This window comes from Triticum aestivum, chromosome 7A, assembly GCF_018294505.1.
Source record: "Triticum aestivum cultivar Chinese Spring chromosome 7A, IWGSC CS RefSeq v2.1, whole genome shotgun sequence".
In the NCBI taxonomy this organism is placed as follows: domain Eukaryota; kingdom Viridiplantae; phylum Streptophyta; class Magnoliopsida; order Poales; family Poaceae; genus Triticum; species Triticum aestivum.
Window position 1 is genome coordinate 440,416,076 of NC_057812.1, and position 71,853 is coordinate 440,487,928.

Sequence of the window (71,853 nt, forward strand, 5' to 3'; positions counted from 1 at the left end):
TGGTTCGTCCGGGGGTCTTTTGGTGGCCTGGGATTCTGCTGTTGTTTCTGGTCAACTTGTGGCTGCGCACGGGTTTCATATCACCATGCGGCTGGTCTCTGCTGCTAGCCATGATTCTTTCTTGCTCACAAGTGTGTATGCTCCCTGTCATGATCATGAGCGCTCTCTCTTCCTTGAGACGGCCAGCTCTGCGGTCGGCGTGGTTTCAGAGCCTTGGATGGTTGTGGGAGACTTTAACATGTATCGTTCTCAACACGAGAAGTCTCGGAGTCGTATCAACTGGTCTATGATGGAGTTGTTTAATGAATGGATCCGGGAGCATGGGCTAGATGAAGTGGATATCGGCAACATGCAGTTCACATGGTCGAGCAAGCGTGGCTGTCCCACCCTGGTTCGCCTGGACAGGGTTTTGGTGAACACAGAATGGCTCCTAGCTTTTGTTCAGACAACTGCTTCGGCTGTTCCCTCTGTTACATCAGATCATATTCCAATTCCGGTTCAGTTTGGTTCTGAGGTAGGGAAGAGCAGGCTGTTCCGTATGGAGAACCATTGGCTGGTCAGGGAGGACACGAGGAAGATCATCGCAGAGGGCTAGTCCAAGGGTACCAGGACTTTCCGCTCATCCGCCTCTCTTATCAGCTTCAAGATGAGGCGTGTTCGTGCGGGGCTGCGCGAGTGGAAGCGTAATCGCCCTGGTCTGGATCTGCTTATCGATAACAACAAGCTGGTGGTTGACTATTTGAATGCAGTGGAAGAAAGGCGCACGCTGTCTACACTTGAGGCGATGCTGCAGGGCTTTGCGTCTGCTAAAGCTGAGCAGCTTATCTTATGGCAAACGACGATGTGGCGCAGGCGCGCTAAGTTAAGGTGGTGCGTTTCTGGTGATGAGAGCAACAAGTTTTTTTCATGCTGCTGCGAACTGTCATGCCAGGCGTAATAAGATCAGGGTTTTGGTTCATGAGGGAGTTGAATATTATGAGGACCAGCTCAAGTTACAGCTTGCCACCAGTTACTATGCGGACATCTTGGGTCAGCCTTCCCCGTCGCTGCCAACAGTTCAGCTTCACTCCCTCTACGATCATATAGATCTGTCCTGCCTCGACAACGAGTTCTTTTGGGCTGAAATTCTGGAAGCAATAAATCACTCTCCTAACAACTGCGGCCCGGGTCCGGATGGGTTCACGAATGAGTTCTATAAGTCCTTTCACAACGTCCTCAAGGTTGATTTGCAGCGGTTCTTCTCAGACTTGTATCACAACCGAGTGGATCTCTCTGGTATTAACACGGCGTTCATCACTCTGTTGCCAAAGAAGGAAACACCTCTTGACATCCGTGACTACCGGCCTATATCCATGGTCCACAGCGTGCCGAAACTAGCAAGCAAGGTTCTCACCCGTAGGTTGCAGCGTCAGATGCCGGAGTTGATTCACCCGTTGTAGTCTGGCTTTGCTAAGGGCGGGTCTATTGTGGAGAACTTTGCTATGGCAGCTGGCATGATTCAGAGTGCTCATAAGCGACGCTTGCCTATGATTGTTCTGAAGTTGGACTTCAGGAAAGCTTTCGACAATGTTAGTTGGGCATGCATTTCCAACATTATGGAGGCAAGGGGCTTCCCCCGCAGATGGATTGGCTGGGTTTCTTCTCTCCTGCACACCTCCAGTTCCAGGATCATGATTAATGGCGAGCTTGGGGACACGATCGTCCCCCGGAGAGTGTTCAGGCAGGGCGGTTCGTTGTCTCCATACTTGTTCATTTTGGTGGCCGACGTGTTGCAACGTATGTGTTGTGTGGCGTTTGAGGCCGGGAGTTTGGTTCATCCTTTGGGCTCTGACAGGTTGTTTCCGGTGTTACAATACGCTGCCGACACTCTGCTTCTCTTTCAGGGCAGCATACAGCAGGCCACTGTGATTCGGGATATCCTGGCAGCTTTCATAGATTTTACTGGTCTGCACATAAACTTCGACAAGAACACTTTGGTTCCTATTGGGCTGTACGCTGTCACCACGTCTGAGATTGCTGCTCTGTTCGGCTGCCCGGTTTCTTCCTTCCCATGTACTTACCTCAGCCTACCTTTATCTTTGCATAAGATCACTCATGGCATGCTGCTGCCAGTAATTCACAAGGTTGACAAGCGACCGTCAGGTTGGTTAGCTACTCTTTTATCATGGGGTGGTTAGCTACTCTTTTATCATGGGGTGGTCGGCTGACGCTGCTGAACTCTGTGCTGGCTGCCATTCCAAGTTATTATATGACATGCTTCCCTTGGCCCAAGGAGTCTCTTACAAAGCTGAATAATCTCTTTCGAGCTTTCTTCTGGCAAGGCAAGAACAGCGTACGGGGTGGCCAATGCTTGGTGGCATGGGATTACGTGATTATGCCGCGGTGTTCTGGTGGGCTGGGTGTGCATGATGTAGCTGCTCACAATCAAGCACTGTTGTGCAAGTTTGCGGCCAAGGTTCTGCAGCCCTCTGATATCCCTTGTTTTCAGTGGTTTGCTGCACAATACTGCAATGGTCGCATGGGCTTTGGAGTTCACAGTAGGGATATGTCTATCTGGAAAGGTTTCAGATGCTTCATTCCTACGGTGCTCTATGCATCCAGAGGCTCTCTGGGCAATGGATGCCATCTCTCCTTTTGGCATGACAAGTGGCTAGATGTCGGGCGACTCTTCCAGGTGTTGCCGACCCTATACACCTTTGCAAAGGATGGTAACTGCTCGGTTGCTTCACAACTCTCTGTTGCTGGTGTCTGGGACATTCAGCTACACCCTAACCTCACCAAATCTGCTGCCCAGGAGCTCCACCATCTGCACTCCCTTCTGTTGCACATTCAACCTGTCTCTCACCACCGAGACAACCGCTCTTCGTCCATTTACGACAAGGCCTTGAGCACTTCGTACTTTTATCGCCTCCTCACCTTTCGGGGGGTGGATGGCCGCTTCAGCATGTGGGTTTGGGACTCTATCATCCCACTTAAGCACCGGATCTTCTTATGGTTGGCCTTTTGGGGGCGTCTGAACACGAGGGATAACATGCTTAAGAAGAACTGGACTTCGGTGGCCTCTCATGCTGACTGTGACATCTGCCCAGCCCGCGAGTCCATCGATCATATCATCTTGCGATGCTCTCTCGCCGCTGCTCTCTGGGACAAGTTCGGTTTGGAGAGCTTTGCTTCGCGCTCTGTGGATCTCCTGGAGTTTATGTGCCTGTCACAGGAACACTGGCCTTCATCTGCTGCCTAGCATGTTCTTGTCGCTGCTGCTGCTGTCACTCTTTGGCATGCCCAGAATGATAGGGTGTTCAACGGCACTACCTGGTCTCCAACGTATGCACAGTTGTACGCTTCAAATCTTCTGAAGCTCTGGAGTCATCGGGCAAGGAGCCCGGATCACAAACAAGTTGTCCTGCTTTGGTTGCATAATTTACAGGCATAATGTAGTTTAGGCTGCTGATGTTGTTGTTGCTGATGTGCCTGCTCTTCCACTTCTTTGTGCTCCTCCTCCTCCCCTTTTCCGTTCGATAGGCAGCTTATAGCCTATGCACCTTGGTGCAGAATATAAGCTTCATGTAATGGACCTACAGTCTCCGGGCTACGGCCTGTTTTGAAATATATAAGGTAGAATGAAATCTACCTTTCATTTCAAAAAAAACTATTTTAGAATATTGATAATATAGCGACCTGTTTGGCAGTGCCGTATGCAGCGATGTAAAATGGGTTTTAAGTTAGCGCCTAGCTAGACGTTGCTTATGCAAAAATTAACCAAGTATAACACCTTAGAGTCTTGCTTCTTCACCTTCCTCTATGTTATGTAAATTTGGTGATAAAGCTCGGTGTTCTCTAACTTCTTCTTTTTCGAGGTCACCTTCTCCTTGTTCTTTCTTTATAGTCACCTTCTCCTTGCCCTGCTTAGAATCGTCTGTTGTGACATCCCTGACATCAATATACAACATTGATAAATTTATGCTAATGAAAAATATACAAGGTACAAAAGAAGAAGAAAAAAGACATAGTTTGTAGAAAATCAGATGTATATCTTTTATGGTTCAGAAGAAGACACTCCACCACCACATTATCATTTTAAAATGTTTGACTCTTGCTTTCTCTAACAAACACACAGACAGCATAGGAAGTGTCGTGGTTCTAAGTATGACAGTAGTGTAGGGGGGTAAGTATGGAGAGGCAAGATCTTAGCTATGGAGAAGTTGTAAGCACGCAAGGTTTACGAGTTCAGGCCCTTCTCGGAGGAAGTAATAGCCCTACGTCTCAGAGCCCGGAGGCGGTCGACTGGATTATGTGAGTATGAGTTACAAAGGTGCGAACCCTTGTCTCGGAGGAGGGGGTGGCTTATATAGAGTGCGCCAGGACCCCGGCCAGCCCACGTTACAAAGGGTACAATGTACATTAAGGCGGGGCGTTACTGGTAACGCTGGTAATAAAGTCCTATGATGACCATAAAAGCTATTTAATGACCGACCGTTAGCGTGCAGAGTGACTTTAGGCCTCCTGGCCGTCGAGTGGTTGGATCTTGGTCGAGCGATTGCTTCTTGGTCGAGTGTCTTCGAGTCTGTTGAGTGGAACACCTTCAAGTCGATTGAAAGGTGATTTCTTCTAGAGATGTCCTTGGGTAGGGCAGTTAGGACAGGTCCATGACCCTACCCTAGGTACATAGCTTCATCATTAGCCCCCGAATGGATCGAGGTTTGAGTGGGGAAGGAGTTGAGAACTTCTCCGACTCGTTTTTCATGCCGTGAGCATATCTTGTTTCGGATCAACGGACCTGAGTGATGACAGCAACTTCCTTTTCAGTCGCCTTGATCCATTCTTAATTCTTCATCGAGTGAGTTTCTTTACTTGTAAGGCTCCGAGTGACGGTGCGGAGGAGATCTTTGGTCTGACAAGTTGTTTGCTGCCCGCAGATTTCGTGGGATCCGAATTTTGGGAAGCGCGCGGGACAGGGGAGGCCGCAGTAATCGGATGGGATAGAGCGGAGCCGCCTCGATCCCCGCGCCGCCTTTTTCGCCACGTATCGTGCGCGCAGTCGTTATGAGATTTGGCAGAGTCACCTGGGCCTACCCGTCAGCCACTCGGAAGCAGCCTCATATAAGGCATTGGACCGGAGTCTCCCGAACAATGCGTTCTAATTTCCCCTTCTCCTCTCCACGTCCCTCCGCTGCGCTCATTCTCTCCCCAGTATCACCGCTCCGTATGCGTCTCGCCGGCGGCAATGGGGAAGGAGAAGACGGCGGCTCTGGAGCGGGCAAAGAAGGTGACGGTGAGGTCGAAGGGGAAGGCGACCAGCCGGGGCGGATCTTCTTCGCGGACCGGCCTGCCGAAGGGCTGGATCCAGGGCGACTGGATCCACTCGAGGATCACCCAAGAAGACCTCGACGACCTGGCCGAAGGGGGGCTGATCCCCTATGACTCGGCGCGGCTTCCGGGGAAGGAATCTGAGCCGCAACCTCGGGAGGTGAGCGTGTTCTTCTTGCCACCCACGTCGACCGTGGATTTTCCTTGCCTCCTCACCCTTTCTTTCGAGGGTTTCTGAACTTCTTTGGGGCACAACTCCACCATTTTACCCCCAACTCAATCGTTTATCTCGCCGCTTTCATTTCTTTGTGTGAGAATTTCCTGGGTTGCCGGCCTCACTGGGGTCTTTTCAAGCATATTTTCACTTGTCGCTCCCAGACAGTGAAAAAGGCTAATCCGAGTGACGAGAGGACCCAAGTGATCCAGATGTGTGGGGGCCTTGGCATCCAGACGAGAGGGAAAAGCTCCTTTCCGGCCATGATTCTTCCTGACTCAGTTCGCGGATGGCAGTCGACCTGGTTTTACTGTAAAGACCAGTCGACGCCAGGGCAATCGACTGGCCTCCCTCCCTTTACCATGGACCGAGTGGAGAAACCCTCCCCTTTGAAGGTGCTCCCGGAGAAGAAGGCGCACGTGAAGGTGTTGGTCGATCAAGTGGTCCAGCTTATTCGTGACGGGGTCACTGGTATGGATCTCTTGGAGGTCTTCCTTCAGCGGCGCATCCAGCCTCTTCAAGCTCGAGACCATCCGATGTGGATGTATTCGGGTCTTGAAGACTCCACTCGGATCCATCCGGAGTAGGTCGACGACGACACACTGGAGAAGTGGTTGTCGGGCATTACCGAGAACAAGGACAATCCTAGGGGAGCCAGGAGAATTCCTCCATTCGACCAGTCTCATGCACCAGAGCAGGTCTGATTCCGAGTTTTTTGCTTGTAATCTAAATTCACTCGCGCAGCTGCCTATATTGCGTCGACTGACTTTGCTCTCCTTGCTTTCTTTCAGGCCATTATTGAAATGTATTCAATGCCCAACGGGGAGCAAGAGCAAGTTCTGGAAGGCGAGGCGAGTGGCGGCGAAAGTGGCGAGTGGACTTCCGATGGTGAAGGGGATGGAGGAAGCGACGACTCAAGTGATGGAGAAGAAGTCGAGTCGCCCCCTCGCAGGGAGAGGCGATCCAAGCTTGACCAAGAACGGCCGAGTGCCCGCGACAAGGCAACTGCTCAGGCTGGTCAATCTTCGAAGCGTCCTCGGATCTCTTCACCAACCCCGACTGAGAAGGCGCCCAAGCACCCCAAAGTTGCAGAGCCGAGGACTCGGAAGGCGTTGCCGAAGATCAAGATTGATATCCCCGTCGCCTCCGCGTGAGTGTCTCTCTTTGTATTCACTCGACACTCCGCGCTGTTTGTTTTTCTTGTTTTAACTGGACGAACTTTGGAATTGTCAGCGCTGCCACTTCCGGGACCTCAGCTTACAGGGATGATGATGAGGTGATGGAGGATGCGGTCACTTCTAATCCGGGTATGATTTCTGCCATACTATCTTTATTCGGTCGATTCAACTACAATGTGCATCATTGGGTGACGTGATTTTGGCAATCGAACTTTGCACAGCTCCCAACATTATTGATCTCCCTGATGATGATGAAGAGCCCGAGAGGCCTTTGACGAGGAAGAATAGGCGAGCTCCTGTAAGCGAGGCGCTACAGTCGATGCCGAGGGCGGAACCAGTCGTTCAGGACACTGGCGACGTCAATCGGGGTTCTGTTACCTTCGCCGAGCCACTGTCGAGTGCCTTGCCTTCTTCGTCGATTGCTCGGGCCTCTGTCGACCCACCTTCAGTTTTTGCGACCCATCATGTCCCAGAGGACGAGGTGAATGCTGCTAGGGAAGCCATACGCCAAGCGGGCGTTATGATGGAGAAGATGAAGATGGTGCAGGACGCCAGCCAAGTCGCCTATGATGCCAGCTCGGCTCTCCAAAGCAACGTTCAGGTTAGTTGGTCGCCGCTTTTTCTGTTAGGATATGCTACCTGAAGATTCTTTCCGAAAACCTTTGCATCTGTACACCCACTGGGTGCGTCGATTGAATTTTTGGACTAGTGGGGGCACGCTGAGTGCACCCACTAGGTGTAGTCCCCGAGACTACGGTGGACTGCTGGCAGTCGACTGTAGTCTTTGTATTTTGCCGAATGTATAAACCAAACTGGTAGTTTGTCTCTTCCACTCGACTTCGGCGGGCCGGTCGGGTGGGATCAGAACCGGTGGGGGCACGCTAAGTGCACCCCCTGGGTGTAGTCCCCGAGACTACGGTGGACTGCTGGCAGTCGACTGTAGTCTGAGTTCTACTTTCTCTCTTTCTGCCCCTTTTTTTAGACTCGACTTCGGCGGGCCGGTCGAGTGGGGATCAGAACCGGTGGGGGCACGCTAAGTGCACCCACTGGGTGTAGTCCCCGAGACTATGGTGGACTGCGGGCAGTCAACCATAGTCTTAGTATTTATTGCCTTTGTTGTTTTTTGCTGTAAAAATAACTTCTCCCCTTTGATTTCAGAAATCTTGTGATCTTGGAGCTCGCTTTGCTGACTTGGAGAAGCAGCAGATTCAACTGAACCTTGACTTGGAGCTGGCCAGGACAGAGCTACAAAAGGTCAGAAACGACGCCGCAGGTAGGACGAGTTTGTCGACTGGTCAGTTTTAGGCTTGAGTACCCTTCTGCTATTTCTGAATCAATCATCATTTCTTTGCAGAAAAACTGAGAGAAGCTCTGGCGAAGAAGGATCAGGATTTGGCCGCTGCTCGTAAGGAGGCTGACGACAAGACCGCTCTGGCCGAACAGAAGCTGGCTTCGGTCGGCCAGTTGGAAGAAGAGAATACCAGGCTGAAGACCGCTCTGAATGACTCCAACAAGGAGTGCTCGTGCTGGAAGAAGGCGAATCTCGTCCAGGGCGAGAAAATGGAAGGCATTGCTCGCAGGAGGGATGATCTGGAGAGCTATCTGAGAAGTCTTGCCAAGAAGTTGTTCATCAAGCTTGAAGGTGCACATTCTGTTCTGACTGATTTTTTTGTGTCGACTCAGTGTACGAAAATTGACTTATCCTTGGATCGTGAATGCTGAGTTTTGCCAGAATTTTGAAGAGGAGACTAGGCGGATCGAACCAGGTTTGGATCCAATCAACTCTCCCGTGAAAGATGAAACTGCCATGAATCTGCTCCGTCTGGAATCTCGCATCGACAGTGCCGTGGACTACTTGGCTCGACTGAAGGTCGCCATGTCGCGGATTGACCCGGCACTTTGGCCAGAGGTTGTGCTCCACAATGATATTGAGTCCCTGATGACTCGACTAAATGAAATCCCCGACCGAGTGCAGGAGTGGAAGAAGTCTGCTGCTCGGTGTGGCGCTGACGTGGCTCTGTCTTTGGTTCGTGTCCACTGCAAGGAGGTGCGACAGGACAAACTGGCAGTAATCAAGGTCGCCAACACCCAGAAGCATGACTTTCGAACCTTTATGGAGACTTTCATCGCTGCAGCCACTCGGATAGCCGACGGCGTCGACCTGGATGAGTTCGTCGAGCCTGCCAGCCCTCCTCCCGTGGAGTGAACAAACTCTTATGTCCCACCTTAAATTTGCCTCGGAATGCCGAGTGGTTTTTGTAACCGTTAAACTTTTTCGAGCTGCATGCCCGAGTACTTCGATCCGTGATCTGGAACCTTTGGAATTTACCTGAACTTGGTTTACCGTTGAATATCTTTATGAATCTCCTGCTGAGTGAACCCATTCTTCATTCGAGACAACTTTTGCATTCGCAGCGCAGCTCCGAAGGAGAGGGAGGCAGTCGACCCATGTCTTGTATTTGTGGCGAAGCTCCCCGGGGGAAGGCGGCGGTCGACCCACACCCTGTTACTGCAGAGTGGGACGGAGCGCACATTGTATTTGTGGCGAAGCTCTCCAGGAGAAGGTGGCAGTCGACCCGCACTTCGTTACTGTAGAGCGGGATTAATCGCGCGTTGTATCTGTGGCGAAGCTCTCCGGGAGAAGGTGGCAGTCGACCCGCACTTCGTTACTATAGAGCGGGATGAATCGCGCATTGTATTTGTGGTGAAGCTCCCCAGGAGAAGGTGGCAGTCGACCTGCCCCTTGTCGTTCTTGAGGAATGAGATGTGTTTCGTATTTAGGCGAGTTCTGGACTGCAGCTAAGCCCCCGAGTGGGAGGATTGCTCTCCACTCGGTAGGATTTTTTCAAACTTAGGCGAGTGCCGGACTGCAGCTAAGTCTCTAAGTGAGAGAACTTAGGTGAGTACTGGACTGCAGCTAAGCCCCCGAGTGGGAGGATTGCTCTCCACTCGGTAGGATTTTTTCAAACTTAGGCGAGTGCCGGACTGCAGCTAAGTCTCTAAGTGAGAGAACTTAGGCGAGTACTGGACTGCAGCTAAGTCCCCGAGTGGGAGGATTGCTCTCCACTCGGTAGGATTTTTTCAAACTTAGGCGAGTGCCGGACTGCAGCTAAGTCTCTAAGTGAGAGAACTTAGGCGAGTACTGGACTGCAGCTAAGCCCCCGAGTGGGAGGATTGCTCTCCACTCGGTAGGATTTTTCAAACTTAGGCGAGTGCCGGACTGCAGCTAAGTCTCTAAGTGAGAGAACTTAGGCGAGTACTGGACTGCAGCTAAGCCCCCGAGTGGGAGGATTGCTCCCCACTCGGTAGGATTTTTTCAAACTTAGGCGAGTGCCGGACTGCAGCTAAGTCTCTAAGTGAGAGAACTTAGGCGAGTACTGGACTGCAGCTAAGCCCACGAGTGGGAGGATTGCTCTCTACTCGGTAAGATTTTTTCAAACTTAGGCGAGTGCCGGACTACAGCTAAGTCTCTAAGTGAGAGAACTTAGGCGAGTACCGGACTGCAGCTAAGCCTCCGAGTGGGAGGATTGCTCTCCACTCGGTAGAATTTTTTCAAACTTAGGCGAGTTCTGGACTGCAGCTAAGCCCTCGAGTGGGAGGATTGCTCTCCACTCGGTAGGATTTTTTCAAACTTTAGGAGAAACGGATTCGCAGCTAAGCCCCCGAGTGGGAGGCTGGCTCGCCACTCGGTAGGAAACTGTTTTTACAAACTTAGGCGAAGCGGATTCGCAGCTAAGCCACCCACTGGGGGATTTCTTACGCAAACAAAAAAACAATAATAATCACTGGGAAAATTGTAACGCTTTTATCTTTGATAAATAAACTACAGGAGTTTTTCTTATTACATCTCATCCGAGTGAGAATTTAAGTATAAAAGGGGCGGAGTAGCTCCGCATTCCAGGCTCGTGGCTCATCAATCTGGCGATCGACATTGTAGAGGTGGTATGCTCCATTGTGGAGGACTCTGATGACTATGAAGGGGCCTTCCCAAGTAGGAGTGAGCTTGTGTGGTTTCTGCTGATCCACTCGGAGGACTAAGTCTCCTTCTTGGAAGGCTTAGCTCTTCACGTTTCTGGCATGGAATCGACGCAAGTCTTGCTGATAGATGGTCGATCGAATCAAGGCCATTTCTCTTTCTTCTTCTAGGAGGTTGACTGCGTCCTGCCGGGCTTGTTCTGCTTCATCTTCTGAGTAGAGCTCGACTCTGGGAGCGTTGTGAAGCAGGTCACTCGGTAAGACTGCCTCGGCTCCATAGACCAGAAAGAATGGGGTTCTTCCGGTCGATCGATTCGGGGTTGTCCTCAATCCCCAAAGGACTGATGGAAGCTCGTCGACCCATGCACCTGTTGCGTGCTTGAGATCGCGCATCAATCGGGGTTTCAGTCCTTTGAGAATTAGGTCGTTTGCCCTTTCTGCTTGCCCATTCAACTGAGGGTGAGCGACCGAAGCATAGTCGACCCGAGTGCCCTGAGAGGCGCAAAAGGCCCTGAATTTGTCGGAATCGAAGTTGGACCCGTTGTCGGTGATGATGCTGTGTGGAACTCCATATCTAAATATCAACTCTCTAATGAAACTGATAGCGGTGCAAGCATCAAGATTCTTGATAGGCTTGGCTTCAATGCATTTGGTGAACTTGTCGACTGCTACCAGCACATGAGTGAAGCCGCTCCTGCCTGTTCTCAGTGGTCCAACCATGTCCAGCCCCCAAACAGCGAAAGGCCAGACGAGTGGAATGGTTTTCAGGGCTGGCGCGGGCTTGTGCAGCATGTTGGAGTAAAACTGACATCCTTCACATTTGTCGACTATCTCTTTTGCCATCTCATTGGCTCTTGGCCAGTAGAACCCCGCTCGGTATGCTTTAGCCACAATGGTCCGAGAGGACGCATGATGACCACAGGTCCCCGAGTGGATATCGTTAAGGATCATCTAACCTTCTTCTGGTGTAATACACTTCTGGCCGACCCCAGTCGCGCTTTCTCTATATAACTGTCCCTTTATGACTGTAAAGGCCTTGGATCGACGGACGATCTGTCGAGCCTCTTCTTCGTCTTCTGGGAGTTCTTTCCTTAGGATGTATGTCACATCCCTAGTCTGGTATGACTTAGACTAGCTAGCTATTTGTGCATCATATTTAAATTTCTTTTAAATTTGAAATGAGGATTGGTGGAACCCTCAGAATCATTTTTTTGAAAATGACCCAAATAAAAATTTCTCCAAAAGGGTCCAAGAAAATGCTCATGATGCCCTCTAAAAATATTGGACAGAGATAAAAATCAAAACAATATTTTTAGGAGCTCATGGATATTTATTTTGGCCATTTGGAATTAATACAATAATTATTTGCTTGGATATATAAATGTTATATATATTTTATATGTCCAAAATTATGCCAATTATAACAGAGCTCTGGAATAATACCATTAGCCCCTACAAAAATTGGCATAATAAAATAAAATGGTTTGGTATTTTTATTAAACCAAACAAATGTCAGAAAAAAATAGAAAAGGGAAATAAAACAGGAAAACCTCACCTGTGCTTACCTGGGGCTCTCCCCTGCGCAGCCCAGCAGCAGCAAGCCGGCCCAGCCAGGAGGCGGCCCAGCCCACCTGGCCCCCTCCTCTGTCGTCTTCCTCCCCGACAGGGGAACGGCGCGTGCCGACGCGCGCGCACCGCCGCGCCTCCACCTCCTGCTTCCCTGGCCACCTCCTGCTTCCTCCTCGTCGCCTGGAACGCCCCGGACGACGCCACGCAGCCCCGACCGCCCTCTCACTCTCTCATTCCTTCCCCCTCCCCTGGTTCTCTCTCCCCCTCGCACACCCGAGCGCCATCGCTGCCACCGCTCGCCGTTGTCGTGGCCACCGGTCTCCCCTCGCCTCCCCGACATGCGCAGGAGCTCCGCTCCTCCGCCCTGAAGCTCCCCGTCAAGCCGTGCCCCTCCGGACACCCCGTGGAGCCGTCACCGTCGCCAAATTCGCCTCCGGCCGCCGTGGATCCTCGCCGGCGATTCGGAAGCTACCGGGCATCCCGACCTCGCCCTCGCGCTCGCTGATTCCGCGGTGAGCCCCCGCACCGAACCCCCTCCTCCCCGTGTCCGTTTGCCCCGTCTAGGCCTTAGCTCCGCCATGGCCGAAGCTCGCCTCCGCTCGAGCTTGTCGCCGGCGTTGCTCCGGCGACCTTTTGGCCACGCCAGTGCACCTAGCACTCTCGCCGCACCTCGTAGTGCCCCGCTAGCGCTTTAGTTCGCGCATTTGCACGCTGCAGCCGCGCCCCCGAACACAGCCGAACTCCGGCGGCCGCAAACGTGGTCGCCGACGTCGTTCTCGGCCACCCCAGCTCCGGCCGAGGGCACTACTCGACGCGCCGCATCGCCAGCTCTTCGAAGAGCCTAAACACGCCCCGAACGGAGCCCTGTGGGTGATTCCCGCGGCGTTCCGCCGTCTCGGGCCTCGCCGGCGGCTAAACGCCGGCGAGTTGACCGGGTTTGACCCCCCAGGGTCGCTGACCAGTGGGCCCGACCCCCCCTAACCTTTTAATTAAATTAAATTAACCCCTGTTAACCCCCTGTCACTGACGTGTGGGTCCCACACGTCAGGTTTGACCCGGACCAGCCCAGTTGACCGCTGACGTCGTGCTGACGTCATGCTGACGCAATTATTTATTTTCTGGAATTATTTAAATCAGGAAATTCCAGAAATTATTTTAAACTTCAAAAATTCATAACAATTCAACCGTAGCTCAGATTAAAATAATTTATATATGAAAAATTATCAGAAAAATGCAACCTTTCCATCTGTACTAGTTTCATGCATGAAAAACCAACTTATACATGCTGAATATGGGAAAACACATTATGGCATATATAAGAGACCTAATTTAGAGATGCATTTGAACCTTTTGTTCAAATGGACTTCAAACCAAATGTTTACTAGTTGCATTAGCTCAAACAGCATCACATCTACATGCCATGTTCATGCATCATATTGTTGCATATGATTGTGTATTGATTGCCGGCACCGTTCCTTCTCGATAGGTCCTACTCCGGAGACGTTCCAGAGTACCTGTCTGTGAAGCAGTGCCTTCCTTGTTGATTTACCAGGCAAGCAAACCCCCTTGTTCATTTCGATAAAACCCTACTCTCTCGCTCCTGCTCTCAGTTATTGCATTAGGACAACAACGATTCATCTGCTACTTTGTGCTGCGGTAGTTGAACCCATTCCTCTGCATGACCTGTCATTGCCACAGTAAATAGTTGAAACCCACTAGCATGTGTAGGAGTTGATTGAAGCCATTGTTGTGTTCCTACCATGCTATGCCTGCTATTGCTTAGAGTTGTGTCAGGTCTGATTCATTGGGAATGAATTGGAGTGTCACGATATGTTCTGATGCTGAGAGTGAAGTGTGTGAACACGATTTGGTAAAGGTAGCGGTGAGAGGCCATGTAGGAGTACATGGTGGGTTGTCTCATTGGAACCGTCCTTAAGCACTGAGTTCTATGTATGTTGTCCAATGACTCGATACTACCACACATTGGGTTCCGGTAACTCGACCCCTCTCGACTTATTAACCAACTTGGTCTCTGTCCAGGAGTCGCAACTAGTTTCTGGTGTTTGTAGGTAGTGCTATTTTTCTACCAAGTGGCACCCGGCAGGGTGGGCTTGGGACAGACTAGGCACACGTGGCACGGTGTACCGAGTGGCACCCGGTTGGTGGGCTCGGGAACCCTGCTCACATCGTTTGGGGCCGTGAGCGACACCCCGGCCGGATCTCCTTGCGGATGGAACCCGAATAGGCGATAAACCTGGACTAGAGTCTTGTGTGGTTAGTCAGGTCGTGGCCGACACCCTCGCCAGGCTTCCGCTTGAAGGTTGCCGAGATACATGACGTGTACATGGCGGTAAGTGGCGAGAGCGTGTGTGAAGAAGTACACCCCTGCAGGGTTAACATGATCTATTCGAATAGCCGGGTCCGCGGTTATGGACTTCTTGGATGCTTACATGGTACATAGACAACTTGAAGTGGATACCTAAAATGCTCAAGACAAGTGTGAGTGCTATGGATGGCCTTCTCGTAGGGAGACGGGGATGAATCCATAGTAGTGTATTGTGTGGTGATTAGTGGACTCGTGTACGTTGTTTCACCTCAAGAGTTTCTGGTAGTCGTAGAACAGGATAGCCACAGAGTCAAAGCTGGCTTGCTGCAACTAAACCCCACGTTACCCTCTTGATACAGATGCATGTATGATAGGATCTGATGTAAGTCTTGCTGAGTACCTTTGTACTCATGTTGCTTTATTTATGTTTTTGCAGCGGAGACTTCGGTCTTACTAGTGTTCTCGTGGACTTCGACTAGTAGCTAGTACCTCAGCTACGATCTTGATCGGATGTTGTAGATAGTCAGGCTCTTCAGCCTTTTTCATTTGTAGATGTCTGTACCCAGACATGTAATGCTTCCGCTTGTTGCTTGAATGCTCTGTATGATGGGTCTTGTGACCCCTGTTTGCAATAATTGCTATGACGGCTCTTCTGAGCCTTTATCTATATGAGTTGTTGAGTTATGCTGTGATGCCATGTTGTACAGCACATACTTGCATGTTATGCGTACGTGTAATGTGTATTGCTATGTGTGGGATCTGACTATCTAGTTGTTTATTCTTAGTAGCCTCTCTTACCGGGAAATGTCTCCTAGTGCTTCCACTGAGCCCTGGTAGCTTGCTACTGCTCCGGAACACTTAGGCTGGCCGGCATGTGTCCTTCTTCGATCCTGTGTCTGTCCCTTCGGGGAAATGTCACGCGATGAATACCGGAGTCCTGCTAGCCCGCTACAGCCCGGTTCACCGGAGTCCTGTTAGCCCAGTGCTACAGCCTGGATTCACTCGCTGATGACCGACACGTTCGATGCTGGGTCATGAATGCCTGTCCCTGTAAGTTAGTGCCACTTTGAATTTACGACTAGCCATGTCAGCCCGGGCTCTTTATCATATGGATGCTAGCGACACCATCATATACGTGTGCCAAAATGCGCAAACGGTCCCGGGCAAAGGTAAGGTGACACCCGTGGGGATACCGTGCGTGAGGCCGCAAAGCGATATGAGGTGTTACATGCTAGATCGATGTGGCATCGAGTCGGGGTCCTGACAGCTTTGGTATCAGAGCCTGACTGCCTGTAGGTTTACCAAGCCATACTGGTCGAAGTTGAGTCTAGAAATTCTTTAGTTATGTAAGGGAATTGATTGTGGGAAGGAACGTAAGGCTCTTTTACTCCTTTACCTCATGGCCTTCTGATCTGAGTCCTCCTATCTTCCGACGGGGTTAAGGAACTAGGCTTCTCTTCCGTCTATCAGGATCACGTGTTACTACTCCGTAGTTCCATAAGACTGGTTGATCAGAGTCATACCCCAGTTTCGAGTACTTCCGGTGTAGTCTGTTTAGTACTATCCCAGAACCTTGAGTGGTGATGTTGAGTTGTTGTACTACCCCATTTTTAGTAGGATGTCTCATTCTGAGCATTTTACTGTCGTTATGCTGCCGAAATTTCCCTAGGAGTTCGAGAGATACTAATTCCTTGTCCTACATTCTACATTCTATAGTTAATGTTGATTTCGTCCTTGGTTTCGTTTCTCAGGATGTCATCAGCTAAGCGAAGTTCCGTCGCTCGTAGCCAGAACCACGGAGATGGTAGGAATGAGGATCCTCCTGACCAGCCTTCGTTGACAGAGTTCATGCTAGAGATGGAGAGGAACAAGCGTGAGTCCAACCGCTTGTTGGCACGTATCGAGGAGAACACCGCACATCAGTTCAAAGGGTCTGCTACCATTCATGACTTCATTCGCTTGCACCCACCTACCTTTCATCATTCCATCGAGCCACTCGACGCAGATGACTGGCTCCGTAGCATCACTCATAAGCTGCGTTCCGCGAGCGTAGCTGAAGATGACAAGGTCACCTATGCCACATACCACCTGGAAGGTCCTGCTAGTCTTTGGTGGCAGAACTATGAGGCTTTGCTTCCAGCTGGCCAGATTCCTACCTGGAAGGATTTCACTGAGGCTTTTCGCGAGCATCACATTCCCCAGGCCCTCCTTGATCGCAAGAGAGAAGAGTTCTGTAGTTTCACCCAGAGTAAGATGGCTGTTGATGCTTATAGCAGAGAGTTTGAGAACCTCGCCCGCTATGCCACAGAACAAGTGTCCACGGACGCCAAGAAGCAAGCTAGGTTCCGGAAGGGTCTCAACCCCAAGTTGCGTCGTGATCTCCACCTGCATCATTGTGATACATTCCAAGCCCTTGTGAACAAGGCCATCAATGCAGAGACAGCTCAACTCACTTACGAGGAGTCTCGTAAGCACACCCGTGATTTGGGATCTCCTCTGGCTCTAGCTCCCAGAAACGCCGGATTTGGGTTCCAAACTCCGCTCTTCCTTCCGATTATACACCGAGGTCATCTCATGTGGTGCCTCCTCCAGCTCAGTCGTATGTTCCACCCAGGCCTACTGGTAGACCGTTTGTCAGTGCGGGTCCCCGTCCAACCTCAGGGACTTGCTTCACATGCGGGAAGCCAGGACACTATGCACGTGATTGCTCTCAAACTAGTTATGCTCCACCCCAGCCCGAGAAGACTGTTGGCTGTATTAAGCCATCACGCAAGATGATCAGTGTCAAGTCAGCCCCCACTGAACGTGGACGTGTGCATCACGTCTCAGCTAAAGACGCTCATGATGATCCAGATGTCGTTCTTAGCACACTCCTCGTCAATTGTCACCCAGCATCAGTTCTATTCGATACTGGAGCATCTCACTCCTTCATTTCTGAAAGCTATGCTAACTTGCACAACCTGTCATTTTGTGAAATGCCAACTCCGCTAGTCATCCAAACTCCTGGATCCAAATGGCAAACCTCTAGTGTAAGCCATGGTAACGAAATCCTTGTTGACAGACTTGTATTCCTTGCATCACTTGTAGCCCTCAAGTCTTCAGATATTAACATCATCTTGGGTATGGACTGGATGACAGCTCATCATGCCAAGATTGATTGTTACACAAGATCTGTTCAACTTACACACCCATCTGGCAAGATAGTCACCGTCTCCACTAGAGTTGCAAAGCGTCAGCTCTATTCTCTTAATGCCAGCCCTCTTCCAGACCTTGAAGATATCCCGGTAGTCCGTGACTTTCCGGATGTCTTTCCAGAGGAACTGCCAGGTGTTCCACCTGACAGAGATGTAGAGTTCGTCATAGATCTTATCCCAGGAACAGCTCCAATCTCCCGGAGACCTTACAAGATGGCACCCCTAGAACTAGCCGAGCTTAAGAAACAACTCGATGAGTCCTTGCAAAAGGGTTTCATCCGTCCTAGTTCTTCTCCTTGGGCTTGCCCCGTCCTCTTTGTTAAGAAGAAAGACGGTACGGACCGGATGGTCGTTGATTATCGTCCCGTTAATTTGGTCACGATAAAGAACAAGTATCCGCTTCCCAGGATCAACGACCTGTATGATCAGCTCGCCGGATCCTCAGTCTTCTCCAAGATGGATTTAAGGTTAGGCTACCATCAAATCAAGATCAGAAACGGGGACATTCCCAAGACAGCTTTTGTCACTCGTTATGGTCAGTACGAGTACACCGTCATGTCCTTTGGTCTAACCAATGCCCCAGCTACATTCTCCCGCTTGATGAACTCGATCTTCATGGAGTACTTAGATAAGTTCGTCGTGGTTTACCTCGATGATATTCTTATTTACTCGAAGAACGAGGAAGAGCATGCCGAACATCTTAGACTTGTGTTAGAAAAACTCAGAGAGCACCGCCTTTATGCCAAGTTCTCCAAGTGTGAATTTTGGTTGTCAGAAGTGACCTACTTAGGCCACGTAATCTCTGGTAAGGGCATTGCTGTCAATCCCGAGAGAGTTCAAGCCGTTCTCGATTGGACTCCACCTGAGACTGTTAAACAAGTTAGGAGTTTCCTTGGTCTAGCCAGCTATTGTCGCCGCTTTGTTGAAAACTTCTCCAAAGTAGCCAAACCCCTCACGGAACTTCTCAAGAAAGATAAAAAGTTCGAGTGGTCCCCACAGTGTGAGTACAGTTTTCAGGAACTGAAAAGACGCCTGACTTCTGCTCCCATACTTGTGCCACCGGATTTCACAAAAGACTTTATTATCTACTGCGACGCCTCACGACAGGGACTAGGTTGCATCCTTATGCAGGATCGTCATGTGATTGCCTATGCATCCCGACAGTTGCATCCACATGAGGAGAATTATCCTACACATGATCTAGAGCTTGCAGCCGTAGTCTATGCACTCAAGACCTGGCGACATTATCTCCTTGGTAAACGTTGCGAGATCTACACCGATCACCAGAGTCTCAAGTATATCTTCACCCAACCAGATTTGAACCTTAGGCAAAGACGTTGGTTGGAGTTAATCACAGATTATGATCTAGGGATTACCTACACCCCAGGCAAAGCCAATGTCATGGCTGATGCTCTAAGCCGTAAATCCTATTGCAACAATCTCATGTTGCAGCAAGGCCAACCACTTCTCCATGAGGAATTCTGTAAGCTTAACCTTCACATTGCTCCTCGCGGATTCCTTTCTACCTTGGTGGCGAAACCTACCCTTGTGGATCTTATCATCGAAGCCCAGAAGCATGATACAGGGATTACCCGGATCAAGAGAAACATTAAGAAGGGAGTTGGTGGATGTTTCTCTATGGATGATCGTGGTGTTGTTTTCTTTGAGAATCGCTTGGTGGTTCCCAAGAAGCAACATCTTCGTCAGTTGATTCTTAAGGAGGCGCATGAATCTCCTCTCACAATTCATCCCGGTAGTACTAAGATGTATCAGGACCTACGCCAGAGGTTCTGGTGGACTAGGATGAAGAGAGAAATCGCTGAGTTCATTGCTAAATGTGACGTATGTCGTCGCGTTAAGGCAGAGCATCAAAGACCTGCTGGCACCCTTCAGCCTTTAGCTATTCCTGAATGGAAATGGGATAAAGTTGGTATGGACTTCATCACCGGCTTTCCCAGGACCAAGAGAGGGAATAACGCTATCTTCGTAGTCATTGATCGTCTTTCCAAAGTGGCTCACTTCCTCCCTGTTCGAGAAAATATCACTGCTAGTCAGCTTGCTGACTTATATATTTCTCGAATAGTGTCACTTCATGGTGTTCCACTAGAGATCAATTCAGACCGTGGCAGCCTTTTCACTTCTCATTTCTGGGAGAGTTTCCAAACTGCCATGGGAACCCATCTTTCCTTCAGTACCGCTTTCCACCCTCAGTCGAGTGGTCAGGTGGAACGGGTCAATCAAATTCTCGAAGACATGCTCAGAGCTTGCGTTATCTCATTCGGTATGGATTGGGAGAAATGTCTTCCTTTCGCCGAGTTTGCTTATAACAATAGCTACCAATCCAGCCTCAAGAAAGCTCCTTTTGAGGTTCTCTATGGACGAAGATGTCGAACACCTTTGAACTGGTCAGAAACCGGTGAAAGACAATTCTTTGGACCGGATATGATCCAGGAGGCAGAAGAGCAAGTTCGCATCATTCGTGAGAATTTGAAAACAGCCCAGTCTCGTCAGAAAAGTCAGTACGATCGTCATCATAAGGATGTGACTTATGAAATTGGCGACCAAGCTTACCTTCGGGTTACTCCTTTGAAGGGTACCCATCGTTTCGGTATCAAGGGCAAGTTGGCTCCTCGTTACATTGGTCCTTTTCGTATTCTCGCTAAACGAGGAGAGGTTGCCTACCAGTTGGAACTACCCCCACATCTTTCTCGAGTTCATGATGTCTTCCACGTCTCTCAACTCAGGCGTTGCTTCTCGGATCCCATCCGCGGAGTGGACCACGAAACGCTTGATCTCCAAGATAACCTCACATACCGAGAGTACCCGGTTCGCATTCTTGATCAAGCAGAGCGTGTCACTCGACGTCAGAACATCAAGTTTCTCAAAGTTCAGTGGTCTCATCATTCCGAGAGAGAAGCTACTTGGGAGCGAGAAGATCGTCTTCGACTGGAGTACCCCGCTTTCTTTCCGTCGACCCCTGAATCTCGAGACGAGATTCTTTCAAGTGGGGGCGAGTTGTCACATCCCTAGTCTGGTATGACTTAGACTAGCTAGCTATTTGTGCATCATATTTAAATTTCTTTTAAATTTGAAATGAGGATTGGTGGAACCCTCAGAATCATTTTTTTGAAAATGACCCAAATAAAAATTTCTCCAAAAGGGTCCAAGAAAATGCTCATGATGCCCTCTAAAAATATTGGACAGAGATAAAAATCAAAACAATATTTTTAGGAGCTCATGGATATTTATTTTGGCCATTTGGAATTAATACAATAATTATTTGCTTGGATATATAAATGTTATATATATTTTATATGTCCAAAATTATGCCAATTATAACAGAGCTCTGGAATAATACCATTAGCCCCTACAAAAATTGGCATAATAAAATAAAATGGTTTGGTATTTTTATTAAACCAAACAAATGTCAGAAAAAAATAGAAAAGGGAAATAAAACAGGAAAACCTCACCTGTGCTTACCTGGGGCTCTCCCCTGCGCAGCCCAGCAGCAGCAGGCCGGCCCAGCCAGGAGGCGGCCCAGCCCACCTGGCCCCCCTCCTCTGTCGTCTTCCTCCCCGACAGGGGAACGGCGCGTGCCGACGCGCGCGCACCGCCGCGCCTCCACCTCCTGCTTCCCTGGCCACCTCCTGCTTCCTCCTCGTCGCCTGGAACGCCCCGGACGACGCCACGCAGCCCCGACCGCCCTCTCACTCTCTCATTCCTTCCCCCTCCCCTGGTTCTCTCTCCCCCTCGCACACCCGAGCGCCATCGCTGCCGCCGCTCGCCGTTGCCGTGGCCACCGGTCTCCCCTCGCCTCCCCGACACGCGCAGGAGCTCCGCTCCTCCGCCCTGAAGCTCCCCGTCAAGCCGTGCCCCTCCGGACACCCCGTGGAGCCGTCGCCGTCGCCAAATTCGCCTCCGGCCGCCGTGGATCCTCGCCGGCGATTCGGAAGCTACCGGGCATCCCCGACCTCGCCCTCGCGCTCGCTGATTCCGCGGTGAGCCCCCGCACCGAACCCCCTCCTCCCCGTGTCCGTTTGCCCCGTCTAGGCCTTAGCTCCGCCATGGCCGAAGCTCGCCTCCGCTCGAGCTTGTCGCCGGCGTTGCTCCGGCGACCTTTTGGCCACGCCAGTGCACCTAGCACTCTCGCCGCACCTCGTAGTGCCCCGCTAGCGCTTTAGTTCGCGCATTTGCACGCTGCAGCCGCGCCCCCGAACACAGCCGAACTCCGGCGGCCGCAAACGTGGTCGCCGACGTCGTTCTCGGCCACCCCAGCTCCGGCCGAGGGCACTACTCGACGCGCCGCATCGCCAGCTCTTCGAAGAGCCTAAACACGCCCCGAACGGAGCCCTGTGGGTGATTCCCGCGGCGTTCCGCCGTCTCGGGCCTCGCCGGCGGCTAAACGCCGGCGAGTTGACCGGGTTTGACCCCCCAGGGTCGCTGACCAGTGGGCCCGACCCCCCCTAACCTTTTAATTAAATTAAATTAACCCCTGTTAACCCCCTGTCACTGACGTGTGGGTCCCACACGTCAGGTTTGACCCGGACCAGCCCAGTTGACCGCTGACGTCGTGCTGACGTCATGCTGACGCAATTATTTATTTTCTGGAATTATTTAAATCAGGAAATTCCAGAAATTATTTTAAACTTCAAAAATTCATAACAATTCAACCGTAGCTCAGATTAAAATAATTTATATATGAAAAATTATCAGAAAAATGCAACCTTTCCATCTGTACTAGTTTCATGCATGAAAAACCAACTTATACATGCTGAATATGGGAAAACACATTATGGCATATATAAGAGACCTAATTTAGAGATGCATTTGAACCTTTTGTTCAAATGGACTTCAAACCAAATGTTTACTAGTTGCATTAGCTCAAACAGCATCACATCTACATGCCATGTTCATGCATCATATTGTTGCATATGATTGTGTATTGATTGCCGGCACCGTTCCTTCTCGATAGGTCCTACTCCGGAGACGTTCCAGAGTACCTGTCTGTGAAGCAGTGCCTTCCTTGTTGATTTACCAGGCAAGCAAACCCCCTTGTTCATTTCGATAAAACCCTACTCTCTCGCTCCTGCTCTCAGTTATTGCATTAGGACAACAACGATTCATCTGCTACTTTGTGCTGCGGTAGTTGAACCCATTCCTCTGCATGACCTGTCATTGCCACAGTAAATAGTTGAAACCCACTAGCATGTGTAGGAGTTGATTGAAGCCATTGTTGTGTTCCTACCATGCTATGCCTGCTATTGCTTAGAGTTGTGTCAGGTCTGATTCATTGGGAATGAATTGGAGTGTCACGATATGTTCTGATGCTGAGAGTGAAGTGTGTGAACACGATTTGGTAAAGGTAGCGGTGAGAGGCCATGTAGGAGTACATGGTGGGTTGTCTCATTGGAACCGTCCTTAAGCACTGAGTTCTATGTATGTTGTCCAATGACTCGATACTACCACACATTGGGTTCCGGTAACTCGACCCCTCTCGACTTATTAACCAACTTGGTCTCTGTCCAGGAGTCGCAACTAGTTTCTGGTGTTTGTAGGTAGTGCTATTTTTCTACCAAGTGGCACCCGGCAGGGTGGGCTTGGGACAGACTAGGCACACGTGGCACGGTGTACCGAGTGGCACCCGGTTGGTGGGCTCGGGAACCCTGCTCACATCGTTTGGGGCCGTGAGCGACACCCCGGCCGGATCTCCTTGCGGATGGAACCCGAATAGGCGATAAACCTGGACTAGAGTCTTGTGTGGTTAGTCAGGTCGTGGCCGACACCCTCGCCAGGCTTCCGCTTGAAGGTTGCCGAGATACATGACGTGTACATGGCGGTAAGTGGCGAGAGCGTGTGTGAAGAAGTACACCCCTGCAGGGTTAACATGATCTATTCGAATAGCCGGGTCCGCGGTTATGGACTTCTTGGATGCTTACATGGTACATAGACAACTTGAAGTGGATACCCTAAAATGCTCAAGACATGTGTGAGTGCTATGGATGGCCTTCTCGTAGGGAGACGGGGATGAATCCATAGTAGTGTATTGTGTGGTGATTAGTGGACTCGTGTACGTTGTTTCACCTCAAGAGTTTCTGGTAGTCGTAGAACAGGATAGCCACAGAGTCAAAGCTGGCTTGCTGCAACTAAACCCCACGTTACCTCTTGATACAGATGCATGTATGATAGGATCTGATGTAAGTCTTGCTGAGTACCTTTGTACTCATGTTGCTTTATTTATGTTTTTGCAGCGGAGACTTCGGTCTTACTAGTGTTCTCGTGGACTTCGACTAGTAGCTAGTACCTCAGCTACGATCTTGATCGGATGTTGTAGATAGTCAGGCTCTTCAGCCTTTTTCATTTGTAGATGTCTGTACCCAGACATGTAATGCTTCCGCTTGTTGCTTGAATGCTCTGTATGATGGGTCTTGTGACCCCTGTTTGCAATAATTGCTATGACGGCTCTTCTGAGCCTTTATCTATATGAGTTGTTGAGTTATGCTGTGATGCCATGTTGTACAACACATACTTGCATGTTATGCGTATGTGTAATGTGTATTGCTATGTGTGGGATCTGACTATCTAGTTGTTTATTCCTAGTAGCCTCTCTTACCGGGAAATGTCTCCTAGTGCTTCCACTGAGCCCTGGTAGCTTGCTACTGCTCCGGAACACTTAGGCTGGCCGGCATGTGTCCTTCTTCGATCCTGTGTCTGTCCCTTCGGGGAAATGTCACGCGATGAATACCGGAGTCCTGCTAGCCCGCTACAGCCCGGTTCACCGGAGTCCTGTTAGCCCAGTGCTACAGCCTGGATTCACTCGCTGATGACCGACACGTTCGATGCTGGGTCATGAATGCCTGTCCCTGTATGTTAGTGCCACTTTGAATTTACGACTAGCCATGTCAGCCCGGGCTCTTTATCATATGGATGCTAGCGACACCATCATATACGTGTGCCAAAATGCGCAAACGGTCCCGGGCAAAGGTAAGGCGACACCCGTGGGGATACCGTGCGTGAGGCCGCAAAGCGATATGAGGTGTTACATGCTAGATCGATGTGGCATCGAGTCGGGGTCCTGACAATGTACGCGATGTACGGTTCTGTCCAGACGGGAGTGATAACCAAGACTTCCATGATCAGGTCGACCACAGCTGGAACTTCAACTTCAGTCGGATCCGTGGCGCTTTTTGGTTGCGGGGCCTCTTCAGTGAAGGGATCCTCCTAGACTGATGGTGTGTGGATGTGTTTCAAAAACACATTGCTGGGAATGGCTTCTCTTTTGGAACCTATTTTTGCCAGATCATCAGCTGCTTGATTTTTCAGTTGGGGTATGTGATGAAGCTCTAACCCCTCAAAATTTCTTCTCCAGCTTTCTCACTGCATTGCAATAACCAATCATGGCTGGACTTCTGACGTCCCATTCCTTCATCACTTGATTGACCACCAAATCTGAGTCGCCATAGACCATGAGACGACGGACGCCGAGTGAAATGGCCATGCGCAACCCATATAAAAGTGCTTCGTATTCTGCCTCGTTGTTAGAGGAATCAAAGTGGATTTGAAGAACATATCTGAGTTTGTCTCCTCTGGGGGAGACCAACACCACTCCGGCGCCAGAACCATTTAGCATCTTGGAACCGTCAAAGAACATGGTCCAATGCTCCGAGTGAACCTGAGTCGGCAGTTACTGTTCAATCCACTCAGCGACGAAATCCGCGATTGCCTGGGACTTGATAGCTTTCTTTGCCTCAAACTTGATATCTAGAGGAAGGAGTTCAATCGCCCATTTTGCCACTCGACCAGTTGCGTCCCTGTTATGCAAGATCTCTGACAATGGAGCGTCGCTCACGACTGTAATGGAATGATCAGAGAAGTAGTGGGCAACTTTCTTTGTGGTCATATAAATCCCATATACGAGCTTCTGATAATGAGGATATCTTTGCTTCGATGGGGTCAAGACTTCAGAAATATAATACACTGGGCGCTGAACTTTGAAGGTTTTCCCTTCTTCTTCCCGCTCGACCGTAAGTACCGTACTGACGACCTGTCCTGTGACTGCAATGTAAAGCAGCAAAGGCTCCTTGCTGATTGGGGCAGCAAGCACCGGCCGGGTGGAGAGCAGAGCTTTGAACTCTGCGAACGCTGCGTCAGCTTCAGGAGTCCACTCGAACTTGTCAGACTTCTTCATCAATCGGTAAAGAGGCAATGCCTTTTCACCGGGACGAGATATGAATCGACTTAGGGCGGCCAAGCAACCAGTAAGCTTCTGAACATCGTGCACTCGCACAGGACTTTTCATTCAGAGTATAGTACCGACTTTTTCTGGATTGGCGTCGATTCCCCGTTCGGAAACGAGAAAACCGAGTAACTTTCCGCCAGGAACCCCGAATGTGTATTTTGATGGATTAAGCTTGATATCAAACCTTCTGAGGTTGGCAAAAGGTTTCAGCAAGGTCAGTCAGCAGGCAGGAACCCTTCCGTGACTTGACCACAATATCGTCCATGTACGCCTCCACATTCCGACTGATTTGGGTGAGCAAACACTTCTGAATCATCCTCATGAATGTGGCTCCGGCATTCTTGAGGCCGAATGGCATGGTAACATAACAAAAGCACCCGAATGGAGTGATGAAAGCTGTTTTGATCTCGTCAGGCCCATACAGACGGATCTGATGGTACCCGGAATAGGCATCTAAAAAAGACAGTCGCTCACATCCCGCAGTCGAGTCGACTATCTAGTCGATGCGGGGGAGAGGAAAATGATCTTTCGGGCAGGCCCGATTGATATGTTTAAAGTCAATGCACATGCGAAATGACTTGTCCTTCTTGGGGACCATGACAACATTGGCGAGCCACTCGGAGTGGTAGATTTCTCGGATGAACTCCGCCGCTAAGAGCCGAGCCACCTCTTCGCCAATGGCCTTCCTCTTCTGGACGACGGACCGTCGGAGATGTTCCTTGACAGGTTTTACTTTTGAGTCGACTCTTAGGCGGTGCTCAGCCAGCCCCCTGGGAACACCCGGCATGTCAGAGGGCTTCCATGCGAAAATGTCTCAGTTCTCATGAAGGAACTGGATGAGCGCTTCTTCCTATTTGGAGTCGAGTGTTGTCGAGATATGAGTTGGAGCAGCGCTGGGGTCAGTCGGGTGGATGTGAGCTGTCTTCGTATCGCCAGTCGACTGAAAAGCTGACTCTGTAGCGGGCTTCTTGGCTCGCAACAAATCACTCGGGTCTGCAGTCTTCTAGTATTCCTGCAACTCCACCACTGCCATCTGAGCATCGGCGATCTTTGAACCTTTCTGAAAACATTCTTCCGTTTTCTTCCTATTGCCCGTAATAGTGATCACACCTTTGGGGCCAGGCATCTTCAATTTGAGATACACATAACATGGTCGGGCCATGAAACGTGTATAAGCCGGCCTACCCAAAATAGCGTGGTAGGCACTCTGAAAGTCTATAACTTCAAATGTCAACTTCTCTTTGCGGTAATTCTTGGAATCACCGAAAACCACATTAAGAGCAATCTGGCCGAGTGATTCAGCCTTCTTCCCAGGAATGACTCCATGAAAACTCATGTTGCTGGCACTGAGTCTGGACATCGGAATGCCCATCCCTTTCAACGTCTCTAAATACAATATGTTCAAACCACTGCCACCATCCATCAAGACTTTGGTCAGTCGAGTGCCTTCAACCACTGGGTCGACCACAAGAGCTTGCCTCCCAGGGGTGGCAATATGCGTTGGGTGATCGGACTGGTCGAACGTGATGGCAGTCTGGGACCATTTCAAATAACTTGGTGTCGCCAGAGCAACCATATTCACCTCTCGGTTGATGACTTTCAGTCGACTTTTGCTCTTAACATCAGCAAAAATCATCAGGGTGGAATTGACTTGAGGGTATTCCTCGTCACTGTCCTCTTTGTCCTCGACCTTGTCCGACTCCTTTTCCTTACCTTTGGGCTGCTTGCCCTGGAACTGCTGGATCAAGAGTCGACACTGTCGAGTGGTATGTTTTGGGTAAATGAAATTACCCTCATCTTTGTTTGTGTGGACGAGACATGGCAAGTCCAACACATCATTTCCGTCCTGGTCTTTAACCTTTTTGGGGTTCCAAGGCCCTTTAGGTTTCCCTTTAAACTTTCCTTGGGTTAAAGCCAAGGCTTCCCCGGGAGCCGCTGGCTCGGCTTTCCGTTTCTGTTTCCGATTGGAATTGCCTCCGGTTTCTTGGGTGACTGACTTGAGCTTGCCACTCCTGAGTCGATCCTCATCTTCGCCATTAGCGTACTTGGTGGCAATCTCCATCATCCGATTCAGGGACTTATCCCTGGTTCGACCAAATTTCAAATTTAGTTCTCTATACTTGACGCCTTCCTTGAAGGCACAAACTGCTTGGTGGTCAGGCACATTCTCCACCGAGTGGTGTAACGTGATCCACCTCTGGATGTAATCCCTCAAAGTTTCATTCGGCTTCTGCACGCAAGACCGGAGTTCCGTCAGTCCTGCCGGTCGCTTGCATGTGCCTTCAAATGTGGTGACGAACACTCGGGAGAGATCTTCCCAAGTGTAAATGCTGCTAGGTGCTAACTGGTTCAGCCACGCTCTGGCCGAGCCCTCCAACATGAGAGGCAGGTGCTTCATGGCCACTTCATCATTGCCGCCACCAATCTGGACGGCCACTCGGTAGTCCTCAAGCCAAGTATCGGGCTTGGACTCGCCAGTGAACTTACTGACTCCCGTCGCCAACCTGAAGTTGGGAGGAATCACAGCGGCCCTGATGGCTCTACTAAAGCACTCTGGCCCCGAAACATGTACTCTGCTGCTGGTAAGTGCATCTCTGTCGTGACCTTCTCGGTGAGCCCTGTTCTTGTCGACCAGACCTTGGACGAGAATGGATCTCGCGTCAAAGCCTGGCCCTCTGGGGTCAACTGGAATCCTTCACCCACCATTATGAGGGCATCTGTCATCCTGCTGGCGAGGCACATACGACCCGCTCCTCGGGGGAGGCGTGGGCACTCGACGTCGACCGTCACGATCGACTCGGTGATCATACTGCTCATGGTTCCCATACTGGTCACGCCGGTCTCCACGTCCCTCACGCCTCGGGGGCGATCTCGGGCTGTGAGCCGACTGGACTGTGTCCGCGGCAACGGATCTGCTGTGAATCCTGTTCCGCGACTGAGAAACAGCGGAATTCTGATCTCCTGCTGCCCGGAGTAACGCTCTGATCTGCAGCAAGCCTTTGCCAGCCTCCGACTGGGAAGGCTGAATCGACTCCGCAATACGGGCCGCAGCTGCTAAATTCTGAATCGGAGTTCAATATACCTGCGGGGCGGGAAGAGCTGACGTCGACTGGATTCGGGAACCCGTTGTCGCGCACGCTTGTCGAGTGCTCGCTAGAGGTTCTCCAGTCGAGTGCGCTCGGCCAAGTTTGCCAGGCGCGCGTCCTCCAAGGCGCGAGCCTCGGGGGTTTTTCCAACGATAGGAGTGTGCAGTGCATCCACGTTCCAGCGGCGAAGTTCTTCTCTCTGCAGCGACGTGAGAGGCTCGGGAAGATACTCCTCATGGAGACGCGACGGGTCGCCTCCACCCGCGCCTCCGTCGGTGCGGGGAAAACCGGGAGGACTGGGCGGTCCATCGACCATCAGAACCTCCGTCGCCGGATCACTGCTGTCGCACTCGGATGCGGTCTATGCGGAGCCAGTCGACAGGTCGAACAGGCCGTAGAGGGATTCGTCGGGCTCGATCGCCACGACTTGAGGGGTGGCCGACTGACGTGCCACCGCGTGCCTCACCCACCGCTGAAGTCTCGACCGACCGGAGCGCTTGCGCCGGCGGGAAACGGGGAGGGAGGACAACACAGGAGCCGATCGGTAGGGGGTCGACGGTTGCCGCAGGAGAACGCCGCGGACGCACGCGCTAAAGTGCGTTGCACCGCGAGCAGGGAGTGCGTCCACGTCGAGCGGAGCCTCCTGGAGCCAAGCAAAGTCATCGACGATGAACGTGAGCGCCCGAGACGGATCTCGCGGCCCTCCACCGAAACTCCGCCGAAAACCATGATGATTCGAGTCGGAAAAGGTCGCAACTCCTCCAATAAACGCTAAAGCACCTACCCCACGGTGGGCGCCAACTGTCGTGGTTCTAAGTCTGACAGTAGTGTAGGGGGGTAAGTATGGAGAGGCAAGATCTTAGCTATGGAGAAGTTGTAAGCACGCAAGGTTTACGAGTTCAGGCCCTTCTCGGAGGAAGTAATAGCCCTACGTCTCGGAGCCCGGAGGCGGTCGACTGGATTATGTGAGTATGAGTTACAGAGGTGCGAACCCTTGTCTCGAAGGAGGGGGTGGCTTATATAGAGTGCGCCAGGACCCCGGCCAACCCACATTACAAAGGGTTCAATGTACATTAAGGCGGGGCATTACTGGTAACGCTGGTAATAAAGTGCTATGATGACCATAAAAAATATTTAATGACCGACCGTTAGCATGCCGAGTGACTTTAGGTCTCCTGGCCGTCGAGTGGTTGGATCTTGGTCGAGTGATTGCTTCTTGGTCGAGTGTCTTTGAGTCTGTCGAGTGGAACACCTTCAAGTCGATTGAAAGGTGATTTCTTCTAGAGATGTCCCTGGGTAGGGCAGTTAGGACAGGTCCATGACCCTACCCTAGGTACATAGCTTCATCAGGAAGCACACTACCAATAAAGACATCGTGACGACAGACACCGCTCAAGGGCGAGGAAGGCAGCATCGGCGGCGAGGGTCGGGTTATTGGGGAGGGTCGTCAATATAATGAGCAATAACAACTCTCTATCCCTAGCAAAACTTATTTACGGTACCGCGACCCTTTGGCGGAACAGACCCCATAAACCAACCCGCAAATGTTTGCGGGACGCGTTTACGTGATATGTTCCGCATCGGAGGGCTTGCGGTATCGCAAAATTTTCATAGCTTCGTAAATCAGAGACTTCAACAAAGAAAACCAAATGGAATCATAATATAAATATAAATGGTCCGAAAAGCAATTCACAATACAGCAATCATTTTCATCACAACAAATGTTCAAATTTGAATAATTATTACAACACCAAATTGTTCGAATCATCGGATGAAGACAATGAGGACGAACTCCAATCCATCTATAAAATGCACATGAAACCCCATGAATTTCACCCGAACCTACTCCGAGCCAAATCGAGCACAACCCCGCGAGTGTTGGACATACCTCGCCCGAAGCCGGCCGAAGCAAAGCCGCGCTACGCCGCCCTTTCTTCTCCCCGCCGACTGATGCAAAGCCGCGCCGCCGCCTTCCTCCTACGCGCGTGGGCGAGCCCCATCGATTCCAAGGCTCACTGGCGACCAACCGGATCCACCAGCTACAAGGTCGTGCGCCAAGCTCCGGGATGGGATCCATGGCGCCAACGATGGCCACGAGCCCTGGACACAAATGGGCACCCCCCTCCCCCCACCCCCTTGCCGAAACTTGGTGGAATGGATGTGGAGCAGGGTGGCGAAGCTTTCGGGTGGCGTGAGGCAGCCGAGGCAGCAAGACCAGACGGGGATGTGCGGTGGCGACGGCGGCGGGGAGTGGAGACGCGAACAGAAGCGGGCGGAAATGCGTTCACGCAAAAGGAAAGAGGAGCTGGCAAAATTGATTGAAATCCCGTAGATATGAACGAAATGAGCTCGTGGATTCGGGATCCCACAAAAAGTTTCCGAGACGGCCAAAATTGGGGGATTTATTCGGGCCGGGCAAACCCCCTCCGTCCCGCAAACCGACGTTTATTTTGCTGGACGTCCGGTTTGCAGGATCCGCTAGAGATGCTCTTAATCGTCCTCCTCTTGCAAGACAAAACATCATCTTTTTCCCTACATTTCCTTTCCGTCCACTTTCATTCTCTTAAGGCCATGGTCAATGCATAGCCTCAGGGTGATGCCTCACATGCCATGTAGGATTGGATGACAGGAAAAGTAGATTGGGATGGGGAAGCGGGATCCTCTGCAGGAGGCGGGTGCTTGAAGATAAAAAATGTGGTCAGGTGCATAAAGTAGAAAAAGTTGAAGTAGTGAGTATGGATACATGTGTAGTGAGAATCACTTTCTATTCTTTGATGAAGCCCACTAGTAGTAGCTTGCATTGGGGGGGAGGGAGGGGGGGAGGGGGGGAGAAAATCAATATAGATGCCTCAAACTACTTTTTGTCGTGGGGCATCTATATCCATATGCCACCTTTGTACATGCACTAATCCGCCCATTCTCTAGCATTACTGTTGTTACCATCGCTTAGACACATTTTACAAACTCTTCATTGCTAGTGACCCCCCCCCCCCCTCATCCGCAGCCGCTCGTAATACCTATCGATCCAACAATGCAAATTTCCACTACATTTTATAATTGGTCGCTATTTTAACATATAGTGATGAAATGTTAGTAGGCAAGAACATCATTACCTATTGTGTTACCAATTTGCCGTTTATTAGCCACCTTGACATCAACAGATTTAGCGGGTTTTGTATCTTCGTCACTGAAGAAAACCAATTCCTGAAAATGACAAAAACATCATTGGAATACATATGTAGAAATCTTAATTCATGTCTAACATTTGCAGCTAATATCAATGAAATAAATGATGAAGTACATACACAGCAATGACGGTCTTCTTGGTAAATAAAATCTAAACACCTTATATGATTGCATGACCATTATTTGTATTTGGCAGATAGAGGTTTTAACCCAAAACATTTATTGTTCAAAGTATAGGGCTTCTCTGTTGTTTATGCTAAGAAAAATATATTCAGAAAACATAGTGCTCGATAAAATAATACAAACAACTTTTGCATTTGTACCAATAATGTTACACCATAATAAGTATAATGCTAGATGCGGATATGAATTTTAGTACAAATAACAGATTTCATTTCACAAGGAGTGAATGGAAAAAACAATACCACAGAACTATCAAAGAAAGGCGCGAAAGAGTTGTCAGTGTATTCACCTTATTCTCGTTTCCTGTATTTAACCTCCCATATTGGTAGGTCCGATTCTTGGAATGGTACCATCTGCACATCAGTAAATTTATCAGAGAAACATAATGTTATGTGGGGTAACAATGGGAGACCGGAAGCACGGCACAAGCAATAGTGGTTTCAAACACGTTTACCACTGCCATCGCTGCAGTTCAAGTTTATATTCATATTATTTATAGATGGAATGCAAATTAGTATAGCTGACAGAGTGGCAATAGAAGGAGAAATAATCAATAAATGGATTTGCGCACAATCAAAATAACATAACAAGGCGTAAATGTCGTACAACAAAGTGAAAAGTCTCAGATGCGTAAGCAAAACCTACGAAATGCTAGAGAAGAGAGATAACATAGTTCATAGAACTTCTAAAGGTAAACAACAGATGACCTGGGTCAGCAAACAGGAGTGATTACCTCTTGGTCGAACTCCCAAAAGTAAGATCTTCTGTCTGTAGTTTATGGGACAAGTCCTTTGGCTCAACAAAGTTTTTTTTCTGTCGACTTTCTGTACAGAACTTCAAATCTAACTTGCTATCATCCATATCTAAATGTTTCTCAGAAATATTTTGAAAAACTGTACGCCTTTTTGGTTCATCATTCATGGGATTTGTTGCTCTTTTCCGATCTTTCATTTGGGAAACATGTTTGCCTGTGTTAAAATAGCCTAGCTCTTTAGCGAATGCTGCTGCAGCGCCCTATGTATAACCAGGAAAGTTGTCAAAACATTTGTAAATAGTCACCACAAAAGTATAGTAACATAGAAAATTAGGACTGAGGACACTGAAGCGTGCACCTTCCCATAGCTCTTTGTAGGTGGAGTAGACTGTAAGTGCCGATGGTATTTACCAACAACGATGCTGCTGCTGAGCTCATCACCATTATCTGCAAAAGAAATGGCAAAGGTCCATTTGTTTTTGTGGGGAAAGGTAAATTGATGACTGAAAAAAACATAAGCAATATGCATCAGACAGTTGAAGGCAAGAAAAGGAAGGTATTCGATCGGCTCACGTGAATACACCTTCGCTAAAAACCAGCAAAAGGAAGACAACGAATGAATCCTAAATTCCTAATACTTTTCTGCCTCAGGCTTGGGCTGTTGTGCATATCTCATAGGTGACTCACTTTCCTTGTGCCTCTTCAGATTTTCATGCACTGGTTAGTTTGTTATCCCAGTTGGCCGATGGTGCCACGAGAAATGTGTGTATCCAACTTGTAAGGTTATATAAATGTAAAATAATTAGTTAGATAACTACGTGAATATGTGTTTTTAGGTCAAAATTTATCAAGTTACTGATGATTAAAAGTATTACTGTTTAGCTCACAATGAATCTGAACTCGGCTATGTACAGAAAGTCCAAATCGAATCCACATATAAGTTTCATGTAGCTTCGTATTAATTAGCACAACCAAGTTATGGGTAAAAAATGCAGGGTTAAATACTTCTGCATATCATCGAAATAAGAAACAGAAAAACACCTCTCTGACGAAGAGGGACAACACATAACCCAGTGTAGTTGATTAATTCAATTAACATATGTCCAGTGATCCTTGGTGATGAGTTATGAAGATAAAAGAACGTTGAGAAAAGGAACAGCTGCATACTTGTACAGTTGTCCAGCAGTACATCATTTTTCCAGTAAGGTAAGTACCCATGAATAATTTTAATATTCGGCAGAATGACACCTTTTGATACTGATTTCCACAAATTATGGTAACCAACACCGTAAACCTACCAAGCACGAACATCGAGGAATTGGATATAGTGAAAACAAAATCAAAAGGCTAGGAAGGAGTAGTGCTGGCAGCATTCATGTCTCCAAAAGAATGTGGGCATTTTGCCCAATGATACACTTGGCTTGCAACCGTAAGAATTCGTGCTTACATCATCAAGATAAAAGGAAATTCATGGTGAATAAGTTGAGCCGGCAAGGTTTGCTTGGAGCTAAACATCTAAACGCACGCACAGCTATCAAGTAGTAGCATGCAACTGAAAAATTACTAGTATTTCACAGCAACAATATATTCATCAGTAAGCGAAGATGCAAAATTACCAGCGGCGGTGAGGTAACGCGTCGTGGCCCCGTGACCCGTCATTCCTCTCGTACCCACGTGCAGTTCACCGAGGCAGCGACCGAGATGCAGGGGAGGCACGGCAGCGAGGGATGCCGCGCGCCCGCGGCGCCGGGGGAAGGACAGAGAGGTGACGCCGGCGGGAGGACGGAGCGGCGGCAGGGTGGAGGGTGGTGCGGGGAAGAAGGCGAAGGGAGCGCCGAGGAGGCTAGTTAGCGGATCTTGGCAGCGAGAATCGGCGGCGGCGAGGATGAGAACTCGGGGTGTGAGAAACCTAGCGAGACGACGATGAAACAACGAGGGTCTGGAGGGTGCTGTTTCCTTTTGTCAATCGGATCGTTTTTGGTGGGAAGGAAAGAAACCAGCGTGAGAGATTTTTACAAGAATCTATCGACCGGGCGTTCCCACAAGCCAAGTTCCTTCGGGTTCAACTTTTTATTCAGAAAAACCGTCAAAAAAACACTTTTTATTCAGAGATATCATGTGACTTGGTCGCCAATGGCGAGGACGATTTCTTTCTCGGCCCGCGATCAAGACCACCCGACCGCGGCACATTTTGGCGCCAAACGGCCACCTTTCCTATCATATCCTCCTCTTTGCCTTCGCCCAGCCACGAAGCTCATAGCTAGAGCCTAGAGAGACTTCAGGTTGAGGAAACATTTGAAAAGAAAAACATGAATGAATGAATCTCCCACGATTGATGCAGAAATGGCAAATTTCGGCAGAGCCCCTGTAAAACTCACACGTTCCAAACAGGCCAGACCACAAAGACGGCACCGCCACGGAGAAATTTAGGCCATTCAAGCGTCAGGATTATGACGAGGTTCTTCTTCACCCAACAAAGTGTTTCCTTCTGGTATGTGTTAGGCCACCAAATTCAGGCAGGTCGCCAACTCAATGAGAATGCGAACGAGGATTTAAGTTTAACTCCCACATTCGGTACATGATACAGCCAATGTAATAAACAGAAACATCCGGCAAATCATCGAATCAACAACATCCTAGCTTACAACATTATAAGCTCATTCACCCCAACTTCTGGACTAAGTAATTGGTACAACCCACTAAGTAAGCAACACAACAACTACCCAGGACAAGCTCAAACTGGCTGGCATTGCCATGGGGCCGCACGGATGGTGGTTTTCAGTTGCTTCAATTTTTTGCAGCTTGATGTTCCACTTCATCCCAGCGGTATATGCTGCCATCCTCGCCGCAGGCAAGGATCGTGCTGAAGAATGGAAGAAAAGAAGAAGAGTGACATGCAATTCTTATGCACCAATACCAAAAGCAGACTTGAAAGAAGAAAAACTATAATGGATGCACATAGCACACATGAGAAGCTATATCCATAAAAGTACAGGAAAAATAAGTGCTAGAGAGGTACTACTGGATCAGAGGTGGCGAACGGAATATGGTGATGTACCTTCCATCAAACGACACTGCAGTCTGCCTTATTGGCATTTTGCATTGTGGACTACTCAGCCTGGAAATTATCAGTGTGTACATGCAGGAACATACAAGTTAGTAGCTAGCACCACCACCACATTCAGAGGAGGAGAAATTGGGAATAGCTGAACTTGCTCGGTTAAACTTACCGGGTAATTAGCACAGGAGGGCTCGCCTGCACTTCCCACACATAGATTTTGCCTTCGCGGTTGCCTGTTTACAAGCAAACGATTAACCACAAGAGTTATACTTTTTGAATTTCATCTAACCCTGATCAAGTGCATGTAGATGAGTTCGTTTACGAGCAAACGATTAGCCACGAGCATGTTTTCTACAAATATCAGTTTTTTCACGTGTATAAGTACGGCCATCCTCAGAAACTTGTTGACAATCACATAAGTACAATACAGAAATATGTCCGCAGATAGATAATAATTTCAATATAAAGTGTTACCTATTGCTAATTGATTGAAGTGAAAATCACATGAGAATTTGATAAACCAAATGTCACAATCAGGCACAGGGTACTTCTGAAGAACATCAATGCTACCCTGCATATGGAATGAAGAATCACTTCAGAGGAAGGCACATAGTATGGCCGGCATCATTTTTAGAAACAAAGGAGCACAACCAGAACTAGTTTGTATCAGTACAAAAGTATAATGTGTTAAGCCCTATAGTTCTTTAAAAGTAAAACTGCATCACCTCGCCGGGACCCTGCTCTTTTATTTTTGGCTCCCACAGAACAATTTCATTGTCAACACTCTGCAAGTTCAAGGCGAAGCAGATCAGATGTTCTCATCCTTCAGGAAATAATTATATCAGCATTGAAAAACAGGTGGCAACACTAATCTTTGATATATAAAAAAGACTGTACAGTATGATATTACAGGTTTCAGGTATAGTCTGAAATTTTGCACCAGTAAGCATTCTAACATTGTGTTCACACTAATTCGTCTCTCCTACAAAAATGAGCAATTTACCTTCGACAGGATGAAGTCACCAAGCCACCTAGTACAGTCAACATAGTTAGAATGAACCACGGAAGTCATGAGCTGAAAGGGGATATATCAGCACGATGCTGAGAGGGTCAATATTAAAAGTTTGCATAATAACAGGTTCAAAGATGAGAGATACTTAACATACCGGAAATTGAACAAATTTCGTTGGAAATTTTGATGGAAGGTCAGTCCATGTAAAGGATTTCTCCACGTATGGCCAAAATTCTATGACAACATTAACAAACCATGTCAGTGATCAGCAGTAATAAAATGTAAATAGGAAGCAAGATTGATGAAATGGTTCGCTAACCTTTCATTGACCAGATTTTAACAGTATTATCCATGCCACAACTGGCAATTCGGTAGATATCAGAAGGGTGGAAGTCCTGATATAACGGAAGTATGAATGAAAGGACAGTTAGTGCCGAGATAACATGTTTTATTTTTCAGTGATACTAACTAAAATGATCGACTCAATAATGCCAGTAGCTGGCAGACAGCTATATTTAGAGTGTGTTCGGATTTAGCCCATATTTGGCTAGCTATAATTTTGGTGATGATTTTGCTAGCCCATGATTTGGCCAACATTGGTAAGAAAACTGAACTAGGGTGGCCAAACGAGCATTGGCATGCCAGAAAATTGGCCATGATCCTAACAAAGACCACGTTTTTGATTATGAACAAAATATTGGCAGGGTAGCTTTTGGCCACAATCCAAACATATCTTTGGGCAGTGAAGTGAGTGGCAATATAAAACAATGTCACTAGGAGGTAGGTGTAACTTACAACACTCAATACTTCATTACGGTGACCTCCTCCTCCAGCAAAAATCAAGATGCAGATACCTGTATGGACATTCCATAGCCTAACAGACTCGTCCTATATAAGGCCATATAAACTGCATCAGAAAGGTAAAAGGCATAGGTATATCCAGCATCACACCAGGTTATCTGCCAACCTTGCTTGCAGAAATGAAGAGCGAAGGCTTCAATGGTTGAGTTCTTATCTCATTTATTGAATCACCATGGCCAAGAAAACTCTGCATGATTTGTAAGACGAAATAAGAAACTTACTCCACGTTCGTAGTCATTAGTTTAGGATATTGAATCGTAATATATACGCCCAATTTCATGACTACCTCAGAAGAATAGATCTGCTAGGTTGTAAATGTTTTCACCACGGTAGACGTACTAAAGTATTTGACATCTACAATCTCTTTTGGAGAAAAATAAACTACTGTATAGCAGAAACACAACTTTTCCTAAAAGTCCAAATCATCATCTCGAATGGACAATACAGAGAAACCAACAATTATCAAATAAGTAACTGTTTTCAGAAAGGACATCAAATAAGCAGCTGAATAGTAGATTGATGCAAGTGAAACTTCATCCATGTTGGCCACAATAAGAAAGTAGAAAACTCTGGCACTACTATTATACCTTAAACAACTTCTCGGTGGCACAGTTGATGACCCGAATGACCGCATTGCTTCCTGCTGCCACTAGCAGTGGTGTGCCGTCAAGGTCACAAGCCCAGCTCAGAGTGTAGAATGACTGAGCATCCTGAGATAAGATGCAGACCTCGTCAGCCTCAGATAAAGTACAACTAATATAAGAAACTGAAGATTCTAGAGATTGTAATGGAGCTTACGTCCGCATCAATGTATGCTTGCAGAACAGCCAAGTTACCGTCGGGGAGGCCACGGTACGTCGTCGCCTGCAAGATCAGCAGAGTCAACTTGTGGACAGGAGCACACCAGAAGTAACAATTAATCGAATCAAACTACGATCGGATGCCTATGGAAAAGAAAACTAAGACCAGATTCTCAACAATTCCCTCCACTGTGATATTGATCGAAAGTTCCATCGAATATGCAAGTTGTTATCAGATACAATATATCAAAACTTGTGACAAACAGCACCCTGTTTCCCAATGGAAGGTCCAAATTTTCCGAACCAAAAGCCAAACTTGCAGCTCCATCGACCTTATTTGGGAGGTTCCTTCACCCCTTCGCCTCGACGGTGAGATTTGGCCAGCGGTCGCCCCCTCCATTTTGTGGAAAATTTGGGACTCTCGGAATCCCTCCACGAAGGTCGGATCCTCCTATGGAGCCCCGCGCACCGGAACCCCAGCTCTCCCACTCAACCACTCACAATTAAGAACATTCCCAAATCTAAAGACAGGGCAAAGATCGAGCGGGCGGGCAACCACAGAAGGCTTACACGATTGCCGCCGACGGTGGCGAAGACGTCGTAGTAGCGGGCGTCGATGAAGTTGAAGCCGATGGCGTAGAGCGGGCGCTTGCCCTCGGTGTGCTTGCTGCAGAGCTTGTACTCCCGGCTCCGGCTGGGCGCCAGCGACCCCACCGCCGCCTCGCACCCTAACCCCTGCCCCGGGCCCAGCCTCGCCATGCGCGCCGGGAGAGGTTGGGGCTCTGGCGCCTGCTTCTCCTCCTCCGCCGCCGCCTTCCTCTTCCCCCTCCCCCTACCCTTCCTCTCGGCCCACGCCTTGGAGGCAGCGGCGGCGTCTGCAAAGGCGGTGGCGGCGCGGGCTTCGGCTTCTGCGGGTGTGATGGGGCGACGCTGTGACCTCCGGCGCGTGACGACCTCAGGCGTTGTCGCGCTTCAGAGTTGAGAGATTTGGGGTTTAAGCACCGCGTGGAAATCAGATTTACATTTTCTTCTTACGGAAATCAAATTAGAAAAGAATCAATGAAAGCAATTAATCGGGCACCTGCAGTTTACACTTGGATTTACATCTTTCACTTTTTTGGCAAACCTTTAATGTAGTACAGTAATTGGGTTGTTGGGATATGGCTGGTTATGGGTTTTCAAATTGCAAATAGGGACACGAGTATATCAATAGCAAACATTTAATAATATATGCTGGTTACAACTGGAGTTGGTAACTGAGATGGGGCTATTGCCCTCTGCAACGGGATTTAAATCCATTCGCAAAAAATGATAATGATGATGATGATGATGATGATGATGATGATGATGATGATGTTGATGATGATGATTATATGTTATCATTGGATTTACATTCAAATTTTTTCTTTTGTAGAACTGAACCAAGACATTGTTTTACTGGATTTGCTAGAATTTTTTTTACCTGATTTTCTACTTTTAAGGTTAAAGCAACACTTTAAGATTCATGAAACTAAGAGATCTACCACAATGCAAGAACAGTTGTACAACAAGTTGATATACCTGGATTTTGATTCAACTTCATTTTAAAAGTCGTGTAATCAAACTATGAAGAAAATCACTCATACTAAAGTAAAAAAAATGTTTTTTGAAAATAACCTGATAAACTAAAACTATTTGTGTTATCAATGACAAATAAACCACATACCATAACGATTGAGGACCAAAGGAACTATATAACATAGATCTAAAATAAAATTTACTTTGATTTAGTAAGAAAAAAGGTTTGGAGTAACAATATTTCCCATGTACCACGTACTTTTTGCGACGCGACTTATACTGCATCTTGCCGTTGGACCCCACCAACGGCGTCTCATCGTTCGGGGTGCTCATGCCGTAGCAAGTAGTTGGAGTAAGGGGCCTTGGTAAGATGCCTAAGGTGTAGTTGTGTGGGGTTTTCTAGATAGTTGTCTAGACAATGACACTAAACATGTACTATATGTTTGACATGCTTTGCCGGATATGGAAGAAAGTGTCGATTTTTCTTCACGGGAGTCTCGGATCCACATGTGCGGCTGTAACCACAAAGAAAAGATGGTCAAAATCGAATAAGGCAATGAGATGTCATTGTCCGATGAAACCGGGTAAGTGTTAAGGTGCGATAACAACTAGACAACTGGAGAAGAAGAACACGAGGAAGCTAATGGATACCAGGAGTGAAGGATGTTGGCGGCGGCGGATGGAATGAATTGTATGTTCTGGTTTATATAATTGAAATTTAGGGTTTCAAAACTAGATGATGAAAATATGTGTTCATGGGCCTGTCGTTTTCATGGGCCTACCCGTTACTTGGGCCTGACACCTTATAGAATGTTCGTGGAATGAACCCATAGGTTTTTCATCATCTATAAAGGTCATTTCGATAAATAAAAACTAGATTAAACCCCCATTGATTGCACTACCCTAATGAGTTAGTTGCGAGATGATGTATTACAGAACGAGTAAAGAGACTTGCCGGTAACGAGATTGAACTAGGTATTGAGATACCGACGATCGAATCTCGGGCAAGTAACATACCGATGACAAAGGGAACAACGTATGTTGTTATGCGGTCTGACCGATAAAGATCTTCATAGAATATGTGGGAGCCAATGTGAGCATCCAGGTTCCGCTATTGGTTATTGACCGGAGACGTGTCTCGGTCATGTATACATTGTTCTCGAACCCGTAGGGTCCGCACGCTTAAGGTTTCAATGACAGTTATATTATGAGTTTATGAGTTTTGATGTACCAAAGGAGTTCGGAGTCCCGGATGAGAACGGGGACATGACGAGGAGTCTCGAAATGGTCGAGACGTAAAGATCGATATATTGGACGACTATATTCGGACATCGGAAAGGTTCCGAGTGATTCGGGTATTTTCGGGGGTACCGGGGAGTCACGGGAATACGAGAAAGAAGCAATGGGCCTCATGGGCCAAGTGGTGGAAGAGAGGAGGCAGGGCGCACGCCCCCCCCTAGCCCAAACCGAATTGGACTAGGGGCTGGCCCCCCTTTCCTCCTTTTCCTCCCTCTCCTTCCTTCTCCTTCTCCTTCCCTTCCTTCCCCTCTCCTACTTGGACTAGGAAAGAGGGGGGAATCCTACTTGGAGTAGGATTGCCCCCCCTTGGGCGCACCTCCTTCCCTTGGCTGCCTCTCCCCCTTGCTCCTTTATATACGGGGGCAGGGGGGCACCCCATGACACACAAGTTGATCTTCGTGATCGTTCTCTTAGCCGTGTGCGGTGCCCCCCTCCACCATAATCCTCGATAATATTGTAGCGGTGCTTAGGCGAAGCCCTGCGATGGTAGAACATCAAGATCGTCACCACGCCGTCGTGCTGACGGAACTCTTCCCCGACACTTTGCTGGATCGAAGTCCGGGGATCGTCATCGAGCTGAACGTGTGCTAGAACTCGGAGGTGCTGTAGTTTTGGTGCTTGATCGGTCGGGCCGTGAAGACGTACGACTACATCAACCGCGTTGTCATAACGCTTCCGCTATTGGTCTACGAGGGTACGTAGACAATACTCTCCCCTCTTGTTACTATGCATCACCATGATCTTGCGTGTGCCTAGGAAATTTTTGAAATTACTACGTTCCCCAACAGTGGTATCTGAGCCTAGGTTTTATGTGTTGATGTTATATGCACGAGTAGAACACAAGTGAGTTGTGGGCGATATAAGTCATACTGCTTACCAGCATGTCATACTTTGGTCCGGCGGTATTTTTGGATGAAGCGGCCCGGACCGACATTACGCGTACGCTTACGCGAGACTGGTTCTACCGACGTGCTTTGCACACAGGTGGCTGGCGGGTGTCAGTTTCTCCAACTTTAGTTGAACCGAGTGTGACTACGCCCAGTCCTTGCGAAGGTTAAAACAGCACCAACTTGACAAACTATCGTTGTGGTTTTGATGCGTAGGTAAGATTGGTTCTTGCTTAAGCCCGTAGCAGCCACGTAAAACTTGCAACAAACAAAGTAGAGGACGTCTAACTTGTTTTTCCAGGGTATGTTGTGATGTGATATGGTCAAGACATGATGCTAAATTTTATTGTATGAGATGATCATGTTTTGTAATCGAGTTATCGGCAACTGGCAGGAGCCATATGGTTGTCGCTTTATTGTATGCAATGCAATCGCCCTGTAATGCTTTACTTTATCACTAAGCGGTAGCGATAGTCGTAGAAGCATAAGATTGGCGAGACAACAACGATGCTACGATGGAGATCAAGGTGCCACGCCGGTGACGATGGTGATCATGACGGTGCTTCGAAGATGGAGATCACAAGCACAAGATGATGATGGCCATATCATATCACTTATATTGATTGCATGTGATGTATATCCTTTATGCATCTTATCTTGCTTTGATTGACGGTAGCATTATAAGATGACCCCTCACTAAATTATCAAAGTATAAGTGTTCTCCCTGAGTATGCACCGTTGCGAAAGTTCTTCGTGCTGAGACACCACGTGATGATCGGGTGTGATAGGCTCTACGTTCAAATACAACGGGTGCAAAACAGTTGCACACGCAGAATACTCAGGTTTAACTTGACGAGCCTAGCATATAACAGATATGGCCTCGGAACACGGAGACCGAAAGGTCGAGCGTGAATCATATAGTAGATATGATCAACATAGTGATGTTCACCATTGAAACTACTCCATCTCACGTGATGATCGGACATGGTTTAGTTGATATGGATCACGTGATCACTTAGAGGATTAGAGGGATGTCTATCTAAGTGTGAGTTCTTAAGTAATATGATTAATTGAACTTTAATTTATCATGAACTTAGTCCTGGTAGTATTAGCATATCTATGTTGTAGATCAATAGCTCGCGTTGTTGCTTTCATATGTTTATTTTGATATGTTCCTAGAGAAAATTATGTTGAAAGATGTTAGTAGCAATGATGCGGATTGGATTCGTGATCTGAGGTTTATCCTCATTGCTGCACAGAAGAATTATGTCCTTGATGCACCGCTAGGTGACAGGCCTATTGCGGGAGCAGATGCAGACGTTATGAACGTTTGGCTAGCTCAATATGATGACTACTTGATAGTTTAAGTGCACCATGCTTAACGGCTTAGAATCGGGACTTTAAAGACGTTTTGAACGTCATAGATCATATGAGATGTTCCAGGAGTTGAAGTTAATATTTCAAGCAAATACCCGAGTTGAGAGATATGAAGTCTCCAACAAAGTTCTATAGCTAAAAGATGGAGGAGAATTGCTCAACTAGTGAGCATGTGCTCAGATTGTCTGGGTACTACAATCGCTTGAATCAAGTGGGAGTTAATCTTCCAGATAAAATAATGATTAACAGAATTCTCTAGTCACCATCACCAAGTTAGTAGAACTTCGTGATGAACTATAATATGCAAGGGATAACGGAAACGATTCCCAAGCTCTTCGTGATGCTAAAATCAACGAAGGTAGAAATCAAGAAAAACATCAAGTGTTGATGGTAGACAAGACCACTAGTTTCAAGAAAAGGGCAAAGGGAAGAAGGGGAACTTCAAGAAGAGCGGCAAGCGAGTTGCTGCTCAAGTGAAGAAGCCCAAGTCTGGACCTAAGCCTGAGACTGAGTGCTTCTACTGCAAAGGAACTGGTCACTGGAAGCGGAATTACCCCAAGTATTGGCGGATAAGAAGGATGGCAAAGTGAACAAAGGTGTATTTGATATACATGTTATTGATGTGTAGTTTACTAGTGTTTATAGCAATCCCTAAGTATTTGATACTAGTTCAGTTGCTATGATTAGTAACTCAAAACGGGAGTTGCGGAATAAACAGAGACTAGTTAAGGTGAAGTGACGATGTGTATTGGAAGTGGTTCCAAGATCGATATGATCATCATCACAGACTCCCTATACTTTCGGGATTAGTGTTGAACCTAAATAAGTGTTATTTGGTATTTGCGTTGAGCATGAATATGATTTGATCATGTTTATTGCAATATGGTTATTCATTTAAGTTAGAGAACAATTGTTGTTCTGTTTACATGAATAAAACCTTCTATGGTCATACACACCAACGAAAATGGTTTGTTGGACCTCGATCGTAATGATACACATATTCATAATATTGAAGCCAAAAGATGCAAAGTTAATAATGATAGTGCAACTTGTTTGTGGCACTGCCGTTTAGGTCATATTGGTGTAAAGCGCATGAAGAGACTCCATGCTGATGGGATTTTGGAATCACTTGATTATGAATCACTTGATGCTTGCGAACCATGCCTCATGGGCAAGATGACTAAGACTCCGTCCTCCGGAACAATGGAGCGAGCAACTGACTTATTGGAAAAAATACATACTGATGTATGCGATCCGATGAGTGTTAAGACTCACGGCAGGTATCGTTATTTTCTGACCTTCACAGATGATTTAAGTAGATATGGGTATATCTACTTGATGAAACATAAGTCTGAAACATTTGAACAGTTCAAAGAATTTCAGAGTGAAGTGGAAAATCATCGTGACAAGAAGATAAGGTTTCCACGATCTGATCGCGGAGACAAATATTTGAGTTACGAGTTTCGTCTTCAATTAAAACAATGTGGAATAGTTTCACAAATTCATGCCACCTGGAACACCACAGCATAATGGTGTGTCCGAACGTCATAACCGTACTTTATTGGATATAGTACAATCTATGATGTTTCTTACCGATTTATCACTATCGTTTTGGGGTCATGCATTAGAGACAGCTGCATTCACGTTAAATAGGGCACCATCAAAATCCGTTGAGATGATGCCTTATGAACTGTGGTTTGGCAAGAAACCAAAGTTGTCGTTTCTTAAAGTTTGGGGTTGCAATGCTTATGTGAAAAAGTTTCATCCTGATAAGCTCAAACCCAAATCGGAAAAGTGCGTCTTCATAGGATACCCAAAAGGTTACTGTTGTGTACACCTTCTATCACAGATCCGAAGGCAAGATATTCATTGCTAAGAATGGATCCTTTCTAGAGAAGGAGTTTCTCTCGAAATAAGTGAGTGGGAGGAAAGTAGAACTTGATGAGGTAACTATACCTGCTCCCTTATTGGAAAGTAGTTCATCATAGAAATCTGTTCCTGTGACTACTACACCAATTAGTGAGGAAGCTAATGATGATGATCATGTAACTTTGAATCAAGTTACTACCGAACCTCGTAGGTAAACCAGAGTGAGATCCGCACGAGAGTGGTACGGTAATCCTGTTCTGGAGGTCATGTTACTTGACCATGACGAACCTACGAACTATGAGGAAGTGATGATGAGCCCAGATTCCGCAAAATGGCTTGAGGCCATGAAATCTGAGATAGGATTCATGTATGAGAACAAAGTATGGACTTTGGTTGACTTGCCCGATGACCGGCAAGCCATAGAAAATAAATGGATCTTCAAGAGGAAGACGAACGCTGATAGTAGTGTTACTATCTACAAAGCTAGACTTGTCGAAAAAGGTTTTTGACAAAGTTCAAGGTGTTGACTATGATGAGATTTTCTCACCCGTATCGATGCTTAAAGTCTGTCCGAATCATGTTAGCAATTGCCACATTTTATGAAATCTGGCAAATGGATAACAAAACTGCAATCCTTAATGGATTTCTTAAAGAAGAGTTGTATATGATGCAACCAGAAGGTTTTGTCAATCCTAAAGGTGTTAACAAAATATGCAAGCTCCAGCGATCCATCTATGGACTGGTGCAAGCATCTCGGAGTTGGAATACACGTTTTGATAAGTTGATCAAAGCATATAGTTTTATACAGACTTGCGATGAAGCCTGTATTTACAAGAAAGTGAGTGGGAGCACTACGGCATTTCTGATAAGTATATGTAAATGACATATTGTTGATCGAAAATAATGTAGAATTATTCTGCAAGGCATAAAGGAGTATTTGAAAGGAGTTTTTCGAAGAAGGACCTCGGTGAAGCTGCTTACATATTGAGCATCAGGATCTATAGAGATAGATCAAAACGCTTGATAAGTTTTTTCAATGAGTACATACCTTGACAAGATTTTGAAGTAGTTCAAAATGGAATAGTCAAAGAAAGAGTTCTTGCATGTGTTACAAGGTGTGAAATTGAGTAAGACTCAAAGCCCGACCACGGCAGAAGATAGAAAGAGAATGAAAGTCATTCCCTATGCCTCAGCCATAGATTCTATAAAGTATGCCTTGCTGTGTACCAGATCTATTGTATACCCTACACTGTGTTAAGCGAGGGAATACAATAGTGATCTAGGAAGTAGATCACTGGACAGCGGTCAAAATTATCCTTAGTGAAATAAGGATATGTTTCTCGATTATGGACGTGACAAAAAGGTTCGTCGTAAAAGGTTATGTCGATGCAAGTTTTGACACTAATCTAGATGACTCTAAGTCTCAATCTAGATACATATTGAAAGTGGGAGCAATTAGCTAAAGTAGCTCCGTGCAGAGCATTGTAGACATAGAAATTTGCAAAATACATACGGATCTGAATTTTGGCAGACCCGTTGACTAAGCTTCTCTCACAAGCAAAACATGATCACACCTTAGTACTCTTTGGGTGTTAATCACATAGAGATGTGAACTAGATTACTGACTCTAGTAAACCCTTTGAGTGTTGGTCACATGATGATGTGAACTATGGGTGTTAATCACATGATGATGTGAACTATTGATGTTAAATCACATGGCGATGTGATCTAGATTATTGACTCTAGTGCAAGTGGGAGACTGAAGGAAATATGCCCTAGAGGCAATAATAAAGTTATTATTTATTTCCTTATTTCATGATAAATGTTTATTATTCATGCTAGAATTGTATTAACCGGAAACATAATACATGTGTGAATACATAGACAAACTAAACGTCACTAGTATGCCTCTACTTGACTAGCTCGTTGATCGAAGATGGTTATGTTTCCTAACCATAGACATGTGTTGTCATTTGATTAACATGATCACATCATTAGGAGAATGATGTGATTGACATGACCCATTCCATTAGCTTAGCACCCGATCGTTTAGTATGTTGCTATTGCTTTCTTCATGACTTATACATGTTCCTATGACTATGAGATTATGCAACTCCCGTTTGCCGGAGGAACACTTTGTGTGCTACCAAACGTCACAACGTAACTGGGTGATTATAAAGATGCTCTACAGGTGTCTCCAAAGGTACATGTTGGGTTGGCGTATTTCGAGATTAGGATTTGTCACTCCGATTATTGAGAGGTATCTCTGGGCCTTCTCAGTAATGCACATCACTTAAGCCTTGCAAGCAATGCAACTAATGAGTTAGTTGCGAGATAATGTATTACAGAACGAGTAAAGAGACTTGCCGGGAACGAGATTGAACTAGGTATTGAGATACCGACTGTAACGCCCTCGATGCGGCTATAGCTCCCACGTGTCGAGGCACGACTTAGAGACATAACCGCATTGAAAGCAATGTCGCAAGTCAGGCAATCATTACAACATCCCATGTAATACATAATAAAAGGTGGAGATACATAGTTGGCTTACACTCGCCACGTCACATCAGAGTACATAAATATCATCCATCATACAAACACTCATGGCCCGACTACGGCGCCAAAATAGAAGAAAACCCAACATGCGACAAGGCCCCGAATCAAACCCCAACTAGGCACCACTACTGATCATCAGGAAAAGACACGTAGTATCGCTGAGAGTCCTCGTCGAACTCCCACTTGAGCTCGTACTCGTCACCTGGAGCGGAATCAGCTGGACCTGCATCTGGTGTAATAGTAATCTGTGAGCCACAGGGACTCAGCAATCTCGCACCCTCGCGATCAAGACTATTTAAGCTTATAGGAAGGATAAGGCAAATATATGTGGAGCTGCAGCAAGCGACTAGCATATATGGTGGCTAACTTATTCGCAAAAGAGAGCGAGAAAAGGAGGCAAGGCGCGAGCGAGAATCTAGAGGAACAACCTGCGCAAGCATAACTCCAACACCGTGTCCACTTCCCGGACTCCGCCGAGAAGAGGCCATCACGGTAACACACTCAGTTGATTCATTTTAATTAATTAAGGTTCAAGTTATCTACAACCGGACATTAACAAATTCCCATCTGCCCATAACCGCGGGCACGGCTTTCGAAAGTTCAAACCCTGCAGGGGAGTCCCAACTTAGCCCTTGACAAGCTCTCACGGCCAACGAAGGAATAGACCTCCTCCCAAGACATTCCGATCAGACTCGGTATCTCGGTAACTCAAGACACTTCGACAGGTTAAAACAAGACCAGCAACACCACCCGCTGTGCCGACAAATCCCGATAGGAGCTGCACATATCTTGTTCTCAGGGCACATCGGATAAGCTAAGCGTACGGGAGCCAACGTAACCCAAGTTGCCGAGGGACGGCCCCGCACGGTGCTCTAGGTTGGACCAACACTCAGAGGAGCACTGGCCCGGGGGGGTTAAAATAAGATGACCCTTGAGTCTGAAGAACCCAAGGAAAAGAAAAGGCTAGGCGGCAAATGGTAAGACCAATGTTGGGCATTGCTGGACAAGCTTTAATCAAGGCGAAACATCAAGGGGTTCCCATTATAATCCAACCGCGTAAGGAACGCAAAATCCGGGATCATAACACCGATATGACGGAAACTAGGGTGGCAAGAGTGGAACAAAACACTAGGCGAGAGGCCGAGCCTTCCACCCTTTACCATGTGTATAGATGCTTTAAGATAACATGGCAATATAATGATATCCCAACAAGTAAATAAATGATGTTCCAACAAGGAACGACCTCCAATCTTCACCTGCAACTAGCAACGCTATAAGAGGGGCTGAGCAAAGCGGTAACATAGCCAATCAACGGTTTGCTAGGACATGGTGGGTTAGAGGTTTCAACATGGCAATTGGGAGGCTGACAAGCAAAAGGTAGGCATCATAGCATTGGCATAGCAAGAGCGAGCAAACTAGCATACCAAAGATAGTAGTGATTTCGAGGGTATGATCATCTTGCCTGCACAGTTGTCAAAGTTGACTGGATCCTCACAAGCAAACTCAACGGGCTCCTCGGTAGCGAACTCGTCTCCCGGCTCTACCCAAACAAGACAAACAAGCAACAAGGATACAATCAACCACGTGCAAGACCAAGCAATATGATGAAATGATGATATGCTATGCGGGATGCAAAATGCAAGATATGACAGGAAATGCATGAACCTGGCCTCAACTTGGAATTCCAAGGGTGCCACTGGAAAGATGAGATGAAATCGCTTGAAAACGATATAAAGAACGCCGGAATCGGAGTTATGGTTTGGAAATGGCAAGCGTTTCAAAAATGACACCGGTCTGCGATTTACAGCAAGTAGGCATCTAAACGCAATGAAATGAACATGCTACAGCCACCAAACATGACAACAAAATACATGGCAGGGATGCACACAAGATGCTTAACAAAAGACTAGCACTGAGCCACGGCCAATTCATCCATTATGAGGTTCAAACAAGCATGACAAAAACGCAAATGCAAAACAGATTCCAGACGAAATTAACACTTGTCTGAAATTTCAGATCACGAAGCCCTCTTCGGAGCAACAAAACAACATGATGCATGACCTGATTAAGACAAGTAAGAACATGGCATGGAGCTACTCAACAAGCTTAACAAAAGTCCCTAAGTGACCTGGGGCCAAAAGGGATCACAAAATATACTAACGGGCACACGAACATAGCTAAAACACATTCAGTTTTCAGACTTAGTGAAAACTGAGACATGCTGAAATATAACTCACGAAGGCATGTAAACGAGCTCGATGCACTCACTATGGTGCAAGTCATGGCAAGGAAAGAATACATCCATAAAGAAGGAACAAAATACAAGCTAGACATGGCAAAAACAATGGCATAGCATGCACGGATCAACTACAATAACATCGGCAAAATCGCAAACGAGTTGACGATCTTCCCAGATTCACAACGAAGCAAAAGTAGAGCTCGATTGACTCAAGCTAGGGTGCTCCATAATTGCAAATAAAGACATGGATGGATAGAGCATGACATGATTAACAAAACACCTTAACTGATCATCCTCAAAAGAGGCACGAATCACTAGGAAACAAGCTGAACATATGGCATCATGAACTAGATAATCCCAGACTTAGTGAAAACTACTAAGTCTCTGAAAACAGATTTCCCGGGTGCCTCTCTTTGCAAGCTTGCACAAGTCACCACACACATCCTAAAAATGCATGGGTTGCACCTCTGGAAAGAAGACAAAATCCTTAACAAAACATATGAAGGACTCACAGGCATATCATGCACACATTAATCATGGCAAAAATGACAAAAGTCTAAGATGAACTAGCAGATCTGACAATTAACTCACGAAGCCTCATTCTAACAACATTTCGAGCATCAAGATGAGCTCAAATGAAAATGATGCAATGGATTGAAATGATTTACTCGTGGAGACGAACATTTTGATATGCTATATGTCCAAATCAGAGCTACGGATGCAAAGTTATGGCAGGTCAAAGTAGGCATAAAAATTAGGGTTTTTGAGGAAAAAGTCAACCAGAATCTTCTCAGATCCAGATCCAGATCGGCACGGATTACGAGGTCGCCGGAAACACTGTTCACGCCGGAGTTTCGTCGTCGGACTTGCCGCGGGGAAGGAAAGGCCGGGGGGGAGGAGGCCGAAGGACGCCGGTGAAGGAGGCGGCGGCCGCGGGCGGGGCGAGGCGCGGCCGGCCGGCGCGCGGCGGGCGGCGATGGTGGCGTGGAGGCGCGGGCGGCGGCGCCGGCTGCCGGAGGCGGGGAAGAGGCGGGCGGCGGCAGCGCGGCTTGAGGCAGGCGGCGGCGAGCGGTGCGGGCTCGCGGGGGCCGGGCGTGGGCCTCCCGGGCCGGCGGCGCGGTAGGTGGCGGTTGGTGAGTGGCGGCGGGGTGGATCGGACGTTGTCCGGCGCGGGCCGGACACGTCCGGTGCGGCGAAGATCTGTTGAAACTTGACAGGCGGTCTACCGGTAGTAAACCAAGGCCGCTTGGCAAGTCTCGGTCCAATCCGGAAATGTTTAATCTCCACACACGAAAGAAAGCTAGAAATGACCACCGGAGGAGAACAAAGCGCCGGAATGCAAAACGGACAACGGGGAAAATGCTCGAATGCATGAGATGAACACGTATGCAAATGCAATGCACATGATGACATGATATGATATGCATGACAACGATAACAACACACGGAGACAAAGACCCGAACCCGAGAAATAAATATAACTTAACGTCGGAAACGGCAAGAGTTGAAGTACAAATAGGGAAAGTTACATCTGGGGCGTTACAACACTCCACCACTACGAAAAGATCTCGTCCTGAGATCTAGGACTGAAAGAACTCCGGGTACTCAGAACGGAGGTGATCCTCACGTTCCCAGGTAGCTTCACGGTCGGAATGGTGTAACAACTTGACTTTGAGAAATTTGATTGACTTGTTGCGAGTCTTGCGTTCAGTCTCTTCCAAAATAGCAACTGGGTGCTCACGATAAGAGAGATCTTCTTGGAGCTCAATGTCCTCGAAGTTGACGGTGCGGTCAGGAGTCTTGAAACACTTTCGAAGCTGAGAGACATGGAACACGTCATGAACATTTGCAAAGTTTGAAGGAAGCTCGAGCTGATAGGCGAGGTCGCCTCTCTTGCTGACAATCTTGAAAGGTCCCACGTATCTAGGGGCAAACTTCCCTTTGATACCGAAGCGACGAGTACCCTTCATAGGAGAGACACGGAGGTAAACATGATCTCCGATCTCGAAAGCCAAATCACGGTGCTTACTATCATAGTAGCTCTTCTGGCGGGATTGGGCTGCTTTGAGGTTATCACGAATGACTTTGCACATTTCTTCTACTTCTGTGATTAAGTCATTACCCCGCAGCTGACGTTCACCGGTTTCAGACCAGTTGAGAGGGGTACGACACTTCCTGCCATACAGAATTTCAAAAGGGGCCTTGCCCGAACTTGCTTGAAAACTATTGTTGTAGGAGAATTCAGCATAAGGAAGACAATCCTCCCACTTCATGCCGAAGGAGATCACACAAGCCCTGAGCATATCTTCAAGAATTTGGTTGACACGCTCGACTTGACCGCTTGTTTGAGGATGGAAAGCAGTGTTGAAGCGGATGTTAGTGCCCATGGCCTTCTGAAAAGAATCCCAAAACTTGGAGGTAAAGATGCTGCCACGGTCTGAAGAGATCACTTGAGGAATACCGTGCATAGAGACAATGCGAGAGGTATAGAGTTCCGCCAATTGAGCCGCAGTGATCGACTCTTTGATAGGCAGAAAGTGAGCCACTTTGGTGAGCTTGTCGATGACAACAAATATAGCATCATTGCCACGCTTGGACTTTGGAAACCCAGTCACGAGGTCCATTTCAATGTGGTCAAACTTCCATTCTGGAATGGCAAGAGGTTGGAGGAGACCTGCTGGCCTTTGGTGTTCTGCCTTCACTCTTCTGCAGACATCACATTCATTCACGAATTGAGCGATCTCGCGCTTCATTCGAGTCCACCAATAAGCTTGCTTAAGGTCCTAATACATCTTCGTACTCCCAGGGTGGATGGAGAGGAGAGAATTGTGAGCCTCGTTCATGATCACTTTACGGAGGTCACCTTTGGGCACAATAATACGATCCTCGAAGAAGAGAGTGTCCTTGTCATCAAGGCGGTAGCACTTGTACTTGGACTGACTCTTGGCAATCCCAATCTTCACCTTTTTCACCATAGCATCAAGAAGCTGGGCTTGGCGAATCTGGTCTTCTAGGGTAGGAGAGACTTGAAGGTTGGTGAGGAAACCTTGAGGAATAACTTGCAGATTAAGTTTGCGGAAAGCTTCACAAAGCTCGGGTTGATAAGGCTTAAGAATCAAACTGTTGCAGTAAGCCTTTCTGCTCAAAGCGTCAGCAATCACATTGGCCTTGCCTGGAGTATACTCAATACTCGGATTATACTCTTGAATCATTTCGACCCATCGAGTTTGCCTGAGGTTGAGATTAGGCTGAATGAAGATGTACTTGAGACTCTTGTGATCAGTGAAGATGTCCACTTTTCTTCCCAATAGAAGATGTCTCCAAGTCAACAAAGCATGCACAACTGTCGCCAACTCGAGATCATGAGTGGGGTAGTTCTTCTCATTAGGCTTCAACTGGCGAGAGGTATAAGCAACAACTTTCTTCTCTGGCATCAAAACTGCGCCAAGACCTTGGAGAGAGGCATCACAAAAGACCTCGTACGGCTTGGATTCATCAGGTGGAGTCAGAACTGGAGCAGTGATCAATTTCTCTTTCAAAGTGTTGAAAGCAATATTACACTCCGGAGACCAAACGTACTTGACGTGCTTCTGAAGAAGATTTGAGAGAGGCTTCGCGATCTTAGAAAAGTTTTCAACGAATCTTCGGCAATAGCTTGCGAGACCGAGAAAACTGCGGAGTTGCTTCACGTTCTGAGGAGGTTCCCAATTCACAATTGCAGACACCTTCTCAGGATTCACGGCAATGCCCTTGGCAGAGATGATATGACCAAGATAAAGAACCTCATCGAGCCAAAATTCACACTTAGAGAACTTGGCGTAGAACTGATGTTCTCTGAGCTTATCAAGAACCAAACGCAAGTGCTTGGCATGATCTTCCTTGTTCTTGGAGAAAACCAGAATGTCGTCGAGATAGACCAAAACGAAGTCATTGGTGTAGGCATTGAAGATGAAATTCATCATGCGAGAGAACGTCGGAGGAGCGTTGGCAAGGCCAAAAGACATGACAGTGTATTCATATGAACCAAAGCTTGTTCTGAATGTTGTCTTGGGAATATCTTCTTCACTAATGCGAATCTGGTGATAACCCATACGGAGATCAAGCTTGGAGAATACTTGGGCACCTTTGAGTTGTTCGAACAGCTCATTGATGTTGGGAAGTGGGTATTTGTTCTTGATGGTCTTCTTGTTCACCGGACGGTAATCAACACAAAGTCGGTCTGTTCCATCCTTCTTCTTCACAAAAAGAACACCACAACCCCACGGAGAAGAACTAGGCCGGATGAGACCCATTCTTTCTTGCTCATCGAGTTGCTTCTTCAGCTCCTTCAACTCTTCAGGTCCGAGCTTGTAAGGACGTTTGCACACAGGTTCCATGCCAGGCTCAAGTTCAATAACGAATTCAACTGGCCGGTGCGGAGGCATTCCTGGGAGCTCTTCTGGAAAGACGTCTTGATATTCGCAAACGACTGGAATTTGCGAGATGGCATCCAATTCACCCTTCTCATTGAGAGAAAACAGACGAATGGTATTATCCCGAGCGGCAAAGACAATTACATCCTCAGACGAATGAGTCAATTGAATCTGCCTGGCTGCACAATCAAGCTGAGCCTTGTGCTTAGAAAGCCAATCCATTCCGAGAATAAGATCAATATCCGAGTTACCAAGAACCATTGGAGAAGCCAGAAACTTGAAATCACCCATCATGATAGAAACATCCGGAACTATTGAAGTAGCCCTCATAGACTTAGCCGGAGAAACCACTCCCATAGGTTTACCCAACATTTGTGAAATGAAGTCATGCTTGGAAACAAATGATCTTGACATGAAACAATGCGATGCACCAGTGTCAAAAAGAACTTTTGCTGGAAAAGAGTTAACTGGAAAGTTACCCATGATCACATCTGACGAGTCCTCTGCCTGAGCTGCATTCATCAAATTCACCTTGGCATGCTTGGGGTTATGCTTGACCACAGCTGTACTTGACGATCTGACAGGAGGAGGAGGAGGAAGACGCCTCTGGTTGAGACACTTGTTGGCATAGTGACCCTTCTGTTGGCACTTGTTGCACGTGACCTCTGAAAGCGGACGGTGATACGGAGCACTCGATCTTGGAGCTTGAGACGAAGTCTTGTTCTGAAAGCCAGGGTTGGGTGGGTGGGAAGAACCACTGCCACCTTTGCTCTTCTGCTGATACGGCTGACAGAACGGAGGAGGAGGAAGCCAAAACTTCTGCTGCTTGGCCACTTGAGTAGAGGAAGAAGGAGTAACATCTCTGACTCGCTTCCTGGAAGCATCACACCTCAACTGAGCAGCCTCTTGCTTCAGTGCCATGTTGCAGAACTCATCGTATCTCAAGTGCTCGAAGAGAACAAGAGCGAGCTGAATATCTTCTCTGAGACCACCCCTGAACTGATATATCATGCTCTTCTCATCACGGACGTCCTGCTTGGCAAAGCGGGCGAGCTTAGAACAACTTGTTGTAGTCATAGACAGACAAAGAGCCTTGCTTCATATTGCGGAATTCCTCATGCTTGCTTTCAACCACACTCTGCGGAATATGATGAGCTCGGAAATCTCGACGGAATTCATCCCAAGTGATAACACGTCCACCTCTGGAATCCCTGTACTGCTGGAACCATTCTGCAGCTTGATCTTTGAGTTGGAAGGAAGCGAACTTGACAAAGTCCTCAGGCCTGACGTTACTGCACTCGAAATGCTTACACAGATCCACAAGCCAATCGTCAGCATCGGTTGCCTCAACACAATTGCTGAAAGTCTTTGGCCCGTTAGCAAGGAACTGGTTGAGTGTAGCAAAGTGACTCTGATTGCTGCCTTGATTCCCTTGACTGCCTTGATTGCGCTCTTGAAGAATTTGCATGATCAGCTGAGTGTTTGCATTGGTTGCGGCCATCACAGCTTGCCATGCCTCTGGAGGAGGTGGAGGTGGTGGCGGATCAGGATTCGAAGTCGTGCGCGTTGGAGGAGCCATCCTGAAGAGGGTGACCACCATTAGCACATTGATAGATAAAATTGAAGCTGAATCCAACGGAATGCAAATTGCAACATATAGTCTTCACATCCGAACAAAATGCTCGAATGCATTCCTCTTGAAATGGCCACATATCCATAAATTGAGAAGCCACGTAGAATTAAGGTAGAGAAATAAATCAACAAGGTACGGATCGAGAACGAATAATCGGTAAGAAATCCCAATCTCAAACCAATATCCGTGGAAGAAGAACTAGAGCTACTAGAATTCCCACCTATGAAACTCCCGAACTTTTCCGGTTATGCAATAAGGTGTTGGGGATACAGGGGAAGCATAATATCTCACCCAAACTAGCAAATCCTACATCCAGCTGTATCCATCCTTCAACACATAACCAAGAAACCTTCGGAAACCATCTACCTCAACCTTCGAAAAGCATCTGTTATACAAGTTATGGCGATACTCCCGAACTCCCGCCCCAGTACTGGGTGGCGTCGAGGTTATCTCACCAACGAACTGCATAAAAGAGATTTTCGATGTCGGCGAACATATCTCAAGTATTCTAGAATTGCAACGATAAAATTATGATGACAACACCTCAGAGCTCAACTCCTCGGGACACTTCCACTAAACCCCTGACAGGAGGCACCAAGACAGTATTCTCATCATAAGCCATCGGAACAAATCCAAGATACTCGCGTGATCCTAAATTTTTTTTAGTGAAATTTGAGAAGAGAAGAGTCAAAACTCTACGTCAGGATGCCTTACCAGAGCGATGAGGAGACTGGGAAGTAAAAAGAATTCCTAAGCTCTCCGATATATAAATCCTAAATGACTCAAAACATTTTTCTAGACACAACTCGGCTGCTAAAAACGATCAAGCAATGGGGCTCCTAAGGTCGGGGAAGGCTCTGATTACCAACTTGTAACGCCCTCGATGCGGCTATAGCTCCCACGTGTCGAGGCACGACTTAGAGACATAACCGCATTGAAAGCAATGTCGCAAGTCAGGCAATCATTACAACATCCCATGTAATACATAATAAAAGGGGGAGATACATAGTTGGCTTACACTCGCCATGTCACATCAGAGTACATAAATAACATCCATCATACAAACACTCATAGCCCGACTACGGCGCCAAAATAGAAGAAAACCCAACATGCGACAAGGCCCCGAATCAAACCCCAACTAGGCACCACTACTGATCATCAGGAAAAGACACGTAGTATCGCTGAGAGTCCTCGTCGAACCCCCACTTGAGCTCGTACTCGTCACCTGGAGCGGAATCAGCTGGACCTGCATCTGGTGTAATAGTAATCTGTGAGCCACAGGGACTCAGCAATCTCGCACCCTCGCGATCAAGACTATTTAAGCTTATAGGAAGGATAAGGCAAATATATGTGGAGCTGCAGCAAGCGACTAGCATATATGGTGGCTAACTTATTCGCAAAAGAGAGCGAGAAAAGGAGGCAAGGCGCGAGCGAGAATCTAGAGGAACAACCTGCGCAAGCATAACTCCAACACCGTGTCCACTTCCCGGACTCCGCCGAGAAGAGGCCACCGTGTCCACTTCCAAGGATAAGGCAAGGCGCGAGCTAGGAGAGTCCAAATGAGGTGCGGTTTTTGGCCACACGATCGTGATCGAACGCTCTAGGACATGGAGCAGAGTTTGGTGGGTTTTGGGCCAAATTGGAGGGGTGTTGGGCTTTCAACACACACGAGGCCTTTTCGGTCCCTCGGTTAACCGTTGGAGTATCAAACGAAGTCCAAATGATACGAAACTTGACAGGCGGTCTACCTGTAGTAAACCAAGGCCGCTTGGCAAGTCTCGGTCCAATCCGGAAATGTTTAATCCCCACACACGAAAGAAAGCTAGAAATGACCATCGGAGGAGAACGAAGCGCCGGAATGCAAAACGGACAACGGGGAAAATGCTCGAATGCATGAGATGAACACGTATGCAAATGCAATGCACATGATGACATGATATGAGATGCATGACAACGATAACAACACACGGAGACGAAGACCCGAACCCGAGAAATAAATATAACTTAACGTCGGAAACGGCAAGAGTTGGAGTACAAATAGGGAAAGTTACATCTAGGGCGTTACAACGACAATCGAATCTCGGGCAAGTAACATACCGATGACAAAGGGAACAACGTATGTTGTTATGCGGTCTGACCGATAAAGATCTTCGTAGAATATGTGGGAGCCAATATGAGCATCCAGGTTCCGCTATTGGTTATTGACCGGAGACGTGTCTCGGTCATATATACATTGTTCTCGAACCCGTAGGGTCCACACGCTTAAGGTTTCAATGACAGTTATATTATGAGTTTATGAGTTTTGATGTACCGAAGGAGTTCGGAGTCCCAGATGAGATCGGGGACATGACGAGGAGTCTCGAAATGGTCGAGACGTAAAGATCGATATATTGGACGACTATATTCGAACATCGGAAAGGTTCCGAGTGATTCGGGTATTTTCGGGGGTACCGGGGAGTCACGGGAATATGAGGAAGAAGCAATGGGCCTCATGGGCAAAGTGGTGGAAGAGAGGAGGCAGGGTGCACGACCCTCCTAGCCCAAATTGAATTGGACTAGGGGGCCGGCCCCCCTTTCCTCCTTTTCCTCTCTCTCCTTCCTTCTCCTTCTCCTTCCCTTCCTTCCCCTCTCCTACTTGGACTAGGAAAGAGGGGGGAATCCTACTTGGAGTAGGATTGCCCCCCTTGGGCGCGCCTCCTCCCCTTGGCCGCCTCTCCCCCCTTGCTCCTTTATATACGGGGGCAGGGGGGCACCCCATGACACACAAGTTGATCTTCGTGATCGTTCTCTTAGCCGTGTGCAGTACCCCCCTCCACCATAATCCTCGATAATATTGTAGCGGTGCTTAGGCGAAGCCCTGCGACGGTAGAACATCAAGATCGTCACCACGCCATCGTGCTGATGGAACTCTTCCCCGACACTTTGCTGGATCGGAGTCTGGGGATCGTCATCGAGCTGAACGTGTGCTAGAACTCGGAGGTGCCGTAGTTTCGGTGCTTGATCGGTCAGGCCGTGAAGACGTACGACTACATCAACCGCGTTGTCATATTGCTTCCGCTATTGGTCTACGAGGGTACGTAGACAATACTCTCCCCTCTCGTTGCTATGCATCACCATGATCTTGCGTGTGCGTAGGAAATTTTTGAAATTACTACGTTCCCCAACAGATTTATGTATGGCTTTGTGGTACCGCAAATCCTGCTTTAGCCCCCCCCCCCTTTCCAAACTGTTGATAAACTTCCAAGCCAGATATTCTGATTTACCCTAGAAACCTTCATCGGTTGTACCCTTCATGGATCTCGGAGGCTTTCTACTCCTGCACAAGTTATCAAACCGGTTAGCATAGGGTACGTGAATCACAGTACTCCTTCCCTGAGTCTGGATTTCTTTCAAACAAAAAGAGCATCGAGCACGTCTTTGCCTAGTGTGACCCATGGCTCTTCTCCTTGGTGACCTTGCAATGTGGCATTGTTCTTAGTGACTCATTATCTGATGATGAAAATGAAAAATGAAGACATAGATCTGATCTAATATCGTTAGAACCCTACAATCGGTGCTAGTTGTTGAGGGATTTTTTATCGGGTCCTAACAACACTACTAGAACGAGTACGCGGATTTGTAGTCTTGGGAACGTTACCCCAGGTTTAAGTGGATCTAGAACACAAATAAAAGGGCTTACATGATCTACCTGGTTCGGGCCCCAAACGTGGGTAAAAGACCTACTTCTACCTTGGTCTTTTTCTTATGTATATGGGGAGTATAAAAATTGTTGACGTTTAAGAATCAACTTTTGACTAGGGGGCATCCACTGGTGCAACGACGTCCTATATAAACAGTTTTCACCCTCTTTCCGTGATAGAGTTTTAAACCGTCGCCTTGCCTTTGTGTGCGATGGGGGGTCCATCCCACATGACCCAGAAAATGTCTGCGATAGCTCCTCTGTCACACATGCTTAACGCATATGCTCGTGTGCGATCGGGGGAGCTAACACATACGATTTCGTTGGACAAGCCGTGTGAGATCGTCTTTCCATCCCACACAATAATAATGGAACAAACGTTTGTGTTGGTAGATTACATCACACACAACTTTCTGTATAGCCTCATCTGTGATAGATGGAGCAATCACACATGCTCTGCTTGTTAGAATTATGCCCTAGAGGCAATAATATTGTATTATTATATTTTCATATTCATAATTAAGTGTTTATATTTTATACTATAACTATTATGATCCTGGAATATGTGATTCAGTGGAAAACTCATATGCATGTGTGGAATGATAAACGGATAAAATAAAGGTTCCTAGTCTCACCCTTAGACTAGCTCAAGTGTTGTTGGTGATCACATTTTCCAGATCTTAGGATATCGTTAAGTGTAACGATAGTCCTAAAGCAATATTGAGATGATGACATTGAAAGAACGGTCATTGAGATTATGACATGCTTAATGCATATACTTATAGTTGTTGTTGGTAGTATAAGATGAGACACACCAAAAAACAACAAAGGTAACATTCATCATATAGGCCCGAAACCATGTTTTCAGGCCCTTACATCTAGCGAGAGTTAGGTCTAAAGTTGTTGAATGTCATTTTTTTCATAACTTATCTCCATATAAATAGAGATCATTGATGGTGCTTTCAAAAACTTTGAACATTTTGGTTGATCACAAACTACATAAAATAGATATGTATGAACACCATGTATTTTTAGGATCAATGTTGCAAATTGCAAATTATATTTTTTTTCTCCCCAAAAGAATTTACAAAGGTATGCGTCAATGTTTGATTCTGCAATGTCAGATGCCAAGAAAGCACTCATACATCTTGAAGGCAATATTGTTTCCAATAAAGTTATCCATGAAGGCCTTTCTATAAAAAAATTACTCACCCCGCCACCCGTAAGTAAAAATAAACTCTTCGTTATTTTTTCTCTCCGAATTTTCCATCTGTCATAAAAACTGCTCCTAAAATTGAAGTAAATTACCAACCTCGCGCGCCCGTGAAAGTGAAAAAGATGAGCGTTCCTCTGAATCATTCATACGTCATAGGGCCCTCCAGTTTTCATCCATCGTGAGACTGATATTTTCTTTTCCTTCTCATACACGCATCCAGGATGTAATAAAAAATACACGCATCATGGATCAAGTCCAATATCGATCCATTGTGAGCATGTTATAATGCACGTGTCTTATGTCCACATCCGCGCCGGTTGGTGCATAAATATTCAAATACGTGTATATACATGTAAATTCAATATTTGAACCAGGTTTGAAGACACTATTTTATTATCCTGTTGCAATGTATGAGTCTTTTTGCTAGAAGTATATGGCTCATGGAAAGTGGTGCCAACGCCATTTCTCGCCCGGATTCCTAAGAACCTCTTGCCTCTGATGCTTGGATAATGGGCGGGTTCCAATACTCTAGCTCGTTCGAGTTGATTTGGTTTTTTCTTTTTGTTGTTTTTCCAGAACAAGATACAGGCACAATCATTCATATATGGGCGCTTAACCGACCGAAAGTTTCGGCCGGTCGAGCCCGGACCGTTGGATCCAGGCAAAAAAAAAACAGAACACCCCTAGCTTCTTCTTCCTTGGGCAGTCGGGCTGGATCCACATGTCCCGCTCAAGGAGCGCGGCGCCGCGCCTCCTATCCCCTCCGGTGGTCGTCCCAGTCGTCAGTCCCCACCCTCGCCGGTCTTCCTCGTCGCCCGCCGGACCCCGCCCTCGCCGGCCGTTCTCATCACAGGTCCCCGCCCTCCCGACCTTGTTGTCGCCTCGACCTGTGCAACAACTCCACCTGCGGTTGCAGCTCTTGACGACGATGATTGTAGCTCCGCCGTTGCCTCTCGCCATTGATGCTCACCGTAGGGAATTTCGTCGACGACGGCCACCAGTCAATCAATGCCATTTGAATGGATGTAGCAAAAAACTTCACCGGGTGTAGCAAAATCAAACTACATGTGTAGCAAAAAGGACGTCGCCGCCTTCGCGAGGTCGCAGCTCTGCCTTACATGGATGTAGCAAAAACCTCCAATGGTAGTAGCAAAGCCCTACTACGGTTGTAGCAAATCCTCGTTGTTGTCGTCACGAGGTCGCAGCTCCGCCAGATGGATGTAGCAAAAAGCTTCGCTGGTAGTAGCAAAATCCAACTACGGTTGCAGCTTCCATTTGTTGTGCAGTGCCATTGAAGCTTTCTATGTCTATGGTTGAAGCTTTTTTCAATAGTTGTTGAAACTTTTCTAGACGGCGGTTGCAACACTTGTATACGCGGGTGGATCCGTGGATCCGGGCATGGCGATAGGCAGCCATGGCGGCCGGTGGAACACCCAGAGTGTCATACTACAATAACCCTTCGTGATTAAGCTAATCATTTTTCTAAACAGAAGTTGATCACCTTTGATTCAAATCTCATTTGAAATTCCACTTTGAAATCAAATTCAATTTGCAAGTGAATTTTGAAGTTGCTGCAAAATAGTTCATCATTTAGTAAAAATTTCATAACAAATGTTTGTTAAGGAAAACAACATCACCTCCAAGCTAAATGTTTGTTAAGGAAAACAACATCACCTCTTCTATTCAGGTTAAATGATTTTACTAAATCTGACTCTAGGTTCTCGTAACTACTTCTCCCAGAGAGCCCCTTATCACAGATGATCGCCTACTGCACTAGAAGATTTTGAAGATACTCTTCGATCATTTCCGAGACCCTTGTGCCCTCTGCCTTTTCAATTCCCTACTACCGATATATCCATATGGATAATGACATACACTTATTGTTCATACAATTACTCTGAGTTTCTCTTGTTGTTACAAGATGCATCGAATTGCTCTCCGACTTTTAAGAATCCCTTGTACCACTGCCTTGTAGTTCCTTGCCGCAGAAATACCCCTATGGATAATTCCTCAGACTTATTGAGTATCCACTCATTCCCAATTGTTCTTGTTTTCCGAAAAAGACTTCGAAATACTATTTGATCTTTCGAAAATCCTCAACAGCCTGTTGTTCTCGGAATTCTTGCATACTTGTTGTCGGTGTCAAAACCGGCGGATCTCGGGTAGGGGGTCCCGAACTGTGCGTCTAAGGCGGATGGTAACAGGAGGTAGGGGACACGATGTTTACCCAGGTTCGGGCCCTCTCGATGGAGGTAATACCCTACATCCTGCTTGATTGTTCTTGATAATATGAGTAGTACAAGAGTTGATCTACCACGAGATCGAAGAGGCTAAACCCTAGAAGCTAGCCTATGGTATGATTGTTGTTGTCCTAGGGACTAAAACCCTCCGGTTTATATAGACACCGGAGGGGGCGAGGGTTACATAAGGTTGGTTACAAAGGAGGAGATATACATATCCGTATTGCCTAGCTTGCCTTCTACGCCAAGTAAAAGTCCCCTCCGGACACGAGACAAAATCTTCAATCTTGTATCTTCATAGTCCAACAGTCCGACCAAAGGATATAGTCCGGCTGTCCGGAGACCCCCTAATCCAGGACTCCCTCAGTAGCCCCCGAACCAGGCTTCAATGACGTCAAGTCCGACACGCAGTATTGTCTTCGGCATTGCAAGGCGGGTTCTTCTCCAAATTTTGAATGTTTGTCAAGTAGTGTCCGACACCATAAATGTTGGACTTCTTGGCTTCTGCGCCCAATAAGGGCTATCTTCCACACGTCGAATGAATACGAGGAGCCAGGGCGTTTTTACATTCGCCCTCCTAGCCAGATAAATAAATTGTCTATTAAATGGATGGGGATTCTTAGATCCAATCCACACCATCCTCCCACAGCGAGAATCCATCGGAGCGCACTTCGGAAAAATCCACTCCAACATGGCCGACCACCGCAGCTCCTCCTCTCGCCCCCGTAGCCCTAAGCCCGGTGATTGGGAGAGGTGTTCTATCTCACACAGTCGATTAGTCGAACTGCAGACTCAGGGATTTTTCCCTCCAGTGTATATGGTTCCTGTCCGAGCCGGGCTCGCCACCTACAATGGCGGGGAGCAAGCGGAGAGCTTCCCTAGCCCCTCTATGGGGGAGCGGGTGTGCCTTGTTCCTTACTTTTTAAGGGGACTCGGATTTCTGATTCATCCATTCCTCCGCGGGCTCCTGGAGTTTTACGGCCTCCAACTGCATAATTTCACCCCTGCTTCCATATTACACATCGCCGGCTATGTTGCCCTTTGCGAGTTATTCTTGGGCTGCGAGGCTCATTTCGAGCTGTGGAAAAGGTTATTTTGCCTCGTCCCCCGCACACAGAAGGGGTCACTTTATCAAGTGGGCGAAGCCGAAATATGGCGCATCACTGAAACCGGATACCTGTCCGGTACTCCGAAGAAGACATCCGAGGACTGGCCTGTGGAATGGTTTTATATGGAGGACGTCCCCCTTCCGGACCCTGTTCGGCGGGGTCTTCGTGAGTTCAACAATGCTCCTCTGAAGAAACGCCGAAGCTAGCGCCTACGGATCCCCCAGGAGGAAGACAACGGAGAAGTCCTTTACCTGATGAACTGGATTAAAGCGCTGGCTCAATCGGGATTGACAGTAATCGAGGTTATGTCAATATGCATAATGCGGGGAGTGCAACCACTTCAATATCGAGGGCACCCCATGTGGTGTTTTAACGGGGAAGATGATGCCACCCGTTGCGGGCGTAAGGGACCGGACAACGATGCTGCTTTAGCAAAAATTCTGTCTGAGTTGTTCAAGGGAGAGGAAGAGGAGTTCATCCGCATCAAGCCACGGGATGGATTCTCCATGTACAACCCTCCAAGCTGGGTGAGTTATATCTCCTTACTCCCATTCTTTCCGCATTCTTTGTTGTAGGTACTCACCTTGCCATTTTACGGCAGGAACTGCGAAAAGCCGTAAGGGAGGTCAACAGCCCATCTCCACAACCAGAGGATCCTGACCGGGCCCTCGGTCCTGGACTCGAAGAAGATCCAGACATATTCATGGAGCTGATAGATAGGCAGTTCTATCAATTGAGCTGCGATGACGCCATGGTGGCCATTATGACCGACTATCCCGGAGTGCTCCCTGCGTCGCACGTAAGAAAAACCAAAATCCCAACTCCAAAAACTAGGATCCCCTTTTAGACACTTCACCTACCATATACATATGGTGTTTTACAGGGAAGGCATTCGGGACACCGTGCCGAACCTGCAGCAACTCGCCAACAAGAGGCACCGAGGCCGGGTAGGCCAAAAAGGAAGGCGGTCAGGACGGAGACGCCGGCACAGAGGTATGACAAAAACCCCGCTCCGTGGTTGTCATCTTTCTCAAAATGTAATGACGTCCATGTTTCTTTAATAGAAAAAACGCTCGCCGGAATATGTCTGGAGAGGCTGCTGACCATGCTTCCGACATGGGGCGGACGCGGGATACTCCTCCTACAGAGGATGCGGATAGACTGTCCACTACAAATTCAGAAGTGGAGAGCGCCATGAATCATAGGCGTCGCCGGGCCGTACTTCGTGACGCTTGCTTCTCACCAGAGGCATTTGATGCCTTCAATTCTGGAGACGCGTACCTCCGTGCTGCTCAAAATGGTCTAGCCAGAGCCACAGACCAGTATGTAAGGGATGTACGGGTAAGCAAATCTGACGATTATATGTATCAGTAGCCCCTGAGACTTGAAACAGTTGGCACAACTAATTTAGGGATCATTTATTGTGCAGGTTCTTATAGAGAAGAATACTCGACTGTCACAGGAACTGGACGAATGCAAGACCCAACTTCGGTCCGCCATTGCCGCATTGAAGGAACCTGAAAACTCCCCAGCTGGTAACACTTGTTCAAAGAATGATAGTTACCATATAGTGTGCGGCATGGCTGCAGATCTAACAGTAGATATTGCAGATGACTCCGGAGAGAATTCGGAGGACCAGCATGTCGTACGACAGCTAAAGGCTGGCGAACGCGTGCTGACTAAGGTCAGGCGGGAGAAAAACAATCTCCAAGACGCCAATACCAAGCTGAGCGTGGAACTGAAAGATGTTCGAGCCCAGCTTGCGGACTCCGAGAAGAAGAATAAGCGGCTTCGACGCGGCATTTTCAGTAAGTGCTTGAACGAACCCTTAAAAGGGTGCGGCGGAGAAGCCGGCTAACAGAGTTATGTCTGTAGGTATGCTGAGGGGTCGTCCAGTGGAGGAGATGCCCGGGTCTGCGGGTGATCTTCTACCCGAGCTCTCACAACTGCACAAACAAGTTCGGTAGGTGATGCAAGGTATTGCCCAGGCCTTGTGGCCATCCGTCTCCCTACCAGAAGGCATTGGAGAGCTTGCAGAGAAGCTCAAGGGAGCACGGCGGCGCTTCCGATTATGGAAGATATCGGCATGCCGTCAAGGTGCCAGGGAAGCTTGGGCCATGGTGAAGACGCGGTATACCAAGGCTGACCCAAACCACATGGCGGAGGTCGGACCTGTGGGGCCCATTGGGAAAGAGATCCCCGTTAGCTTAGTGTATGGCAAGTAGAATTAGTAGAAGAGGATTGTAGGCTAGACAGCCTGTTGGATGGTATAGAAGAGGAATTTAGTCAGTCTACATGACTATGTAATTAAAGTGACATGTATAATGCCTTCTAGCCGGATTGTAAATCATTTGTCATGGCGGACCTTTTCGCTTCAACCTCGGGACCCAATAGTCCGGAGTGTATCCGAATACCCGCTCAATTATATAAGAACCGGGGTATGCGTGGAAACCAGGCGTAGGGGTCATTAGTGCTTGAACAGACAAGTATCCAACTAGTTATGTTATATTACATGGGTAGTAAGAAACATCTTCCAGGGAGAATAGTTCCGTTAAGGGTTCCTTTCCCTGGGTACGCATGCCCTAAAGTGCATGTCCGGACTGCGAGAGGAAATGCAGGCAAAAACATCTGGGGGCACATATGGAAAATAAATAAAAATCACCTTTTGTTCACCGACCGAATATTCCCTTAAGAATGCTAGCTTTCGGCTTCACCCAGTCTGAGGTACACATCCGGCTGACCCAGCAGTAACAATCGCAGAGGTGCTCCCCTTATGCCCTAGCCGAATTAACGGGAATGTAGGGCATAAATACAAGAGCCAGGCAACCCAGCTTGGCCAAAACTTAAGTCATATCGATGCATATAATGGCGAAGAAAAGGTACATGCGGAAGAATAACACATGTGCGGGGCATGAAGCCCAGATGAATAATTAAGCTTCTGTGTAAGAAGCCCCCAGGTACAATGAGCAAGATTAGCGCGTCAATAGTGTGCAAGCAAGACACAAGTTGGCCCTTGAAGGCCTTGAGAAAGAATAAAAGAAAGGAAGAGAAAAAAGACAGATAATGTATATGCAAAAAATGGACAGAGGAAGGAGACGCACATAGAGTCTGGCACTAGGCGTAGAATCTTCGGAGCCTGGCTGCGTTCCATGGGTTCGGCTCAAGTCAATTATTCGATGCATCCCGCAGACGGTATGCTCCACCAGTCAGAACTTGGTTAATAATGAAGGGACCTTCCCATTTGGGCTCGAGCTTGGTCTTTTTCTTCTCCGGCAGGCGTAGAACTAGCTCGCCAACGTTATAAGTTTTGGCCCGTACTTCTCTGCTTTGGTATCTGCGAACCTGTTGTTGATAGAATGCGGAACGGGCTCTTGCCACGTCACGCTCCTGCTCCAGGGTGTCCAGACTGTCCTGCCTATCGATCTTGGCTTCTCTTTCTTCGTACATGCGCACTCGAGGTGAGTCATGAATTATGTCGCAGGGCAGAACCGCCTCTGCGCCGTACACCATAAAGAAGGGTGTGTATCCGGTAGTACGATTCGGCATGGTCCGCAGCCCCCAGAGTACGGAGTCGAGCTCCTCTACCTAGTGCGTGTTAGACTCCTTTAAGGACTGCACTAATCTGGGTTTGATGCCGCTCATGATAAGACCATTTGCTCGTTCAACTTGGCCGTTAGTTTGTGGGTGATAGACAGAGACATAATCAATCTTATGCCCATGTTGCTGCACCAGAGTTTTACCTCGTCGCCGTGGAGTTCGTGCCGTTGTCAGTGATGATGCTATGGGGGACGCCATAACGGTGTACAACCCCGGATATGAAGTCTATCACTGGTCCGGATTCGGCCGTTTTAACAGGTTTGGCTTCTATCCATTTGGTGAATTTATCCACCATGACCAGTAAGTATTTTTTTCTTATGGGTTCCCCCTTTAAGGGGTCCAACCATGTCAAGCCCCCAGATCGCGAAGGGCCAGGTGATGAGGATTGTTTGGAGGGCGGTGGGTGGCATGTGGCTTTGGTTTGCAAAAAGCTGGCAACCGACGCATCGTTGGACCAAGTCCTGTGCATCTACCCAGGCCGTCGGTCAATAAAAACCTGTACGGAAGGCCTTGCTTACAAGGGCTCGGGCTGCGGCGTGGTGGCCGCCGAGTCCGGCGTGAATTTCTGCCAAAAGCTTCCGCCCTTCCTCTTCGGAGATGCACCTTTGAAGGACTCCGGTAGTGCTTTTTTATACAACTCTCCCTCGTGGACCCTGTAGGCTTTAGATCGCCGCACTATGAAGTGTGCCTCATTTTGGTCCTCGGGAAGTTCCTACCTAGTTAGGTAGGCCAGGAATGGTTCTGTCCACGAGGCGATGATGGCCATTATTACATGGGTTGAAGGTGTTATTTCGATGGCAGAGCCTCCGATTATGTCAGAGTGTTCGGTATCGGGCATTTTGGTCGGGTCCGGACTATTATTACCGGTGTCCCCTTCCCATACCACGGATGGCTTAAACAACCTCTCCAAAAAGATGTTGGGGGGGGGGGACCGCATCGCGTTTTGCGCCGATGCGGGTGAGGATATCCGCCGCCTGATTGTTTTCCCGAACCACATGGTGAAATTCGAGCCCCTCGAATCGAGCTGACATCTTTAGGACGGCGTTGCAATAGGCCGCCATCTTTGTATCCTTGGCATCGAAGTCTCCATTTATTTGGGATATTGCGAGTTTCGAATCCCCACGCACCTCCAGGCGTTGAATGCCCATGGAGACTGCCATCCGAAGACCATGTAACAGGGCTTCGTATTCGGCTGCGTTGTTGGAGTCTATATACAGTATCTTTAGTACGTATTGAACTGTATCTCCGGTTGTGGACGTCAGGACGACGCCAGCCCCCAGACCAGCCAGCATTTTGGAGCCGTCGAAGTGCATGATCCAATTGGAGTATGCGCCATACTCTTTAGGGAGTTCGGCTTCCGTCCATTCGGCGACAAAGTCGGCCAATACTTGCGATTTAATGGCTCGCCGGGGTTTGTATGTTATGTCGAATGGGAGGAGCTCCATGGCCCATTTGGCAATCTGGCTCGTGGCGTCGCGGTTGTTTATAATATCATTAAGTGGCACTTCCGAGGCTACTGTAATTGAACACTCTTCAAAGTAGTGTCGCAGCTTCCGGGATGCCATGAGTACCGCATAGGCTATCTTTTGATAATGTGGGTACCGTGATTTGCATGGAGTGAGGACAGGGGACACATAATATACCGGCTTTTGAAGGGGGAATTTATGTCCGGCCGTTTCTCGTTCGACGACGAGCACTGTGCTTACAACCTGATGAGTTGTCGCAATGTACAACAGCATTGGTTCGCTGATGTTTGGCGCGGCCAGGATTGGGTTAGTTGCCAGTATGGCTTTTATTTCTTCCAATCCGGCAGTGGCAGCGTCCGTCCACTCGAAGTGTTCGGTGCGCCGAAGGAGGCGATAAAGGGGTAATGCCTTTTCTCCTAAGAGGGAGATAAAGCGGCTTAGAGCCGCAACACATCCGGTTAATTTCTGGATTTGTTTGAGGTCCGTTGGTATAGCCAACTGTGACAGAGCTTGGATTTTGGCCGGATTTGCTTCAATTCCTCTACTGGAGGCAATGAAACCCAGGAGCTTTCCGGCTGGTACACCGAAAACGCATTTTTCCGGATTGAGCTTGATGTCTTCTGTTCGGAGGTTGTTGAATGTGAGCCTCAAGTCGTCTATTAGAGAGTTGACATGTTTGGTTTTGACGACCACATCATCTACGTATGCCTCTACTGTTTTGCCGATCCATTTCTCCAGACATGTCTGAATCATGCACTGATATGTTGTGCCAGCGTTTTTGAGCCCAAAAGGCGTTGTGTTGAAACAGAAGGGGCCGTATGGTGTGATAAATGCCGTTGCGGCTTGGTCGGACTCCGCCATCTTGATTTGCTGGTAGCCGGAGTATGCGTCGAGGAAACACAATGAATCGTGTCATGCGGTAGCATCGATAATTTGACCGATGCGGGGGAGGGGGAAGGGATCCTTTGGGCAAGCCTTATTGAGGTCCTTGAAATCGACACATAGGCGCCAGGATTTGTCCTTCTTTGGTACCATCACCAGGTTTGCTAGCCAGTCCGGGTGTTTTATTTCTCTAATGAATCCGGCCTCCAATAACTTGGCTAGTTCCTCTCCCATAGCTTGTCTCTTAGGTTCAAAGAAACGCCGAAGAGTCTGCTTGACCGGCTTGAATCCCTTTAGAATATTAAGGCTGTGTTCGGCCAGCCTGCGTGGGATTCCTGGCATGTCTGAGGGGTGCCAGGCGAATATGTCCCAATTCTCGCGCAGGAACTCTCGTAGTGCGGCGTCCACATCGGGGTTTAACTGTGCCCCGATGGAGGCTGTTTTTGTAGGGTCCGTTGGGTGGACTTGGAATTTAACTATTTCATCTTCTGGTTTAAAAGAGGTGAAATTGGATCTCTTGTCAAGTATCACGCCGTCCCTGTCCACTGTGGAGCGCAGCGTAGTTAATTCCTCGACCGCAAGGGCTTCGGATAGTGCCTCGAGGGCCAATGCGGCTGTTTTGTTTTCGGCGCGGAGTACTATGTCCGGATCACTAGCGAGAGTGATGATTCTGTTGGGCCCTGGCATTTTGAGCTTCATGTACCCGTAATGGGGTATAGCTTGGAAGATCGTGAACGCCTCCCGCCCTAAAAGGGCGTGGTATCCGCTACTGAACGGGGCCACTTGGAATGTAATTTCTTCGGACCTATAATTCTTCGGCGTGCCGAATACCACATCTACTGTGATTTTCCCAGCACAACGTGCTTCCCGACTGGGGATGATTCCTCTGAAGG

General features: G+C 47.8%; 2 protein-coding genes across 3 annotated transcripts; both read right to left on the reverse strand.

Annotated features, from left to right (window-relative positions):
- Positions 1 to 3,257: 3,257 nt before the first annotated feature.
- On the reverse strand, positions 3,258 to 35,193 carry LOC123147439 (uncharacterized). 2 transcript variants are annotated; one of them, XM_044566686.1, is made up of 6 exons: positions 34,825 to 35,193; positions 33,567 to 33,655; positions 33,188 to 33,468; positions 32,744 to 32,807; positions 32,199 to 32,289; positions 3,258 to 3,930 (listed from the first exon to the last, which is right to left on the reverse strand). In XM_044566686.1, the coding sequence occupies exons 1-6, from the start codon at positions 34,865 to 34,867 to the stop codon at positions 3,887 to 3,889; spliced, it is 612 nt and encodes a 203-aa protein (XP_044422621.1). In that variant the 5' UTR covers positions 34,868 to 35,193; the 3' UTR covers positions 3,258 to 3,886. The 2 variants fall into 2 exon arrangements, with proteins under 2 accessions (XP_044422621.1, XP_044422623.1); XM_044566688.1 differs by lacking the exon at positions 3,258 to 3,930 and adding an exon at positions 30,294 to 32,102.
- A 548-nt stretch (positions 35,194 to 35,741) lies between these two features.
- LOC123147438 (polycomb group protein FIE1) lies at positions 35,742 to 39,913 on the reverse strand. The gene is made up of 13 exons (XM_044566685.1): positions 39,513 to 39,913; positions 38,941 to 39,006; positions 38,730 to 38,852; positions 38,249 to 38,329; positions 38,077 to 38,169; positions 37,601 to 37,676; positions 37,436 to 37,515; positions 37,273 to 37,344; positions 36,995 to 37,054; positions 36,744 to 36,840; positions 36,439 to 36,502; positions 36,267 to 36,326; positions 35,742 to 36,071 (listed from the first exon to the last, which is right to left on the reverse strand). The coding sequence occupies exons 1-13, from the start codon at positions 39,699 to 39,701 to the stop codon at positions 35,996 to 35,998; spliced, it is 1,137 nt and encodes a 378-aa protein (XP_044422620.1). The 5' UTR covers positions 39,702 to 39,913; the 3' UTR covers positions 35,742 to 35,995.
- Positions 39,914 to 71,853: the final 31,940 nt, after the last annotated feature.

Bases quoted from the DNA above. Each gene is read 5' to 3' on its own strand.
- LOC123147438 (XM_044566685.1), bottom strand. From the start codon at position 39,701: ATGGCGAGGCTGGGCCCGGGGCAGGGGTTAGGGTGCGAGGCGGCGGTG. The intron at 39,007-39,512 runs GTAAGCCTTCTG...CTGATCTTGCAG, and splicing joins CCACCGTCGGCGGCAATCGT to GCGACGACGTACCGTGGCCT. The intron at 38,170-38,248 runs GTTGGCAGATAA...GGCCTTATATAG, and splicing joins TCTTCATTTCTGCAAGCAAG to GACGAGTCTGTTAGGCTATG.
- LOC123147439 (XM_044566686.1), bottom strand. From the start codon at position 34,867: ATGACGGGTCACGGGGCCACGACGCGTTACCTCACCGCCGCTG. The intron at 33,469-33,566 runs GTGCACGCTTCA...GGTTATACATAG, and splicing joins CTACAAAGAGCTATGGGAAG to GGCGCTGCAGCAGCATTCGC. The intron at 32,808-33,187 runs GTAATCACTCCT...ACTGATGTGCAG, and splicing joins TTTGGGAGTTCGACCAAGAG to ATGGTACCATTCCAAGAATC.